At 32.6% G+C, this 72089-nt stretch overlaps 2 protein-coding genes, 1 long non-coding RNA gene and 1 pseudogene across 3 annotated transcripts; 1 reads left to right on the top strand and 3 right to left on the bottom strand.

The window, feature by feature from the left end:
• Positions 1-13393: 13393 nt before the first annotated feature.
• Positions 13394-20964, top strand: LOC131628219 (uncharacterized). The gene is made up of 8 exons (XM_058899077.1): positions 13394-13812; positions 14182-14550; positions 14633-14892; positions 17060-17201; positions 17360-17731; positions 17853-17984; positions 18149-18277; positions 18407-20964. Exons 1-8 carry the CDS (start codon positions 13699-13701, stop codon positions 20594-20596), a joined length of 3708 nt encoding a protein of 1235 aa, XP_058755060.1. The 5' UTR covers positions 13394-13698; the 3' UTR covers positions 20597-20964.
• A 6512-nt stretch (positions 20965-27476) lies between these two features.
• LOC131628231 (secreted RxLR effector protein 161-like) lies at positions 27477-28010 on the bottom strand. The gene has a single exon (XM_058899095.1). It carries the CDS (start codon positions 28008-28010, stop codon positions 27477-27479), a length of 534 nt encoding a protein of 177 aa, XP_058755078.1.
• Positions 28011-36133: 8123 nt separating this feature from the next.
• LOC131628218 (uncharacterized) lies at positions 36134-39322 on the bottom strand. Its single transcript, XR_009291699.1, has 3 exons — positions 38281-39322; positions 36544-38205; positions 36134-36456 (listed from the first exon to the last, which is right to left on the bottom strand). It is a non-coding gene; the product is annotated as an uncharacterized LOC131628218 (long non-coding RNA).
• Positions 39323-54929: 15607 nt separating this feature from the next.
• On the bottom strand, positions 54930-71034 carry LOC131628232 (E3 ubiquitin-protein ligase ORTHRUS 2-like; annotated as a pseudogene).
• Positions 71035-72089: the final 1055 nt, after the last annotated feature.

The raw sequence follows: 72089 nt of genomic DNA on the forward strand, positions 1-72089 counted from the left end.
GCTTCTTAGAAAGCTATAATCACAACTGTGATATTTCTCTTAAGTTCTAAGCTTAACACTCACTAAAATATTACAATAGTTGTGAGCTTGAAGATGAAGTTCGTGAGTTTTGAATTCAACAGCGTTTTAGTGTTTTTACAAGAGTTGTGTTACTGCTTCTGATCAGAACTTCCATATTTATAGGCGTTTGAGAAGATGACTGTTGGGTTGCATTTAATGCATTGCGTGAATAGTACAACGTTGCATTTAATGTTTCACACTTTTGTCAACTACCTCGAGCCATGCTTTTGCTGCTTTTACTGACTTTGCCTTTTGTAGCTTCTAACGTTCCTTTTGTCAGTCAGAGATTAGACTTAATAGCCTGTCATCTTGTACTTGCTTCTGATCTGAGATTTATGAATACAACGTTTGAATATCAGAGCCATTCAGCTTGGTGTAGAGCATCTTCTTGTCTTCTGACTTTGAAGTGCTTGAGCGTGATACCATAAGAACTTCAGTGCTTCTGCTTCTGACTTCATGTTCTTCTGATGCTTCATAGACCATGTTCTGATTCTGCTTGACAATCTTCTGATGTCTTGCGAGAGCATGTTCTGATGTTGCAATCCTGAACCTTCTGAGTCAGTGCTTCTTAGCGCTGAATTGTGCATACTCCTTGTATATTTCCTGAAATGGAAAATGCAAAGGATTAGAGTACCATATTGTCTTATACAAAATTCATATACATTGTTATCATCAAAACAAGAATATTGATCAGAACAAATCTTGTTCTAACAGAATCATGATCAACCCTTGATCAAATGATGAATGTAACTTCATATGAGGGATGTTGACCAAAAATCTTGACTTTTGACTATATGTTGACCACAGTTAACTTTTGGTCAAACTAGTCGACTGCTGACTATCTGAGCATTTGACTGAACAATCTTGTGAATCAGAGCTTGAAACTTGGTATGAAGATACTTTGAAGCATATGAGAGACATGAAGTCCCCTTGAGGTGTCAGAACCTGATTTTACTTTGAGAGGAGCAAAACCCTAGTTGGAGGCTTGTTGATTGGGAGATAGGTAAGTGAGCTTATTCCTCAGTGCTTGAACCAAATTATTTGAAATATGATGGACAAATTTTGGGGTATGACACTACTGCTATGCAAACAGATGGGGACATGTATGTTGAACATATTGTAAGTGGTTTAGAATTAAGTGGTAGGAGCCCTATGTGTGTGAATGATTTTGCTGGGTTAAATGCAACTGATGAAGATGGAGTTGAACGCTTGAATGACAGTGAGGATGAAAGGACCACTACTATTGTAGATGGATTTGAAGAAATTGATGTCACTATACCTATTAGGGACGGTCCAGAAATATCTTGTTTGTTATCTTGTCCAAGTAAGAGGAAATTGGAAGATGAGGATTATGTTAGTGAGGGGTTAGACAGCTCAGACTCAGATAAATCTGAAGATGAAAAAAGGCCTAAGTTTGAGAAGTTTAGAAAAGAGCAATTTAATAAGAATTTTAAGTTTAAGTGGGGTATGCAATTCAATTCCCTAGATGAATTTAGGGAGGCAATTCGTGAGTGGACAGTTTTAAATGGAAGGGAGGCAATTCGTGAGTGGACAATTTTATATGGAATGGACATTGGTTACCAACTTGGGCTATGGATGGAAAATTCCATGTCACACATTCTTATAACAAACAAAAATTTATTGTTGATATATGTAACACCCCATATTTTCCATTATTTAATTTAATTAGAGTTTAAATTATTTAATTGGAATTAATTGAAATTTTGGAATCTGGTGATTTAATTGAGAAAATTATGAGAATACGGTAATTGGGCCAGTGTGACAATTAGTAAAGGGGAGGTGTTAATTAGTGGGCCTTTTACTAAGTTATGTTATTTTCATAAAATAAAGGAAATTGGGAGAAAGAGATAGTGAAGCCAAAAGAGAAGAAGAGGAGATTTGAAGAACACGTGAAAGAGCTGAAAAAGGGAGAAGAGGAAGAATCAAATTCTTAGCTAAGGGAAGTGGGGACTAATTCCGGTTAATATCTATTATCGGTTTATGAATAATAGGATCGATTAGGTAGGTTAGTTCTTCCCATTGTAGATGTTAGAGATTTGGGGTTTTAGGATGTTTAGAGTCAAATTGATGATTTTGATGCAATTGGATGTTTGTGGTTTATAACTGATGTTAGATAGACTCTTTACATGATGCAAATGTGTTAAATTCTGGTATTTGGCTTTATATTGGTGTTGTTTTCGTGTTGGTGCGAAATGGAGATGTTGGAGAAGTGAAAATCTTTCAAAAAGTGATTTTTCTAGTGCAGACTGCTCGTAACCCGTTACGTAACCGATTACATTGTACGTGAATTTTTTAAAAATTGTATTTTGGGATTGGTAACTCGTTACGTAACCGATTATACTGTATGTGAATTTTTGAAAAATTGTGTTTTGGGACTGGTAACATGTTACAGTAACCGATTACGCCGTACGTGAATTTCAAAAAATTGTGTTTTGGGACTGGTAACCCGTTACGGTAACCAATTACACTGTACATGAATTTCTAAAAATTGTGTTTTGGGACTGGTAACCCGTTACACTGCAGCTTTAAAAAATATTTTATTTTTTTTAAAAAATTCATATTTTGCAAACCGTAAGTCCGCTTTGAGCGCCGTTTTGTGCGTTGGAAAGATAGTTCAATTTTCTATCTAATAAACTGGTGTAATGAGCAGTGGCTCGATTTTATTTGAAAATCCCGATTTAATTATTTTGGTGAAGTTATACATTGTGTGTGTATATTGTTAAATGTGACAGTGTAGTAATGTGGTGATGATATGATTGTGTTGTTAATTGTTGTGATGATGTATGATTGATTATTGAATGATGCTGAGACATGTACATACTGAGTTCCGTGTTGATAATGGTGAGTTATATTGAGATGAAATTGTTCATCGTATCGGTGATGATGGTGAGTATGTTATATGTTTTGCATGCATTCATAATCATTTTTGGTGGCTGAATCCCAGTGATGATTTGGATCAGTGGAGGCATAATTCCCATCGTGTGGAATTAGTGCTGGCAGGGCCGTATCTCGGTAATGTTTAGATCGGTCAGATGGGTTAATCCCATGACAAATTGGTACCACATGCATAGTGTTGTGTTACATCATTTTGTATGCTTATTATAACATGAATGGGAGATTTCTAATGTTATAATGTGGAGATGTGCTTGATGTAAGATGCATTTGTGGATTGTTGTTGGATGATTTATTCTGAAAATCTAGGACATGTATGATAGGGTGAATGACATATCTAAGATGTTTTATTATTTATAAACTTATAAAATTTGTTAATTGTGAATATGTCTCACCCTTACTGTTGACCATTTTCAAATTCAGGAGTAGCTATTTCACTTAGTGTCAGTTGTGTCGGGTGTCATGCTCTGGTCTTGTAACACTAGGGGGAAACGCTCGTTTGTTTTGAGTTATTGAATAAACACTTCTTTTATTAGTTGAATAATCTTGTTGAGTTATGAGGTGGTGACCTCTTGGAGTTGATAACCAATGTTTATTATTATTTAACTTTAGAAAACTATTTTCGTTGTGTCAAACATGTTTGGTGATCAATGTTTATTTTATTTCTCTCGTGAGAAAGCATGACATATGGTTTGAAATGTTATTTGGCAAGTTGTAGCATCCTTTTTACATGTTTACTCTGAAATAATTTTATTATTCCGCGGGGTTTAGAAGGGTGTTACAATATAATGCAAACCAGATGGATGCAAGTGGTGTCACTACAACTGCTGCAACTCATATTAATGCTGATGCAGATTTATTTGGAGATGCAACAAATGAAATGCTATCATCATTACCAGATATTACTCAACCTGTGCAAGATGAAGAAACCAAACCAAAGATGAAGAAGAGCAAGGAAAAGGTTACAAAAGAAAACAAACCAAAGAGAAAGAGGCAAAGTGAAAGAATAAAACTGAGATGGTTCCAAAGAAGGCTAAGAAGAAATCAATTTCCAAACTTTAGGATTTCACTTAACTGTTATTTTGTAATGCACTTAACTGATATTTTGTGATGTCATTTTGATACTATTTTGTGATGCGGAATTTTGGTGTTATTCAATGTAATGACAATTGCACACTTTTGGTGCTTTTTTTGGTATGCCAATTGCACACTTTTGGTGCTTTTTTTGGTATGCCAATTGCACACTATTGGTGATATAATGTAATGACAATTGCACACGTTTGGTGCTTATGATTATGAATATTAAGACTATTTGGTAGCTACAAATTATTTGACATAAACTAGTATAATTTGATAGAAACCATTACATTATCTTCAACATTCAGAAAACATTACATTAAGAATACAAGAAACCAATTGTTTGGTAGAAACCATTACATTAACTTCAACATACATAAAACATTACATTAAGGTGTACATCAATGCAAAAAACAACCAAGACAGAACAAGTGCCAACTTCATCATAAAGTTTGTCTTCCTCTCAACTTCAACCTTCACTTTTGCTTTCTCTAATTTCTTCAAAACACTTTCTAACTGCATTTCTGTCTTGTCACACAACTTGCTAAACCCTTGAAAATTAGCCTGATTCTGATTTATTGAGTCACCATATTCATCATCCCATAAAAACAAGTCGCAACTATTCTCATTCTGCAGAAACAAATTACAAAGATATTACCAATAATTTGGGGGTCGAAGGAAGAATATATGGGAAATCATCTGGATATTCAACAACAAACTTACCCTAGCATTGTGACATTTCCAAAACTTCCGATTACGGTTTCAAGCTGTGTTCGATACCCACATCTTCATAGCACGCTCGCATCCGCATCTGGGTGGACCTGGAAATGTATGGCTTGTACTACTGCCTCCAATCGAGTTTCTAGCTGACATGGTTAATGAACAACAACTATCGCATATGTTGAGAAGTAGAAGAAAGAATAAGAACGATGAACAGTATGAGAAGATGAACAAATATGAATGATGAACAATATAGTGTTGTCAGCAGATGAATACTATAAGTTTCCAAGTAGAAGAAAGAACAAATTTGACGAACCCTAATTTACAAAAGTTAATTTAAATCAATTAAATCCAACTCACTAAAATCAAACGCTGCAAGCAAGGATTGACCAAAGGCCAGTTAGTAAAACACGAGTTTAAGGGGGGTGGAAATGGAATCTGTGATTTATAAAGGGAAAATCTTTTAAAAAAAAACTAATATGGGAAAAATCCAAAACTCGCCCTATTGATAGGGGTGATATATATATATATATATATATATATATATATATATATATATATATATATATATATATATATATATATATATATATATATATATATATATATATATATATATATAACAAACCTCTGTAGAGTTTGCTAGAATTGACCTGTGTGTGATCAAATAGGAGTGGATTGTTTTCGGTGTAAATTTTCTCCAATTAAATTTCGGCCACGTTAAAAATATAATTAAATCAATGAAATATAAGTTTTAAGGATGAAGATATACACTGTTACACCTACGATAAAAATTACACCGGAGAGAATATTTGTCCGTGACCAAACATATTTTAGAAATTATATATCATGTCAATATCAAATTGCTTCATTATACAATTCATTATTATATTATATTTATTCTATCATGGGCAACAAATAGATCCTAAATAAATAACAAATCTTTTATTAGATATGTTATTTAATTTGAACTATAAACCTTAGGTTTAATTTTAATTTTGTTTGCTCAATTTTATTTCATTAATGAAATTAATATTTTTTAAAATTCAAATTGTTTTGATTTCCTTTGTGTTTAAAATTAATGATATTCTATTCTTAAATGATGAAAACTCACCGTATCTACCACCCCCATAAATAGGCCATAACTCCATCATACAAGAAATGTTAGGGGAAGACATCATAATCCCTAGTAAGAGTCCCTTTTCCTCTCCAGTCTTACTAGTAAAAAAAGGTGGGACATAACGATTCTGTGTTGACTACAGAATACTCAATGTTGTTACAATCAAATACAAATTTCCCATTCGAATAATTGACAAATTATTAGATGAACTTGATGCTCCATTAATTTTTATCAATATAGATTTATGCTCAGGATATCACTAGATCCGTGTTGCATTGGAAGATATACATAAGACTGCTTTTTGAACTTTCGATGATCATTACGAATTTCTCGTGATGCTTTTCAGGCTCACTAATGCCACATCTATTTTTTTTAGTGTTTTTTGAGGACATCTTAATATATAGTTCTAATTTGAGCGATCACTTAGTTCATTTGCATATTGTTTTAACTTATTAAAATCACATGTTTTTGTTGCCAAATTATCTAAGTGTGTTTTTACAGTGGATAAAGTCAATTACTTGGGTCATGTGATTTATGTTAGGGGTGTTGCACCCAATCCAAAAAAAATTACAAGGAATTTTGAATTGGCCTAATCTCGCTCTCTCGTGATTCTCTGAGGCTTTTTAGGACTCATCAATTTTTACAGGTGCTTTGTGTGCAGTACGCCACTCTTGCTACCCCTTTCATTGATTTGTTTTGTTCCATTAAATTTCCTTAGGGTACAAAGGCTAGTTTAGCCTTTACAGAATTGAAAAGAAAAATGTCCGACATGCTGGTGCTGGCTTTGCTAGACTTTACAAAAACATTTATTGTTGATACCGATGCATTTGGTGTGGCCATCGATGTTGTCTTGTCTCAAAATGGGAATCCACTTACCTTCTTCTGTAAGAAAATGTGTCTGAAATGCATGCTGCTTCAGTTTATGTGCGCGAAATGTATGCAATCACATACCATCAAAAAGTGACGCCAGTATCTGATTTGTTAACATTTCTACATCTACAAAGATCAAAAGAGTTTGAGAAACTTGTTGTTTATACAAACACTAGAACAACAAAATTGGGCTTCAAAACTACAAGGGTTCAACTTTGAGATTTTTTACAAACATGGGAGATTGAATCTAGTTGTTAATGCTTTCAGCAAAAAAAATTCAGAAGCTGACTCTTTGCTGCTATCCTTGTCTTCACTAGGTCTGAATCTCATCAAACAACTCCAACAATATTATGCATCACAAAGCGAAGGTCAGAAGTTAGTTGAGCAGATGGAAAAATATAATAAAGATCATAAGTAGTATAAATTTTCAAATGGGTTAATTTATTCAAGGATAAATTATTTGTACCTGCTTTCAAGGACCTCTGTATGACACTTATTCATGAATATCATAACACACCACAGGGGGCCAGTCTGGTATCAACCATATTGTAGCAAGACTTTAATCACCATTTTCATTGCTTGGCCTATACGAAGATGCAAAATATTTTGTGAAACAGTGCTTAACATGTCAACATAACAAAAATCAACCATAAAAAAAGGGTTACTTCAGCCACTGCGTACTCCAAACCAAGTTTAGGAAGAACTTACAATGGAATTTATCACATACTTTCCTAACTCTTTTGTTCACGTTGTTATCTAGGTTTTTTGTGATTGCCTAACAAAGTATACTTATTTTGTTGCCTTACCCACCAAGTTCTCTACTATTGATTTGACTTTATACTTTTTAGTGGAAATATTCTGCCTCCACAAAGTTCCAAAATCCATAATCTTTTACTATGACCCTCTCTCTTCCTTAGCACTTTATGGACATAATTTTTTTTAAATACAAGGGACAACTCTCAAATACAACATAACATATCACCTAAAAGCATACGAAAAAACTGAAGTAGTTAATTGGTGTTTAGAAACTTACCTAAGATGTTTTGCTAACGATCAACCCCGCCACTAGTTCAAGCTCTTGCACTTGGCAGAATTTTGACACAACAACATATTCCTTTTTTCTATCCTAAAGACTCATTTTCTAGCCATGTATGGTCAAACTGCACCAACTATTCTATATTATATGGTCGTTTCTACAAAAACGGAGTCTCTTGTCTCTTGAAACTCAGGCAAATAAAAATAGGATAAACCTTACCTTTGAAGTTGGAGGTTTAATATCTTCTCTGATTACAACCTTACAAGCAGCATCCATTAACTCAAAGAGTCTGCCAAAAAATATCCAAGCATTTTTTGGGCCTTCACTATAAAAAAAGTGTAGGAAAGATTGCATACAAATTGAATCTTCCATCCTCTTCAAGAATACACCATGTGGTACATGTTTTATTCTTAAGACCCCATTTTGTTAAAGATAGTAAGTAAATATGCATTTATATTTATTCCTCTTCTTTGGATTTGGGTTTTTTTTTTAAAAAGAGAAGGAAAAAATCTTAAGAAAAATTATGCAGAAAATGAAGATATAAATTATTCAGTTGTTGGGTTCGAAGACATGAATAATGAAGTTCAAAGTAAGTTTAAGTTGCCACGTACTGGTTTTATAGGACACAAGAGGGACTTATAATTAAAAACGACCCCTCTAAATAGCTCAAAATTTTGAAATACAGGGCAACAAAAGAAACTCAATTTGAAGCGTTATTTACACTACCATATCTCAAGATCAAGCCGAAACATGTCCTCCTTTTCCTCAATTGTTTGATGATCATCACATTGCTATAATCTAGCCCACATATCATTAATTACTTCCTCAATCCAATTCTCATTCAACGGTTAACTTTCCTAGTTGCTTGATAAAAATCTCACCTCATATAGATCGTCCCTCACTACAAAGGCCAACACACATGTGCATCTTCATTATGATGTGGGCCTACCTGCATAGACAGGGCATCAATCAACCCTGTAGTCTCCTAATGACAGTGGACTAGCTAGTGGTACAAGCAAGGCTATTTATTTGACCAACTCTCCACCATTGGATTCTTGTTCTCTCACAAAAACTCCATCATAACCCTTAATTCAAATTCCCTCCCCAAACACTTCCCAACCACTTGTCTCATCAAGTTGCACCCTACTTAATCCATTGTCAACTTTTTCAATCTAGTCCCCTCATATCCAATCCCCGCGCGTCCTAATCGCCAATACATCTCCCATCAATTCTAAAATTTTCCCATATATCTCTCAACCATTAATTTAGCCTAATTCACTCTCCACACAAACCAAATTTTACAAACCGATTAATTTAACATCCCTCAACCAAACTCACGTTACTAATCACTACCCAACAAAACCAAAATTTTCTCCCACTTAACCACATATCACACCTCCAACATATCCTCTCCAGCTAGTATTTTATTGCCATGTGATTTAACAGAAGTGAACCTTGAGGACAAGGTTCCTCATGGGCCTAGGAATATTGTAAGTAGGCCAATCTTTAAGCCCAAAAGAAATACAAAAACCCTCAAGTGGCTTACTGACTGTTATCAGTGTTAATATGAGTGTATTAGAAATTACATCTAATGTCTCTTTATTATTTTGAAGTGTTGTTTGTCTTTACAAAAGAGGTCTTGACCCATTAAATTAGAAAATCTTAAGTATTTAAATTGTAATTTTCTGAAGTTGAATTTAATGAAAGATCAAAAGTTTGTTTTATGGTTTCTTCCTTTATCAATATTAATAAAGAAGTTGAACAACAATTTCATAAAATATACATTAAATTAAATAAAATATTATATGAAGTTAAATAATATATTTATTAAGTCTATATTTCTAAATTTATAAAATATAAATTTTATTTTAAAATATAATAAATTTATTGTAATGATAGTTTTATTAGTTATATATGTATATGTATATATATATATATATATATATATATATATATATATATATATATATATATATATATATATATATATATATATATCATATTTGTATTTAATTTATATAAAAAACATAAAAGAATTATTCATTAATTTATAAAAATGATTTTCTTTTTTTGTTTTTTAGTCAATGATTTATTTAAAAATAATTAAATCCTGGAATTTTTTAATAACTTTTTGTTAATTTATTATAAGAATATTTAAAGAATTTTAGAAAATTAAGTAATTATTTTGTTAATTTGTATATAAATTTTAAATATAATAAACATAATAATTTATATATATATATATATATATATATATATATATATATATATATATATATAAATATTTAAGATTAATTTAAATATAATCTTCATAATAGTCCATATCAAATGTATATCTAACACATGAAATAATAACATAATGATTTCAATTTTTTTATTATATTTGTATGAGATACATTATACAATAAAAATTTATTATGTTACTATCTTATCTTGTTCTCAGATTTAATTACAGTTTTGTTCCCTATATTTGAGCTAATTTATGAAATTAGTTTCTTTTATTTTTAATTCAATTATTTTGGTTTCTCTCTCACACTCTTGCATTTAAATTTGACCATGTATCTGCTTTTAAATGACGTGTCGTTTGTGAAATGTGATAAATTATAATATATAAGAATTTTTGTGAAATTTTATAAATAAAATATTTAAGTTTAGAAAATGAATACTTGGTCGACTTTCAGTGAAAATAAATAATTTGGAGGCTAAAACTTTTTGATCTTGAATAAAGAAATTAATTTTATAAATTTATTAAAATAAGAGATCTAAAAATTTATTTAAATCTTATTCTTATTGGCTAGTTATCCTTTATACCACCCTCAATCTTAAATATAGAATTTCTTATTTTAAATCATGTAAATTAAGAAAGTTTATTGATATATTATTTATTAATTATTTGTATAATTTTATAAATATATTTATAGAGAGAGAATAAATTAATATTTGAGTAAGAATATTCATTATATATTAAAGAAAAAATATAATATAAATAGGGATATGTTAATTAAAATAATTAATATACTTTGAAAGTTAAATCTTTATAATAAGGGAGATAAAAAAATCTTACATTTAAAGACCACCAATATTATTTTGACACCAAAATTAACACATACATTGTATATTACTGTTCACCAAGTCGATGAACAATGACAAATGTAATTTTGACTTTTAGACATCTTCATTTCTCTCTCTTCAAAACAACTTTAGTTAATGGTATAAAAAAAATTGATTAATTAATATAATTTGTAGTTTGGTTAATTGATCTAATACGTTGATTAGTATTGCTTATAATTTGGTTACTGAGTATCTAACACCAAAAAATAAAGTCTTACATGGTAAATCAAATTTAGTTATTGTTATGTATTAGCTTGGTTAATTAATACAGTTCATAATCTGATTAATGAATTTTCAAACATAAAAAATCTTAAATAGTAAAATAAAATTGATTAGTGATATGCAAAGATTGTTAATACGTTTTATTATTTAATGTCAGAAAATAATTAGTATTATATATTTTATTGATGAATGAAGTAGTGAAATTAGTTAATAAATTATAACTAAAATAAATGGCTAATAACATATATTTTTGTGGTTAATGCAATTTTGAAATTAATTAACGGAACAATTTAAATTTAAATACAAAAATAATTAAAAAATAGTGAAAAAAATTATTTTAATAGTAAAAAATACCAATTCTTTTTTATAAGAAAATAATTATTTTTACTCAAAAAATAATTATTCTTGTTGGTATAATTGGTTATACATATCTAAATACTGTTACAAGAAAACATGTTATACTATTTTTCATTGTATTTATACGATGAATAATATATTTTTTTTAAATTAATAAATAAAAATATTCTTTTAAAAAATATTTTTTTATATAAAACTTTAATTAACGGTTTTAATTGATCATTTAATCTAATTATTTTTGGCAATATTTTTTATATAAAATTTTAATTAAAGCCGTTGGACTAATGATAATTAATGGTTAAGATTTGGAGTAAGTGTTGAACACTTACTCTTGGAGTAAATATAACCCTCCTCATATATATATTTATATATATATAGAGGGGCGGAGACAAGGCCCCTCAACCCTTATTTTCTTTGTACTCCCCCAATTTAATAGTAAATATTTAGACAAAATTAGTAAAAATAAAGTGTGAAAATTAAAACAGGTGTAAAAATTTTGCCTAGACTGCATAAATTTTTTGGCTCCGCCACTATATATATATATATATATATATATATATATATATATATATATATATATATATATATATATATATATATAAGTTTTTCATATTTTTAATAATATTATATATATATATATATATATATATAAGTTTTTCATATTTTTAATAATATTATATATATATATATATATATATATATATATAAGTTTTTCATATTTTTAATAATATTATATATATATATATATATATATATATATATATATATATATATAAGTTTTTCGTATTTTTAATAATATTAATATTACGAGAATCATATATATTTTACTAAATAACAGTTATACCGCCGTTATATTTTATATTTGTCCAAAAATAGAAATATAATTTGACATATAATTTTTCATAAAAATCACATAAATGAATGAATATTTTATTTAGTAAAAAGAATCACATAAATGACATAAAGTAAGAAATTTGATTTATTGAATAAAAAGATGCATTTTTTTACTTTAAAACCAATTTTTTCGATTTTTATTTATTAATGTTTACTTTTATGATTATTTTCATATAATTGCATGTGAGCTCAAAGGTAAAAATTCATAATATCCATTTATGTAATTCATAATTAGTAAAATTCAAGATCTTGCTTATTTTTCCCATCCAACGGAGACGCAATGGTTCTGTCATTCTTTTTTCCATTTCAACATACATTCAAACTATATATGACCCTTAATCTAATAATTTAATATATTAGCATGATAAACATGTATTCACAATATTTCTAATTAAAATTTTAATCTTTAACTCATTTATTTAAAATTTATAATTTCTTACCATCACATCCAATAAAACGGATTCAAATATCCCCTCTTCAATTGATTAACTATTTTCGTGTAACACACGAAAACACATTCATCAAACTATTATAAGTCGTTTTATTAATACTATTTTTTCTATTATACTCTTAAATAGTATTTATTATTCTCTTTTTTTTTTCTTTTCAATTATGTAAATTTATTTTTCCAATATTATTAATGAAGAATAATTTTATAAAAACTTTTATAATTTTTCTTTTTATAATAACTATTACATTTCTTAATACATGCGGAAAAATAAGAAACGACTTGTAAATAAAAACAAAGAGAACACCATTTAAATAAATAGTTTAAAAATTTAACAAATCAAATGTCAACATTATGAGTTTTAAAAATAAAAACCAATGTAACAAATGTCAACATTATTCAATAAAAAAATGTCATTCTAGATAAAATAATAAATATTAATAAAAAAAAGTTTATATAAGTTGAATTCAATAAATTCACAAGAATTTAATAAAAAAAAATCACAAGAATTATTAGGGTATATAAAGCAAAAATCATTTAGCATAAGCATAATCAAAATTTTCATCTTGAGTGTGTGTCTCTCTCTCCTCTCTCTCTACACCTACATATATATGTATATGTGAATGAATGTGTACATGATGACATGACACAACACACAAACACACGCAGTCTCACATGACACCAAATCTCATCTTCATCCCAATCGACCACACCACACCATACCCTTCTTCTCTCTACTTTCTCTCTCTAAATCTCTCGATCTGTGAATTTTCATTCTAGATTTTGTCTATTCCTTATTCATTCTTCCTCGATTCCGATTCACATCCAATTCAAATGAAACCATTGCTGTTTCGTTATTGAATCAAAAGCATGCCAGGATTACCCCAATTCAGTAATGGCTCATCACCCCCGATGAACTCTATCTCTGCCAATGGATTCTGGTCTAAGAATCGTGACGATGTTGGATACAATCAGCTCCACAAGGTATATATATTCGATCCATTTTTTTTTTCTATTTTAATTTTGTGTCATAAAGTAGGTTTTTTTTATTAGTTCTTAGATTTATTTATTTGATTTTATTAATTTTATTATCTGGGTTGATGCTAGATCGTTAATTTTATTGGTTTTTTATGTTGTTAATGATTGGTTGTTGAATTAGCTTTGTTTGGATCTAGCACTGGTGTTAAAAAAATTGAATTTTTTTGGGAGAGGGTTATAGGATGTAGTTTTATTGGATGCAATAATAATATTTGATTGTTTAACATGTTTGATAAGTGGTTGTGTTTTAATGATGTGAAATACTGAAAGATAGGAAATTGATTGTTTGATCAATGGTTTTTTTTTGTGATATAGTTCTGGAGTGAGCTGTCGCCACAAGCGCGGCAGGAGCTCTTGAGAATTGACAAGCAAACTCTTTTTGAGCAAGCTCGGAAAAACATGTACTGCTCGAGATGCAATGGTTTGCTTCTTGAAGGCTTTTTGCAGATTGTTATGTATGGGAAATCTTTGCAGCCGGAAGGAGCGGGTGTTCAGTTTCCTTGTGGCAGAACCGGGGGTTTGAAGAATCAGAGTTATGATGGATCGTCTCTTTCCAATGGGGTACAAGATGAAATTCGAGATCCGTCTGTTCATCCTTGGGGAGGTTTGACGACGACGCGTGAGGGTTCGCTCACACTTATGGACTGCTACTTGTATTCGAAGTCTCTGAAAGGACTGCAGATTGTAAGTGTAGTGTAGTTGCATGGGTTCTCATGATGCAATAATTTTCCCTGCATGGTAGCTTATCTTCTTTTTATTTTATTAGGTGTTTGACGGCGCGCGTGCTAGAGAGCGGGAAAGAGAACTGCTTTATCCCGATGCCTGCGGTGGTGGAGGCCGTGGTTGGATAAGCCAAGGGATAGTGAGTTATGGTAGAGGCCACGGGACACGGGAAACGTGTGCCCTGCATACTGCCAGACTTTCATGCGATACGCTGGTGGATTTTTGGTCAGCACTGGGCGAAGAGACAAGACAATCTCTTCTAAGGATGAAGGAAGAAGATTTTATTGAAAGACTCATGTTCAGGTTAGTGATTTATTTGAGCATTCTCCATAATGCATTAATCTTAGATAATGCCGAGCCTTAGCAGCGACTTTGGTCCCAGTTGACGACAATAACTTGTAGTAATAATAGTATCAAGTATTTTATTACCTATTTTACTTTATTGCCTCGAGTATATTTTCCTTAGTTGCAGCACGTTATGGTACTTGTAGTTTACTTTTATATGCTTACATCAAATGCATTCCAATTTTGTTAAATAGCCGCTATAGCGCCGATTTACAGCTATTGCCTTGAGTATCTTTTCCTTAGTTGCAGCGCGTTATGGTACTTGTCGTTGACTTTTATATGCTTACATCAAATGCATTCCAATTTTGTTAAATAGCCGCAATAGCGCCCATATACAGCTATTGTCTTGACTATAGGACTATCGCATAGCGGAATTTTGATAATTCACTATTTTCTACAATTGACAACACTGATGCATTTTGGAAAAGGATTAAAACATATTTCATGCATGAATGAATGATGACTGTCATATATTTTCATTATTTTCCTTATACGATGTTAAAATAACAAAACATTTATTTATTGATTCTTAGGGAGGGATAAGATAATTAAATATTTTAACGGTTTATACTTTAGAAAAATTAAATATTTTGGCATTCAGATTGTTTTGCTCTTATTCTTTCTCACTTCACGCATTCTTTTAAAGTGGGCTTTTAAGGGAGATAATTGATATCAAACTATTGCTGTAGATGGTATCAACATAGCATTTTCTTCATTTCCAAATTCTCTTATTTTATTCCTTTTTGTTTATGTTTGCAAACATGTATTTTATTTAAATTTTTCATTGCTACCTTTTTATTTTATTTATTTATTTCATAGCAATGTGAAATATCAAATAGAAAGTATGAGGCTGGTTTTAATAAATTGAAGAAGAAAGTAACGATTACAAAACTAGTTCAATCTCAATGTGGTGCTCACTTAAATTATATAAAGTCTCTAATGATGTCACCCGAGTTATGAAATCGTGATAGAACAATCACCTATCTATGACGTTGAAAACACCACTAGTACCCATTTTACATAATATCAAGTCACACTAATCCTAAGTTATATTTCAGCACAAAGCTAAATGGAATTGTGCATTTTTTTTGTTTATAAAATTGTCTTGGAATTCCATCTAGAGCATTTTGTACAATTGCATCACATGCAGTCCAATAATTGTGTATATCTTTAATGTAAATGATGTTTTGGTATGTAGGTATGGACAATATGGTAAGAAGGGATGATGTTATTTATGTATTGTTGTCATGCATATATGGAGAATATAAATTATTTGATAAGCTGTTTTTTGTGTTGAACCAACTCAATTCTTCATTCTAATGATGATTGCTGTTTCTTATTGAGTGTTTAGGAAACTATGTAGTTAATGCAATTATGTTCACTCCTCTTATGAGGGTATTGTGATACTTTTGAAAGGAGTGTTAGGATGCCAAGTAACTAAGGAATATGCCCAAGGTGATAATTATAGTAAATTAAGCTAGCTTTCCGGGTTGAGCTAGGCCAAGTTTATTATCAATTCTAATATGGTATTGGAGTCTACACTAGGCCTGATATTGTGTCCCTTGTAGATTTTCAATCCCCCAACTCAAGATTTTCAATCTTATGGGTGTTTTAAGATCCTACATTGGATAGGTAAATGACCACAGTACTTGTATATAATTTCTTTAGCGAAATTTCAAGGTTACCTTAGGTTGGGTCTAAGTTATCAGCTCTTGTTTATCTAGTATTTTTGGCTAGCATTTTGTCTTAGGAGTTACATGACCTTTTAGGAAAAAGACAGATATTAAGTGAAGTTTTATGTTCCTTGGCAACTTATTTGAAAATTTCATCATTATGCTTGGTTGCATGCTTGTTCCACTTCCAAAGATAACTACTTTGTCTTCTATTGTTTTGAGGGTTTTAATGCCATTATATTTAGAGAAATGATTTTGTTTGGTTTTAAAGAATTTTTTATCCTAAATTTTCATCTTATTCTATTTAGAAATGTGCAATTTTCATTTGATTTTTAGCATGATATAGTTTATATTGTTGTAACTAAATGAAGTCGTGCTTGAGGGCTGTGTTTGTGTGTGTATATTAAATTGTATATTTTTTACTTTACTAAAAGCCTACCTTTTATCTACAGGTTCGATAGCAAGAGGTTTTGCAGAGACTGTAGAAGAAATGTTATTCGAGAATTCAAGGAGCTAAAAGAACTCAAGCGCATGCGTAGAGAACCTCGTTGCACCAGTTGGTTTTGTGTTGCTGATACCGCCTTTCTGTATGAGGTGTGACTTCCATATTTTTATGCTGTGAAATCTGTTGTGATTCGAATTTCAATGGGAGAGTCTGTTGTGTAACATTTGTATGAAATAGATTATTTATCTTGCTACATGTTGGGACTATTTTAAATATTGTGCTTAACTCAATACATCTGCTTTTTCAGGTATCAGATGACTCAATTCAAGCTGATTGGCGCCACACATTTGCGGATACTGTGGGATCGTATCATCACTTTGAGTGGGCTGTGGGTACAAGTGAAGGAAAATCAGACATTTTGGAATTTGAAAATGTTGGAACGAGTGGATGTGTTCAAGCTAGTGGCTTAGATCTTGGCGGCTTGAGTGCATGCTTCATTACCCTCCGAGCTTGGAAACTAGATGGACGGTGTACTGAGTTTTGTGTTAAAGCTCATGCATTGAAAGGTCAAGAGTGTGTACATTGCAGGCTAATTGTAGGGGATGGTTATGTTACAATCACAAAAGGAGAAAGTATAAAAAGATTCTTTGAGCATGCTGAAGAGGCGGAAGAAGAAGAGGTACTTCACGTTAAGGAAATTGGATTCCCTTCTCTTGTCCAAAGTTCATGGAATTTTATAAATTGTTTATGAGGAATGTCGTCTAAGTTTCATCAGTTAATTATACATTGATTACTTCTAGGATGATGATTTGATGGACAAAGATGGGAATGAGCTCGATGGAGAATGCACCCGGCCGCAAAAACATGCAAAGAGCCCTGAACTTGCCCGGGAGTTTCTTCTAGATGCTGCTACAGTTATATTCAAAGAACAGGCATGCTTTGCTTTGATTAATCGTTTTTTTATTCCACCTTCTATGAGTATCTTTACATCTTTTGAAATTTGATGTTTTATCTTTTCATTATGTTTTGGCCATGGTTGTTGTGTGTGTAGAGAATGTAGACATCTTATTCAACTACTAATTGTCTATATTTACAGGTAGAAAAGGCTTTCAGAGAAGGAACGGCACGTCAAAATGCGCATAGCATATTCGTTTGTCTCGCACTAAAACTGCTGGAGGAACGAGTTCATGTTGCATGCAAGGAGATCGTTACATTAGAAAAGCAGGTCTTAATTATTATCCTTTTATTATGAACAGACTTTTGAGAATAAAATGAAAAAACCTAGATCTCGCTTCTGTGTCTTGTGATTATACTTCTTCCTAAGTCGGAAATATATGATATGATGTATCTGCAGACAAAACTTCTTGAAGAAGAAGAAAAGGAAAAACGTGAAGAAGAAGAACGCAAGGAGAGAAAAAGAGCAAAAGAAAGGGAGAAAAAGCTTAGGAGAAAGGAAAGACTAAAAGGAAAGGATAAAAATAAAGAAAGAAATTGTTCCGAGTCAGTTGATGTTCCTAGCTCTCCTGAAGCCTCAAAGGAAGAACTGTCTGCACCAGTTGATTCAGAGCAAAATAATGCTATTACATGCATGAATTCAGGTAATGCAACCGAAGAAGCTAATTTATCACAGTGTGATTACCCGAACATCCAAGATGACGACTTCTCAAGTGAGGGTAGTACTCTCAGAGCACAAGACTGTGCTTATGGTGACTATGATGGAGACATTGTAAATGCACATGACATCCATGATACTTCTACAGTTGATCAGCCAAAGTTTTATCATCAAAGACTTAGATATAGGAAAGAATTTCAACCTGATATGTCTTCAAAGTGGTCTGACAGATCTGAGCCAAGACACTATGGAGATAATTTTGGAACATCTTCGCGGGGAATCAGTGTATTGAACCGACAATCAAAAATAAATGTTCCAAAAACCAGCGGTCGTAATAGTGGTCATAAGTGTAACGAGAAGCCCTATAGTTCCAACTACCGGATGAGTGAAAAATATGATTTCCATTCATGCAGTTGTAGCGTGAACAATAAAATGACCAGAAGTAGTTGGGAGATGAAAGCTGCTAGTAAGTCTGAATCTACTGTAGATACATCTAGGCAGTTTTATCGTGGTAGTAAGTATAATCAGGTAGACTCAATGCATGAGAGTAGCGGAAGGCCCAAAAGCAGAGTCTTCTCAGGGAACTATTTTCAATCAAAGAAAGTTTGGGAACCTACGGAATCTTTCAACAAGTATGCTCGTAGTAATTCAGACTCTGATGTTACATTGAGGTCCACAGGTCAGGTACGTCAGTTCGATTCAGTCAAGTCACCTGTTGACGAAGTTGATGATTCAGGTGAAATTGACAATGATGGTAGTGATTTGAAGAGAAGTGGAATGACCGAAGACTGTCAGAATGATCTTGATGCAGAAGCCGAAGGATCGTGCAGCTCCATAGAAACAAAGAGATCTACCATAAATAATTCTTCTGATCACAGTCAAGGTAGCATTTCTAGTTCTGATAACTGCTCATCATGCCTCAGTGAGGGTGATAATAATACGACCTCTTCAAACCGTGAAAATACAGAATCTTCAAATTCAGATTCTGAAGATGCTAGCCAGATATACGAGGTAAGAGATAGTTCAGTCCGCGATGACAATGATTTGTCTGGCCGTTATGAACATGGGATCGAGAAAACTCATAACACAAATGGTGATGGTCAGTCGAGCAGGTTGCAATCTGTTCCATCCTTAGATGTAGTAGAAAGTGAATCGTTTGGGAATCCTGTGTTAGAAACTGCCCAAAATTTTGAAAATGGTACTGTCCAAAATTTTGAAAATTGTCTTTCTTCCACCAATGTATGTTCTCAACCTGAAAGCATGCCTCCTCCAACGGCAACAAACCGAAACATACAATTTCCTGTGTTTCAGACTCCCTCGACAATGAGTTATTACCATCAAAATCCAGTTCCATGGCCGTCAGCTGCTCCCACAAATGGGTTGGTGCCCATTTTACACCCTAATCAATATTTATATGCAGGCCCTCTTGGATATAACTTAAACGAGGATCCACGCTACTGCTTGCAGTATGGTTCCTTGCAACAACCGACACCACAATTCAACCATGCTGCTATTCCAGTTTATCATCCAGTTGCGAGAACTAAGGGCTTAAATGGAGAGGAACTGACTCAAACTTCTAAGCTATCATCTATGCAAGATCATATGCATGAATCTATTGCAGAAAGGTTCGTTCCACATGCAGCTAATTCCAGAAAAGCAGTACTGAGCGGGGAAGACCGACATGGACATGGCACTTCTGCCAAGTCACAAGATAGTAACAATGGCTTTTCATTGTTTCAATTTGGCGGGCCAGTAGCCTTTTCAAATCAATGCAAAAGAGCTGCTGCATCTTCAGACTATGTTGGAGATTTTAACTCAAAAAGTTTTCCAGATCAAGTTGAAAAAGATCATGGTTGCAATAAGAAAGAGAATGCTTTCATTGAGGAGTACAATTTATTTGCGGCGAGTAATACCTGGTTCACAATTTTCTAAAAGAGTTGAAGTAGGGAATTCAGGCTCCATCTTCATGTGGCTGGTGGTTCGAGGTATCTTGTAATTTGAAAAACAATAAGCGTCTTCAGCAATTTCTAATTTTATTCCATAGATTTATTAGTTGATTGCTACTCAATATGTCTCTTTGTTTTGATGTAGAAAAAGACTGTGAGTGCTGGTATTTTAAAGGTTTTCTTTTTTTTCTCTTTTTATGAGATTACAATTGTAAGATTAAGGGAGGCATTTGTTTATGCCAAATTTTTTTCCTGTCATGTTGCAATCCAAAGCTTCTTCATTGTGGAAACTATATGGGAGATTTTGAATGAACATTATCAAAGTGATTAAAGTGTTATATTTGTTTGATTTTACTTGATGGTTTTTCACATAGTAATTTTATTCAGAATCATATATGTTAAATAAGTGATTTGACTCATGTAGGTATTGAGTACCACTTAAAAGATAAGTTGTCTTCTGAGATACTTACACTTTGAATTTTGGAGTCACAGAATTCTTCTTTATGTATGCTGTCTAAAAAGAATTTAGGTTTCATATAGTTCAGATCTATCTTCATAAGAAGCCATATTGGTGTATGGTTATGGAGTCGGCAATTCACTCCCCAAAAACACATAGTAGCACATTAGTAATAATAGGACACATACTTTATTAGATACTCCATCAATTTTAAAATAACTACCTATTTGTACAAAAATATTTAAAAAGATTGTTCTATTTTTTATTTTTTAATTATCAATATTGTTTATTATTTATACCATCTAACTAAGGGTGTGTTTGTTTGATGGATTAAATTTACAATCCTGGAAATGTTATTCCTAGGAATGCTAATCCTTGGAAAATAGTTTCCATCAATTTGTTTGGCAAGTTATTTAGGTTCCTAGGTATATTTCAAAATTTTATTTTATTTATAATTTTAAATTATTAAAAAATCAATATTAAAATATGAAAATAATATGTAAATGAGTAGTAATAGGTGGTTACTTTTTATTCCCATGGGAATGTTAGATTCTCACTCATTAACATGGGAATAAATCTTTAAAATTTTATGAGTAAATTTTATTCCAAGAAATAAAAAGTGCCTAGGAATAATTTATTAAAACTTCAAACAAACATGGGAATATGAGATTTCCAACCTCACATTCCCAGGAACCCTATTTAAATCCATGAAACAAACATCCCCTAAGGGTGTAATCGTTTGGTTTATACCAATTTTTGATAAAAAAAAATCCGAACTGATGATATCTCTATCGGTTTTGTTTGTTTCGGTTTTTAAGATTTTGAAAAAATGAAATCGAACCAAACTTATCGGTTCGGTTGATCGGATTACAATGTCTTTTTAAAAAAATATTATATTCATTAGTGTATTATCTACAATTGTGTTTTTTAGTGTATTTATATTATTAATTTTAAGAATAATATATTTTATGTAATTAATTTCATATATTAATTTTTTCAAACAAATTACAAGTTGCTCTTAATACATATGAAAAGTGACTTGATTTTCATGGTATTGTAAATAAGTTCACTATCAAATATAAAAATTGACACTTGGCACCAGAAGGTTGGCAAGGGATTTGAAAGCTTAACAAATATAGCACAACAAAATACACATCAATTAACATATTTCACACCTCAAAACTATTTTCTAAAACTAGAAAGAATTTTGTTGAAGAAGAAACAAAAAAGGTTTTAAAAAATGAAAATTAATAAAGAGGACTTGAACACGAAGAAGACAGCCATAACAAATTAGAGACGATAAAGAGAGCAACAGTTGTGGCAGACAGCGAGATCAACAGTTTAGTGAAAGCAAGTTTCTGTGAGTTATAGTTTCTTCTTCCTATGCTTTAGAGTTTGATTCTAGATGTGTGTTTTACTTAATTGAATAAAGCGTAAATAAATTTGGGCTTAATAATGGATGAAATAAAATATTTATATAATTATATCTATTGCTTCGGTTTATCTGTTTGACGGTTTTTAAAAATTAAAACCTAAAACCAAATCAAGCCCGTTTTTATTGGTTCGGTTCGATTTTAGAACTGAACCAAAGACAATTAGTTTTATTTCTGTTTAATTTGATTTAAATTATCGGTTTAATTGATTTTTCTAATCCGCTTACACTCTTCCATCTAATTACAAATTACTCGATTATTATCCCTTTTAGTTTAAAATCTTTTACTTTGTATATAAATAAAAGTAAATACATTATTATTTAATATGGGTATATCAATAAAAATATTTTCCTTCAATTATTTATACATTATTAATATACATGAATTTATTAAATGAGTCAATTATTTTAAAATAAAATAGTGAATAATTAATATTAGTTATATAAGAATTATTTAAATAAGGTTGAATCCTTTCTAATCTCAATTTAATCAATATGACTTTGATACTTAAATTATATCAAGTAGATTTTATAGAGAAATATAGATATCTTGCATTTTCAAATTTTCAATTTAAAATCATCACTAAGATCATTGCAGATATGTTGGTCATCTTATCTTCTAAATTTGTTTCAGAACACCAAAGAAACTTTATTAGGTACAAACATATTTAAGAGTGCATTAAGATTAATTTAAAAGTTCTTAATATGCTGGACAAGATTTTTTTTTGAGATAGTATGACTTTGGAAGATAAACATCATAAAAGCCTTTGATATTTTAGAATGACAATATCTTATTAAAGTTATCGTTCAATTTAGCTTTGATTAAATATTTTGTGATTAGATACTTACCATTCTAGTCTATACTTTCAATCAAACTATTTATCATGACAAATGTAAAAGCTGTTAAATTTATTTCTTGGTCTAGAAGAGTGAGGAAAGGAGATTCCCTATCTTCCTTGCACTTCTGCATTGCTAAAGAGACACTTAGTAGGTAATTATCTATGTTTGTGGACTAGGGTAAATTTACATGCATATCAGTTGTTAAGACAATCATTCATAACCACACTTTTTTTGTAGATGGCCTTATGATATTTTACAAAACTATCAGGAATATGCTCAAGTCATTAATCTTCTCTTTTAAGAATATGCTCATAATTATGGTCATCACATTAGTCCAACTAAATGTAAGCTTTATGGTGGAGATACTTTTGGATTTCGATTGAGGCACATTGTAGCTATGCTTGGATTCACAGTAGGACAAACACCAATTAACTATCTTAGAGTTCCTATATTCAAAGAAAAGTTTAGAACTCATCATATTCAAGTCATATTAGATACAACCAAAATAGTTACTTGGAAATGACAAGTTCTTTCTATGATGAGTAGGGTTTCATTGGTTCAGTAAGTTGTACAAGAGATGCTTTTCTATAGTCTTAGAATTTATGAATGACCAATCTATCTTCTTAACAAATCAGATTCTTGCATTTGAAGTTTTGTGTGGGCATGTAGCATAGACAGTAGAAAGCTGAGTACTACATCTTGGAAGTTTTTTGCTCACTTTTGTCTAAAGGAGGTCTTGGTTTGAGAGATATTAATATAATAAAAAAGATGGTTGTTTATATCTTTGTTGGAAGTTATTGACTATCAATAATCAATAACTTATTAATGATCAAAATAGTCTTCAATGTTTATTAGTAGCTACTTCAGGTACAAAAAATTAATGATGCATCATATTTTTTCTTCAATCTGGATTACCATTAAGCATTTCTTTTCCTTTCTAAAGGAACACAGTAGATAGTTGATTGGTAATGTGAATAATATTTATTTATGGACTAAAAATTAATTGAGATATAAATTTAAAGATTTTCACCTAGTACTACCCATGAATGTTCAATTTATGCAAACTGATAAGGTCGATTCAATTATCTAAGACATAAATTAGAACATTTCCTCATTATTGACATTTTGAAAATTAACTTGTCATTTGATAATAATATTGCAAATAAACTCATTTGGACAAAATCTGCAAATGGTGACCTATCATTTAAAGATGCCTACAATTGTATCAGGAGGAATCACATTCAACTTTCTTTGAAAAAAATTCATTTAGCATCCCATACATACCATCTGCTAAGTCATTAGTGATGTGAAAACTAATGTATAATATTACTGTAATAGAAGACAACTTAATTTGAAGAGGAATGCATATCGCTTCGAGGTGCTTTCTCTGCAATCATGATGTAGAAACTATATGCCACGTATTTCTTAGATACATATACATTTTACTTTTCTATTATTGGATAAAGCGATTGTTTGACATGAATATTGACAGAACTAGTTACAAAAGCTTATTCAAGTTTGTTGGTAGAAGTTGGAGCTCTCAAATTCATAATTTGATCATAACTCTCATCATAATAATTCTTTGGAAAACTTAGCACACAAGAAATGATATCAGGTTTCAAAATGGTAACATTGACTTTGATAAAAACAGTTTCATGTTAAACAATTGGTCTATATGACATCTACTTCTTTCAAGGGGCACATGTATTTTTCAATTCAATAGTTTACAATTATTAAATGCTTTGACTTCAAATGTCAACCTCATCTCGCGCATACAGTCATACAAGCTAATCAATGTTTTCCTAGTCATGGTTGAATTAAGTGCAACATGAATGAAACTTCAAGAGAAAATCTTGCAATATCAACTTGTGGTGATATATATATAATAATTTATGAACATTCTTGAAAGCTTTTTCAGTTAAAATTGAAATTTGCATAACCTTTCAAATTGAATTGCATGAAAATATGTTTGTTATAAAATATACTAACAAGAATAATTAGAGAAAGATTTGACTAAAATCTGACCTAATATTAACTATTGGTGCATTTTCTATTTTAAATATTATCTCTTAATATCTTAAAATTACATAGAAAAATATCTTACACACCATACAGTCCTTATATTGGCTGTTCTTATTTTTATTTATTTTTATTACTTTGTTAATAAAATTTGACATTTTCTAATCATTTAAGAGTGAAATTTTTTATTTTATTGGAATGAGTGTCATTGGTAGTTCAACTTTGTTAGTTAAATTTAGAATTTGATGATCACTCAAGATTGAAACTTTTAATTTTATTGAAGTGGGTGCCATGAAAACATTTAAAGAAGTTTAAATGACCTAGAAATTGATAAATAATTCGAAGAGTTAGCCACTTAGGATGCCACTACTTTCTTTTTAAAATTACAACTTGTATTTTCTAGCTATTTTCATTATACAGTTACCCTGTATATTCCAAAACAAAGCTACTAGAAAATCAAGCAAGGATTTAAATGATTTAAAGCTACCTGCAATAATCAATGAAAAATTAAAAGAACTCATGACAACATTTAACCAAAAGCATGTTAGATTTATGAATGAATCTGGACAAAAAAGGAAAGGAAAACAAGAATTTCCCTAAATATTCGATACTGTAACAAATAATCCTCACAATATTTTCACTTCCTATTTCAAAAACTAGTAGAATATTTGATGTAACATGCACAAAGCATATCTTAGCCTAACTTTAATTTATTACAAGGGATTTGACATGCATTCAATCTACGCATGATAAATGGTAACACTGATTAAATATAGAATAAATGCACAATCTATAATGTAGACATGCATATGAACTCTGCAAAAAGCACATGCAATTTAATATTTATGTCATATTTTTAATGCAATTGGGAGCTAATCATATTTAATTTATCTATGTAAGTATTATCATGTCAATAAAATTAACTAAAAATGAGGCGAAGATTAAAATACAAAAAAAAAAATTAATTAAAACGAAGGCTACCTCTTATTTTCTTTTAATTTTTGTGGTGAAATCCTCTTATTTCTTGTGACCGTGACTTCTATAGTAAAAATATTGCTGAATTTTTTTTAATTAAGTATAGTTTTAAAATATAATAAAAGTGAGAATAGGGGGGAATATCTTAGATTTTGTCAAGCATAAATTTGACATACTAAAAATATCAAAGTTTAATTTATTGAAATTAAATCTCAATCTTGTAGATAATTTGAATCTATATTGATGAACAAGAATCAATCTTTTTGATTGGTTTCTTCTCTTGTTCTTCACTCGAGTGAATCAACCACGCCTTAGTTGTAAGATGATTTACGCTGCACAGAAATTTTAGAAGAAAGAAAGACGAATTGGGAAAGAAAAGAGAAATTAGGATTTTGGGAGAAAAGGGGAAGAAGAATTATGCTCTCTCTCTCTCTCTCTCTCTCTCTCTCTCTCTCTCTCTCTCTCTCTCACTCGAGTGAATCAACCACGCCTTAGTTGTAAGATGATTTACGCTGCACAGAAATTTTAGAAGAAAGAAAGACGAATTGGGAAAGAAAAGAGAAATTAGGATTTTGGGAGAAAAGGGGAAGAAGAATTATGCTCTCTCTCTCTCTCTCTCTCTCTCTCTCTCTCTCTCTGCATTCAAAACCGAAAAAGCTATTATTCAATTTTTCACCACTACTTTACAAATGATAGGGTAGCTCCCTATTTATAACTGAGATTGCGTACACCAAGCAATCTCTAACTAACTAACTAACTCGTCTAAAACGTACAAACAACATGCTGAGTTTAAATTCAGCTTCGACATTTCGACAACTTCCTTCGACACACAAGGATTTCGACAACAACATACTCTGTTGAATTACTTGCTTTGACCTAATGAATTACACTTTTAACACACCACCTAATTCATTTTGTCTAAGCTATCTACATTCATCATAATTCTCAATTCCTTGAACAATTCGACCTGCACACCCTTCGTCATGATGTATGAAATATGACTCTCAGTTCTGAAGTGTTCAAAGTTCAACTTTCCATTTGCTACTCTCTCTCGAAGATAATGAAACCTCATTTTGATGTGTTTGCTTCTTCCATGTGCTATCAAATTCTTCGCCAGATTGATAGAAGACATGTTGTCGATCTTCATGGTAATAGATCCATGATTCTTCGTTGGTCTTCGACCAAATTCACTATCCACATTGCTTGACACACACAAAGAGAAGCAACTATGTACTCTGCTTCACACGAAGGCAATGCTACTACTGGTTCTTTTCTTAAGCTCCAAGCAACCGGTGCACCACCTAGCATAAACACATAACCAGTTGTGGATTTTCTATCCTTAGCATCACTACACCAACTTGAGTCGGTGTAATCCACCAGCTTGCATTCTTTTCCTTCATTAGCTGCAGGAAAAAAAATGACATAGTCGAGAGTACCTTTGAGATACCTTAGTATCCTATTCGTAGCTGTGAGATAAGATACCTTAGGGTTCTGCATGAATCTACTCACCATACCTACATTGTATGCTAGATCAGGCCTAGTGTGACAAAGGTATATTAATGATCCAATGATTCTTCTGTAATGTGTTGGGTCAACATTATCTTCATCTGAGTCTTTCGACAATTGCAGTCTTGGTTCACCAGGTGTCCAGGTTGCACTGCAGTCTTCCATCTCCATTTTTTGAGTATTTCACTTGCATATATTCTTTGATGCATCATCAGGACTCTACTACTCTTGTAGAAATTGATACCAAGGAAGTATGAAATATTGCCCAGATTTGACATTTTGAACTGCTTGCAAAGATCACCTTTGAAGTCTTTGATCTCTTTCTTGCAGCTACCTGTTATTAACAAGTCATCAACATAGAGACACAATATAAGCAACTCACTTTTTCTTCTTCTAACATATCCTTCATGCTCAATTATGCACTTCTCAAATTTCTTCTCTCTTAGGAAACTACCTATATTCTTATTCCAATCTCTTGGACCTTGTTTGAGTCCATACAGGGCTTTATGCAACCTGCATGCCTTGCTTTCTTGGCATTGTTTCATAAACCCATCTGGTTGTGCAACATAAACTTCTTCATCTAATAGGCCATTTAGAAATGTACATTTCATATTCATCTGACACATATTCCAGTTGTTCATGTATGCTGGACCAACAACCAATCTAATTGTTTCAATTCTAGCAACTAGTGCAAAAACTTTGTCAAAGTCAATTTCTTCTTTTCGAAGAAATCCTTTCGCCACAAGTTTTGCTTTGTGTCGAATTACTTCTCCTCCAGGATTCAGCTTCACCTTGTATCTTTACATCTATTGCCTTCTTGCCTTGTGGCAATTCAACTAGTGACCGAGTGTTGTTAACTTCAATGGACTTCAATTCCTCATTCATTGCTTGCATCCATTTTGAGTCCTTCAATGCCTTAATTACATTGATTGGCTCGACATCCACTTCATTATTTACATCATCAACTGATGTAATCGCATATTCCTTCAACCTTGCAGCCACGTTTCTTGTTCTTTGAGGTGTACTTGTGTCTGCTTGACCCCTGACTTCTTGTCGAACTTCTCTTTTGACCTCACTAGCTAGTTCTTCACATAAGATTCTTACTGAATCCTTCTCGACATTTTCATTCCAGTCTTATTCCTTAAGATCATTTATGATCAGGTCCTCGCTGATCACAACTTACTTGTTCACTAGGTTAAATAGTTTCCACTAGTCGAATGATATCCTGTTAGAATCATTTGACTAGACTTGTAATCAAGTTTTCTCCTCCATTGATCAGGAACATGTCTATGTGCTATAGATCCAAATAACTTTATATGACTTAAGCTAGGCTTGACACCAAGCCAACATTCTTCTGGTGTGATTCCTTCGAGCTTCTTCGTCGAACATATGTTTAGGATGTATGTTGCAGCCGACATAGCTTCACCCCAAAAGTCTTTAGGTAAATGCTTTCCTTTTAACATACTTCTCACCATGTTCACGATGTTTATATTATTTCTTTGTGCACTTACATTTTGCTGTGGAGTGTAGGGTGGCACCATCTTATGCACAATCCATTCTTTTTCACGCAATGCATCAAAATATTTCTACACATATTCTCCACCACCATCAGTCATCAGAGTCTTGAGCTTTCGACTACTTTGTCTCTTAGCCATAGATTTAAACTTGGAAAATACCTCGATAACTTCACTTTTCTTCTTGATCAGGTAAGTCCATAATTTTCGAATGAAATCATGTATTAATGTGACAAAGTATCTATTACCTCCAGACAATCTACCTGGATAGGACCACAAACATCAGAATATGTGACCTCAAGAATTTCCTTAGACTTGCTTCTTGCATCTTTGCAAAAGCTATTCTGGTGTTGTTTTGCCTGCACACATTCTTCACACACTTCACTTAGAATGTCAGTTTCTGGTAATCCTAAAACTATATTTCCTCTTTTCAAATTTTTGATGTCATTGAAGTTGAGATGACTAAGTTTGTAGTGCCATAATCATTCATCTCTGCTAGTTGTAGTTACCAGACACTTGTGCTCCATCACGTTAAGTTCAATATTGAAGGTTCTGTTATGAGACAAAGGTGCCTTAATTATTAATCTACCACTTGAGTCTAGAACTCTCATCATCTTATCTTCAATCGATACTTCGTAATTTCTCTCGATCAATTATCCTAAGAAGAGCAAATTACTTTTCATGCCTGGTATATATAATACATTGGAAATTATAGACTTTTTGCCATCTTTCCTCATAATTAGAACATCACCTACATCTTCAGCAACTAGGGTGTTGTCATTTGAGAATTTCACCTTTTTCCTCATAGAGGGACTCATGCTGACAAACCAATATTTCGTACCAGTCATGTGTGATGAGCATTATGAGTCCAAGTACCATTGGTCTTTGAACTTTTCTTTATCTCTCGTTGTAACCATAAAAAATATTTCTTCTTCTTCATGTTTTGCAAGCCTTGCATCATTTTCTTGATTCTTTTATTTTTAAAGACAATCACTTGAATAGTGACCATACTTCAGATAATTGTAACACTGAATGTGACTCTTGTCAGGTTTTCTTCCACCACCTTTTTGTCTACCTGCAGCACCACCTCTATAGTTGCTCTGGTTTGAAGATATCATATAGTTCGACGAGTTTCGACTGATGTACTATACTAGGAGGAACTATAAAGGCTATAACTTGATTATAAACTTCTTCAACCTTTCAAAGGTTTAGTGGTGGGATTTTCAAGTGAGTAGGTACAAGTTCGTGGTTATATTTCCATAAAAACTATGTTCCAAAAAGGAGAAAATGCCTGAACGATCAAAGTTAGATATCTTGTAATAAATGCACCATCCCCATACACCATCATCATTTGGAGTCCTACATTCAATTCACTAGAGGGAATCGTATCCACCTTTTACGTGACCATGAATTATCCTATATTTATATGAAAACTACTATTTAAATTTTTGTGGGACTCAAAGCATGCTGAAAATTCAAACAACAAGTATCTTTTACATGATTTTACTGGATCATGAGTAAAAATAAATTCAATATATGTTAGATAGAGAGAAATATTTATATGAAAACTACTATTTAAATTTTCGTGGGGTTCAAAGCGTGCTGAAAATTCAAACAAGTATCTTTTACCTGATTTTACCGGATCATGAATAAAAATCATTTCAATATATGTTAGGAAGAGATAGAGATGGAGAGGGAGAGAGGTAGAGGGAGAGATAGGGGGAGAGAGGGATAGAGAGATGTAGATCTATGTGATTGAAGGTATGAAGCTGATAATCCTACTAACAACCTTGTTAAGTGTTTTAATGATGACAACACCAATGATTGTTAAAGTCTATAGTAATAACATTCCATCTCTCTCATGATGGTGATTAACCTGAAGAAATCTCAAGCAGCATCAAGTAGGAGACTCAATGTTACATTAAAGCGACTATATGATTAATGTATATGGAAAAGGAACTTGAAAGCCTCAAAAAGAGAGGAAGTGTGAAAGTTTACTTGGTCGTATATTTCTAAGTGACTAGCGCCTTGTGAAAGTAGGACAGTAACTCCTAAGATACTAAGGCAACTCAAAGAAACACTTAAAAGATCTTTTGAGACTTATTTTTAACTGGCAAATCACCTAAAAATGTTTTAAAGCCTTAGCCAATTAATAATGAAATTATAAGCTTCATTAAAATAAACTATTGAACTATCTAATCGATCAGATTCTAAAGCTAATCAATTAGATAAATAAAAATTGATTATATAATCGATTATGATAATGTCTTAATGATTAGTAGAGACTCTTTATCCAAAATTTCCAAAATATGCATAAATAATCAATTATTTGAGGTATCTAATCGATTAGGCTTAGAACCTAATCAATTATATGAGTTAATTGGCCCATGAATTATTTCATTTTTTATCCATTTTTTCTCCTATATAAAGAAGGCGCCTCTCATCTTTCTTTCACACCAAAAATTTGAATTAATCTAATTCTTTGGAATTTCTCTCTCTAAATGTTTTATTTCATCGAAGTTACCTTAGTGTCTTGAGAGTGAATAGTGCTTGTGAGAAAGAATTTTAGCTGGCTTCATACCATTGTTATTACTATCAATAGTGCAATATTCTTGAGAAATTGAGTTTGGTTCTTGAGATTAACCAATATTAATATATCTATTTGATTCTAGAATTACCCTGGAAAAGTTATGCTTTGTTATTCAAATTAGCCTGGAAAATCTCTAACTGGTCCGTTAGCTCAATATATGTGAAAGCTTTATTTTGGTTAGGGACAACTTCAAACTTAATTAATGAAAATACAAGTAAATAATAACTTTTTAAATAGCAGATAATTGAGAACAATCCAACAACCAAAATGAAAAACATTAGACGATATTACTAAAGCTTTGGCCTATAACAACATAGATGTCAGCTTTCCCTTCAAGCGTTGTTACTTCATCGACGTCTTTATAACCTGGCGTACAACATCCCCGTCTCAGAACTGTAGTGACATACTAGCTTATCTCCCACCTTGAGATTTTTATCCTTTGCATATTCGTACCAGCCATATCCAACATACATCTGCACGTAGTCTCTCTCTCTCTCTCTCTCTCTCTCTCTATATATATATATATATATATATATATATATATATATATTCATGATTTCACATTCTATTGGAAAATGATGCATGAACAATGGATATTAGTTAACAATAACATCCTAATACATGTTCACATAAAAAAGCATTCATCATGTTGATTGTTTTTTAACATGAAAACTTAAATAATTATAAGTACTTGATTTCCCCTCTTCCGTGTCTTGTTGATCACTTTCTCCCAAAATATATCTTTGGCAAGCCTTCCAACATTGTTATTCTCCTGAGAAGTTTGTCCATCTTTCTACTCCATTTTGACTTCCTTGGTTGTTTCATCAATTTTACCTCCTATAACTTGATTCACCTAATCAACATCAACATTGTTGGGTCATATTAATCTCAGGGAACATTTCTTCAGCTTGAACATTGTTGGTAGGTTGTTTCTCTTATTTCACCACTTTGCCAATGATTTTGTTAATTTCATCTGTGTTGACAGATAAAAACCTGTGTGAAAATAACAAGTAACACTACAATAATACCAGTTCAACAATTTTCATGCAACCTAAAACCAAACGAAAAAAACAATTGACAATCATTTATGTATTTTACCCGTTAGAAGTAGAAGAAGACATGTTGAAAGAGCTTCAATATTTCACAATGGGTCGCAGAAGTTGTTAGAGTGCAAGATGTTTCTTGGCTATGCAATGATTCACCTTGATATATATATATATATATATATATATATATATATATATATATATATGACTTCTTATACATAAAGAAATTAAACATGCATATGTTGCTTCTCAAAATCGTTAAAATGATGGGGTTGACGTGATGTTACTGTGAGAATAACACAGTGAATTTTGAGACCATCACTAAGACATGGTCACCAAAAACGTATCAACCCTATGATGTGCATACTGTAATTATTGTTGTTTGAAGATACCAACTTCTTTAAGTTTCCAAAGATGAAATGATTTCATTGAAACAATTAAGGGATTCACTTTATTATTGTTTCTATCTATATACTTATTATTTATTATGAGCTTTTAGTTTAATAAAGCTATTGCATAGCTTTATTAAATTGTTTTATCAGGCATCTATAATAAAATCTATAATAAAGCTTTTTATTGGTAGCAAGTATAGTCATATATGAAGCATATGTAAATGTAACCCCTAATTGATCAAACATAAACAAAATCAGGAACAAACAAAACAATATAACACAGACAATAACATGACTGTCATTACAACTTTGAATTAGAAGTTGCAAATTAAGTTCATGAATTCAAGTTTCTATTAATCATAATAGATTTACACAGTGCAGTGATTGGAGTTCCATAACAAAATGGAATCACATTCTTCTGAAAGGAAAAAAGTTACAGCTTTGGCACGACACAAAAGGAAGCAAATTATTAAATAAAAAAGATCTAAAAAGCACATAGTTGACGACAACAAAATCACCAACAATGATGGTTTTGAAAGGTACTATGCTCCATCCAGAGTTCATGTCAGAACACCACTATCTAATATAACTTCTGCAATGCTTAATGAAAGAAATCAAAATTCCCATACACAACCAATTAGATCAGTTATTTAACTAAACAAATATTGAATGTTGGTGTTATTCAATCTATCTCGGTCAATATCTTTAATCATTTTAGTAATGAGAATGAACATTATGCTTCTTCATCAACGATTAATATCATAACACCCAACTCTACATCAGGCAGCTCCAAATCAACCATTACTCTTGATGATTTGTCCATAAAATAAGTTGTTGTGTCGGCACGGTAGAGAAGGAAAAGAATTATGCAAGAGAAGATGTCAGAGACATACATACTTGGTGACAATATTATCAACAACAATGGAAGTAATTTAATGTTCAATTCTCCATCCAATTTCCATATGCAAACACTGCTAATTGACATAACTTCCTTATGGTTTAATACAAGAAACAATAACTTTCATACACGGCCAAGTGGATATGTTCTTTCATCTAAAAAACAATTGAATGTTGGTGTTATTAAATCTATGGCTGCCAATCTATTCAATAATTTTGCAAATCAGGATCATGGTAGTGCCTCTTTATCAATACGCAATTTACCTACTACTCCAAATGGAAACATTAAGAATGATGAATCATGTGAAGATTCAATAGATGAATCACTCAGTGATAGTTTATGTTAGTTCCTAAATGAAAATTCAAACTATGACACAAGTTCAAGTTTTGATGATGAAGAGGACTATGATCCCAATTCTACACCACTGAATTGTGCCAATGCATGTATGTATTGTTATAATAGATTTCAATTTTTCATTATATATGATTTACATCTCAAAAGGACTTGCATCCAAAGCGGTTTCACTTTATTGCACCTATTTTATAATGTTGTTGTTAGTTATGATTATATTATTTACTATGATGCTATGTCTCAAATTTGTTTTATTTAAATAGGTTATTCAGATGTCGGTGATCCTACTATTGAATGCATACAATGTGGAGCACTTTTGTGGTATCAAGTAAAGACTGACATAAGTGGAAATGGTAAAGTTGTGTTGCCAATTTTAAAAACACCACCATTGTTGCTGAAGCATCTTTTGTTTGATAACCATGATGTAGAATGTTGAAATTATTAGAAGTATTGCATATTGTACAACATTATGTTTGCTTTTACATCTCCGGAATGAAGATTGAAAATATATTTAAAATGGGAAGAGGACCACCTAACATAAGAATACATGGACATTTTTTCCATAGAAAGCATGCTACCTTTGCCTGGACAATCACCAAAGTTTGCTCAGCTATACATTTACGATACTGACAATGAGATTCAACATAGAATTGAAGGAATATGATAATCATTCGGATATAATTATTGTTCCTTATTCAGTATTTCATATTATTACATGTTCGTATGTTTCAACATATGCATACTAACTGTTTTATTATATATTGCAATAACAACCCCAATATTATTCCAGAAATTGTTACCAGATTGAAACTTATGCTAGATGAGTTCAACAAACATGCTAAGTATTTTAGAATGGCAGCAGATAGACTAAAGGATTATCCTATACCTGATCTTAAATTGAAGTTAATATCTGATAGATCAATAGATGGAAGAATTTATAAGCAACCGACTATCACTACACCAAACAAGACCTTAGACAACGCTTTTTTTGGCTTTAGACAGCGCTTTAAAGCGCTGTCTATTCCAGCGCTGTTGTAGGTAAAGACAACGCTTTTTTTTAAAGGGAAAGCGCTGCTAAAGGTCCCCCTAAGCCAGCGCTTTTAGTTTAAAAGCGCTGCTAAAGGCCCCACTAAGCCAGCACTTTTAGTTTAAAAGCGCTGCTAAAGGCCCACCCAAGCCAGCACTTTTAGTTTAAAAGCGCTGCTAAAGGCCCACCTACGGCAGCGCTTTTAGTAAACCAAAAATTAAAAAAAACTACTTTAGGCAGCTCTTTTAGTGTAAAGCGCTATCTAAGCTATATAATTTTTTTTATATATTTTACTAAAAATAGCGCTGTTTGAATTATATATTTTATATGCACCTGTTTTTTACACAAAATAATAATAATAATAATAATAATAATAATAACAACAATAATAATAATCATAATCATAATGATAATAATAATCATAATAATAATATCATTGTTTGGAAATATGATACAAATGAAAATTCAAAAGCACCTCAGTAAAAAAATTAATGATGAAATGATAACATACAATCACCAGTTAATCTATTTACATTCTTTGATAATATACAATCAACTGTTAACCTATTTACATTCTTCCTAACATAGTATATTCTACCGATGCAACACCGACTAACTTAGCGCCGAATGATAATGTTGTTCCGGGTGGAGACACAAATTTAACAACAGTTAGCACAATGTCAGGATGTTAGACTATTCTCATACCGTAAGCAAGCGCTTCATTATCGTCAAGTCCTCCGAAGAATATTCGAATCTCATACCAAAGCTTATAACCACAACTTGACAACCATCGGTTAACCTGCATAATTTAGTGCACATCAGTACAGGAGTGTTCAATCTGCCACAAACAGTTCAGGTATAAGATAAAATCAACTCAGGACAGCACCTCGGTAGAAAAATGAACGACAAAATGTCGGTAGCACCTCGGTAGCACCCCGGTATCAAGTGTTAGAAACATGAATCAAAGGCAAGTAAACAAATATTACTAGATGTTAGAAACATGAATCCTAAAGGTTAATCAATAATTAATTAAGAATTAATGACTGGGAACAAATATCTTAATAGCATGAATATGATTGTTAGTAATACACCAGTAGAATGGGATAAGTATCTAAACAAAACAATGGCACATTTAGTAAGGCTTATCCTAAACAAATCTCTCATGAAGGGACAACAATCACCTTGCCGTAGATTATATGTAGTTTAAAGCTCTATTTTTTTTTGTTTAAAGCCAAAGAAAGTGTGCATCAAGGGCTATCAAACTGGCACAACTAGACAAACTTACCAATATTTGGGTTGCAAAACTAGAATGCAAAAGACATGATCAGAAAAAGTACTTGAATGAAAGAATTTGACACAGTACCTACCTGCATAAGCTTAAAGATAACACTTGCCAGAATTAGTAGGTAACAAAAATATCAAGTATATTGCACATGTATCTTTTAATAAAGCAAACAGAAAAGATTTAAATTCTCTACTTTGATTTAGTTGAATGTACTCTTAACCAAACTTTAGGCCTGAAAGGACTACTACCTTTTATTAGATCATGCAGTTCCCTAAACTCTTCAAGAGCAAAAGTCACATTTGCATTGAAGTTTGATATCTGCAAAACAGAATATAGTTCACGTGGTTTTGCTGCCATAGTAATTCACAGTTTAGACTTTTGCCCTTCAACTTCTGCAAAATGAACTCTATCCAAGATTGTCCTTCACTGCAAAACTAACATGAGAAAGTACTTCTACAGATAAAACTCTAGACCAGTGGAACATTAACTCTAGATCAGTAATGAGAAGAATTATCAAGGAATGATAACACACTGCAGAAAAAGAGTTGTTAAGCTATATAAAAAAGTTCAACTCCCATCCAACCAACAAACAATATCAACCCATGAATACCATAAATATGAACAATACTTTGATAGCATAGGAAGCTCTATGCTGAATAATGATCAGAGCAATTCAACAATCCAACAAATTCATCTTTAAAAGTTACATCAGAATCAACCCCACTAGTTGATTAGAAAACCATGAAGGGTATCATCTTTAAAACCATGAAGGGTATTATTTACTCCAAGATTAAATGTGGTCATATGAAATCATATTTGATTAGAAAACCATGAAGGGTGTCATATCATCTAATCATGTTTTCATAAATATAACATATCTCAGACCTAGAAAAATCATCCTTTAAAAAAATACACGTTAACAATAAGTGCAATAGTGGCACCTTAAACATGTGGAATTGTATATTATGTAAAATTTCATCTCTAAGCTGAGATTCATGTGTCACTTCTAAATTTTCAACATCCAAAAAGTCAAACTGAAATAATGAGTTTGTCATGTAATTACTTGTTATTAGCATAGTAGAGAATAAGTGCTAAACAGAAATCAAAATCTACCATTTCATTATGTCTCTTTGTTCCAAAAGCAGCATCAGCCAATCTCCTCTTGATTGTCCACTGATCCTAACTCATCTCTTCCACCAGAGTCGAACATGGAAGTTGCTCCTTATATTCCAAACCTTTAACTCTTGGTTCCAATCTAAATATCTACAAAACAACAATAACAACAAATCAACACAACACATTAACAAATTTCTCTATACAATTCTTCACAAAAGTTACCTTATTAGCACCAAAACGTACAACCTTAAGTGTTTGAGCTTTCTTATAAAACACACCAAGTGTATACATCCCTCGTTGTCCCGTAGCCTCTCCGACATAACTCGTTCTGACGAATTCAACTGAGGAATCAACAGGGCTGGCAACAAGCTCAATCCTCTTAAACATAAACTGGTTTCGATAAACTTGGATACTGGCGGAAGTAGAAGATTGCTTAACCAATCAAATCTAGACGAAAAATAACCAACAAACGTCGGCATTTTCTCTGGATCCGAATGAACGACTTCAACCATAATAGGAACCGACTCACGAGTCGGTTTAGGAGGTGGTTCAGTATCCACTTTCTTCTTGTTTTGTGCTTTCTTATTGATAAGATCTACTATTCTCTCAAAATAGAGTCAACCATAAATATACAAATTCAACAACAACTAAACAAAAAGTAAATAATAGATTGCAGTATAAGAAATAAGGAGAAGAGATGGCGAAGTTACCACATAAATCTTGAATCCGTTGATGTCGCAATCACATGGATCAGCAACCGCTGCAGCCAACCGTGTCGGCCTCGAACACAACAACCAACGCCATACCGCAAGCCTTCATGGGCGCCATACACAGGACCCTTCGATCTGTCGCAAGCAACAACTCCAACCCACCGCACATACCATTCTTCGAGGCAACCGTGAACGCCACACTAGACGCCCGTGACAACTTCCTTCTCCGGCCATGTGCTCATCTTGCTAGGACCCTTAATGGTTTTTGTGTTTGCAAGGCAGTCAAGTGTTTTGGAACTCGATTTGGAAAATGGGTATAGAAGGCAGACGGCGGAGGGAGACGAGGATTTTAGTGAAAAATGAAAAAGCGCTAATGGGTTTAGGTGCCGACGATGGGGGTAACCAAGAGAAGAGCGTTGAACCAATTTTCGGAGACCTTGTGATGAGAGGAATTTAGGGCTTGTTATGAGAGGAACCAAGAGAAGAGCGTGTTAAAATTGAGAGGGGCAGCGGAGCACGGAGGTGAGAAACAATATTTTTTGGGTGTTTAGAGTTTTTTTCGCGAGGGAGAAGACGAAACAAATCTGAGAGAATACAGAAAGAATGAAAGAATCTATTTTTTAATTTTAATTTTAAACGACTTTAGGCAGCGCTTTCCTCATAAGCGCTGTCTAATGTGGCCTTGTACCAGCACTTTTGAAAAGCGCTTTCTAAAGCAGCCCCTTTACCAGCGCTTTTCCTAATTTTCGTTTACTATTTCCGTGTTTAATTTTGTATTTCACTTATAGCAGCGCTTTTGTATAAAAGCGCTGTCTAATGTGCGCTGTCTAAAATCCTTTTTGGCGTAGTGTATTTATGAGGTAGTTGCACTTATCGTTGGTGATGTTGATATAGGTTATAAAAGGGTATTCTTCTTGAAAGATATAGCGGAAGGCTGAAAAGAATAAGTGAGTTTCATCCAATTTATCTGGTGTATCAGTATCCACTTTTGTTTCCATACGGCGAAGATGGTTTTAGACTTGGTGTGCTTCACAGGGAAACAAATACAAAAAAATATATAAGAGGAATATGCTTACCATTAGAGAATGGCTTACTTTTAGGATTCAAACCAGACATAATGAAGTGTATACACTTTTGAGGTCAAGGAGGTTATTTCAACAATTTTTGGTTGATGGATTTACTATGATGGAGTCATAAAGACTGAATTATATCCACGAGCATTAGAAAAAGCTTAGAGTTTCTAAGCACTACAATTTAACTAGATTAGAACAGGAATCAAACACTCAAGGAGAAAACAAAGGAAAAAGAGTTGTTTTACCGTCAACTTATGTTGGAAGTCGGGTACATGGAACAACTCTATTTTGATGGATGGCAATTTGTAGCCAAATTGGGTTTCCAAACCTTTTTATCACATTTACTTGCAACCCAAACTTGTCTGAAATTCAAAGTTTGCTTATCAAAATTAACTTGCATCCTCAAAATTATCCATATATCATCTCAAGAGTATTCAAAATAAAATTTGACGAGTTGTTGTGTGGTTGAACAAAGAAGCATGTCTTAGGGAGAGTAGTTGCAAGTAAGTTATCTTAAGATCATTTGACTAAAGTTATCATTTTGTTTCTTTAAGCATTTTAAATGTTTAATAGGCAGCGTTTTATACTAAACTCGCTTATTTACAGATATCTACATAATTGAGTTCCAAAAGCAGGGTTTACCACATGCGCATATTATGCTATTCGTGCATTCGTTGAACAAGTATCAAACTATAGATGACATAAAAAATATCATTTCGACAGAGATACCAACTGAATAAGATGATAGGCAATTGTATCAGTTGGTCAAGACACATATGATTCATGGTCCATGTGGTTTAACAAACATGTCTTCACCTTGCATGGAAAATGGGAAGTGCTCTAAATTCTTTCCCAAAAAATATCAGCCTTAAACCATTGTTTATCAGGATGGATATCCTATTTACAGTAGAAGAGAAACTGGAAATACAATCATGAAAAATCACGTTGTTCTTGATAGCATATACGTTGTTCCTTATAATCCATATTTGTTGAAGAAATTTCAAGCACACATCAATATGGAGTGGTGTAATCAGAGTAGTTTTGTTAAGTACTTATTCAAGTATATTAACAAGGGGTATGATAGAATTACCATAGCTGCTGTCAAAACTGACACAGACGGAACCTCTGTTATCAGAAATGTTGATGAAATCAAGCAATATCTTGATTGTTAATATGTCTCATCAAGTGAAGTATATTGGAGAATTTTTCATTTCCTATTCATGTAAGGTCTCCTGCAACTAAAAGATTATATTTCCATCTTGAGGGCGACAATTCGGTTTACTATACTGATTATGAACTGATAGATGAAGTGCTTGACAAATCAAGTGTGAAAGAATCAATGTTTACTTCATGGATGAAAGCAAACAAGACATACACAGAAGCAAGAAATTTTACATACTCTAATTTTATTTCAAAGTTTGTTTATGATAAAAATATCGATGATGGAGACCACGTAAAAGAGACCATGTCATTTGCAGACTAATTTGGGTTGCTCGAAGTACTGGTGAGTTGTATTACTTGAGAATGATGCTAACAGTTGTCAAGGGATAAACATGCTATAAGGATATAAAATATGTGGATGGAAATGTTCATGATAGTTTTAGGGATGCATGCTTTGAAATGTGATTTCTTAATGATGACAAGGAGTATGTTGCAGCCATAAATGAAGCAAAGGATTGAGGTTCTAGACATTATTTGATAAAGTTATTTGTTACTATTCTACTATCCGGTATAATCAATAGACCACGCCATGTTTGAGAAAAAACTTGGAGGACGTTATCTGACGGTATTCTCTATCAACAAAGACGGGCAATAAATAGAAGAGGTACATGCCAATTGTTTAATTTTTTAAGTACATTAATATAAATTTTAATTGTCACCCATATGTGTTGCTATAAAAATTATATATCACCATTAAATTACATCTAAAACACGATATGTTGTTGTACCGCTATATAATCTTCTTGTTCCATATGTATGTATTAATAAAAGTTTCATGTTGTTGTATGTATTTCCATCTTGATGTCGTATGTATGTATCAATATAATTTTTCTTATGTATTTCCATTTTTATGTATATCACATTGACCTTCCAGCTGGAACATTATATGTTAAAATGGAAAGTCGTTTTTCTATATGTATGTATTAATAAAATTTTCCATCTTCCCATATGTATTCTTAAACTACAACTGCAGTGTATATAACAAGATAAATGTTGCAGGTTTATAATCGTTGCGGTTAATGTATCAATTAAATGTTGCAACTTCCATTAATGTTGTCCATATAAATGTAAACACAATGTCATTATATAAAGCTCTGATTGGTATATTATTGGCAGATATGCAGTTGACAGTCACTGAGATACAAAATTTGACACTCATTGAGATTGAGAATATGTTGCAATTAAATCAAAGAAGTTTGCATGAGTTTAAAGATATGCCTTATCCAAATTCATATGTCACAAGGCATATTGGAAATAGACTGATTTATGACGAACAAGACTACAATGCCGATACTGAAAGATGAAATTTCCACAAACTTTTGTGTGCCCTTACAGGTGATTATTTTTCTTTGTATTATAAATTTGTTATATGACATTGTTTTATTTAAAATGACAATTCTTACATTATAATTGATAGATGAACAACATTCAATCTTTGATAAAATCATCGAAGCTGTCAACAAACAAAGAGGAGGGGTGTTTTTTTTACATGGTTATGGAGGGACCAATAAAACTTTCATGCGGAGAATACTATCAAATGCACTTCGTTCACACAAAAAAATAATTCTTAATTTTGCTTCAAGTGGCATAGCTTAGTTATTATTTCCAGGGGGAAGAACTGTCCACTCAAAGTTCAAAATACGTAAGCCAACACTTGACAACTCTACTTGCAATATTGACAAAGACAGTGAACGTTCACGGTTATTTGAAGTAACTGATGTAATAATATGGGATGAAGTTCATATGTCTCATAAGAATTTCTTTGAGGCATTGGATAAAACCCTTAAAGATGTCACGAGCCAAAAGGGTCTTGTGAATAGAATTTTTGGTGGGAAAGTTGTTTTTGAAGGAGATTTCAGACAGATTCTTCCAGTTGTTCCAAGAGCATAGCATTCTTATATTGTCCATTCATCAATTAGTTCATTGTATGTATGCGATTATTTTCAAGTTTTAAAACTAACAAAAAAAATATTAGACTTCAGCAGGGAACAAATAATACAAGTTCTAATGTACTAGATGAATTCTCAAAATGGACTTTAAATGTTGGGGATGGTAAGATTTATGAGTCAAATGATGGTTTGGTTGATATAGAAGTTTCCCAAGAGCTATTAATATCAAATTTTGATGATCCTATAAATTTTATTATTGATAGCATGTATCCCAGTTTGTTGGAAAAATTCTAAGATGTTGCATTCTTACAAGGAAAAGAAATTCTTGCTTCAACCATTGAAGTTGTGGACGAAATCAATCATTATGTATTGGACTTGATATCAGGTAAAAATTCGTTAACTTTAGTCTATTTATACGTACAACAATAGGTTCTATTAAATACTTTTAATAATGTCTTAATGTTTTGATTTTAAACCATTTTTTAGGAGAAGAGAAAGAGTATCTGAGTTTCAATTCAATTGATAGAACTGATACAAGTTATAGTGAAGCGTATGAAGTGCTAACAACAAAATTTCTTACTAAATTGAGAACATCAGGTCTACCTAATCATATGATCTAATTGAAGGTTGATACCCCCATTATGCTAATGAAAAATTTGGACCAAACTGATGGATTGTGCAATGGAACAAGATTAGCAAATCACGTCATTAAGGCAAAAGTTATGTCTGGAAAGAACATAGGTAACATTTTTTTACATTTTCCGAATATCTATGTCACCTTCTGAGTCACCGTGACCATTTAAGTTGATTAGGAGACATTTTCCAATCATTGTCTGACAATTAATAAATCCCAAGGTCAATCACTTGATAGTGTGGAATTGTATTTGCCCACTACTATTTTTAGTCATGGTCAATTGTATGTTGCAATTTCAAGAGTAAAGACCAAAAGTGGTCTGAAAATCTTAATACATGACAAGGAGAATGCACCGTGTTCGACTATTACAAATGTTGTATAAAAGGAGGTTTTCCAATCACATTGTTAGTTGGTATTCTTTTTTACCTTATCTTTTGTGATCTAAATTAAATATCCATTCTTACTTTATATATGTACATGCCACAAAATTTATTAGGTTTATTTTTTTTTTTCAATTTCAAATAATCAATATATAATATGATATATTTCTTCATGCAGTTGTATGATGCAGTTCGTTGTTATTGGCCGGTTGATGCAATGATGAAGTTCAATGATGTATGGTTTACATGAAAGATAATTTTGAAGAAGTTACATGTGGCCCTATAAAGTTGATAAGCATGTTATATTATTAGTGGCAGCCATTGTTACCTCTGTTGTTTAATATACAATTTGGAAAAAATGTTTAACATAAAATATTTAACATTGGTTTAATTATATTACCTTATATATATATATATATATATATATATATATATATATATATATATATATATATATATATATATATATATATATATATATATATATATATATATATATATATATATATATATATATATATATATATATATATATATAAAGTTATAAAATTATAAATATTTTTTATCTAAAAATATTATAAATGTTAAAATTTTAGAACTTGTAAATAGTTTTTTTTTTTTATTTTAATGAAAGTTGTTTTGTGCCGGCTAAAGATCAAAAAGGTTTAGGTGTAATTCACCTCAAATTCATTTCACTTAAACTAATGTATAAAGTCCATTTATATGGAAGGTAGAATATGATTGTTCACTTTTTATTACATTCATCTTGAATTTTAAATTGACTTATACGAAAATTATTAATCTAGCATGTTCATCCCGCACTGCTGCACGTGAGATCAACACTATCTATTTGAAATTTTACATCATCGATTAGATTATATTCAATTCTACTTTCTGAACGGAACAACAATTATTAATTATTATAAAGGTAAATAATTAAAATGATTAAATAATTTATTAAAATTTTAAAATATATTGGATAGATTGAATGCATCAATGTTTAAATAGACGAATTGCAGGATAGATTAATATGTCAAGTTTAGAAAACAATTTGAATTAAGTTTATAGATAAGGGTTGGACAAATTAATTTTAAATTTTAATATTAATGAAACTGTTAAAAACTATTTTTGTTTTTTATAATTACTTTTCTATTTAAAAATATTATAATTATTTAACTTTTTTAACTGTGTTAAAAAATTAAAATAATTTACTGTACTATTAAAATATACTCCCTCCATTTTTTATTATAAGTCGTTTTGGAAAAATATTTTGTATTTAAATATAAGTCGTTTTACAATTTTAATGAATAATTAATGTTGTTTTTCCTATTATATCCTTAAATATTTATTACTCCCTCTCCTTTCAATTATATAAATTTATCTTTCACTTGTCATTAAGGAAGGATAATTTTGTAAAAACCTTCATAATTTCTCATTTTCATACAACAATTATTATTTTTTTTAATCTGTGTAAAAAGTCTAAAACGACTTATAATAAAAAACGGAGGGAGTATTAGATAGATCGAAGTTATTCATAGTTTTAAATAGATGAATTGGATGATAGATTAATATAGGTCAAATTTGAAAGGAAAAATGAATTTATTTTATAGATAGATTGTATATTAATGCATTGGAAAAGATGATAAAAGGATTGACAACTTAATTATAATTTTTATTATTAATGAAACTATTTAAAAAATTAATTTTCTGTTTTCTATAATTAGTTTTTTGTTTTAAAATATTATAATTTTTTTACTTTTATAATTGTAAAATATTTTTTTATTATTTTGATGAAAGTGAATTATTAAAATTAGAATAAACAAATAAAATAAATTTTTGGGTTTTTAAAATATATTGGATAGATTGAATTCATCCTTAATTTTGAAAAAAAATGGATTGAAGGATAAATTAATAGATCAAATTTAAAAGAAAATTTAAATTAATTTCATAGATAAGTTGTATATTCATGCATTGAAAAATGATAATGGAAATGAATATTATATTTTAATATTAATAAAACTATTGAAAAGTATTTTTATTTGTTTGTTTTCTATAAATAATATTTTATGTTTAGAAATACCAGCTATATTATAATTCGTTGAGTTTTATAACTGCATAAATGATTTTAATTATTTTATTGTGAAAATTAATTATTATAATTGGAAGAAATAATAAAAGTAATTTATTGGACTTTTAAAATATATGTTAGATAGACTGAATTCATAAATAATTTTGAATACATCTATTGAAAAATAAATTATTTTGGTTTAATACTCTTTTAAATTTCGTATTTTATTCTCGAAGTTCATTTTGGTTTTTTAAATTTAAAAAAGTTTATATTAATTTTTTTAACTCTTCAAAACGTATCATGTTAATTCTTTTTTATTTAATAAGCGACAATTAAATTTTAGAAATTTTCATCGTTAATATAAATTTTAAACTAAAATAATATGTTTTAAAAAGTTAAGGATTAATATGGAGTTTTTTTAAATTAAGGGAGCATAATAAACATTAAGATAAATGGAAAAGGTAGGTTAATAAATCAATTGGATACTCCTAATATTTATGCTTCAAATTCAGAGTTTAATCTCAAGTGACTGCCATATGGTTTTAATTCATCTTTAAAAGCTTGAAAGTAGGCCCCTTAAAAGAATGTCTTATAAATTAGGGTATTATTTTACGCAGTCCATAAGATGGGGTAAACAAACTTGAAATTTGAATTTACTTTTTAATATTTTGGAGATGCATCTTCGAACGCATCCAATACACATATAAAGGGTGTAGCAAGTGAGCCAAACCTCATTTATGTCAAAATATATTTTGGAAATACATCTTTGAAATCTCAATTGAATGTGTTTTCTGTTAGAAAATTAGTATGATAATCCTGGATATCTTCAAGAATCGTGTTCGTTCACTTTCCGAACAAAGTATTTCGACCCTATTCTTGTCTGGGTTCACGAAATCTTTGCGGGGATAATTCTTGAAGAATCAATCTGTTTCTGACAATGGAGAACATATCAGAATGTAGAGGAAGTATATGATTTCGTATTCCAAATCGAGACCAAAAGACTCCTTATATAGGAGACCAATAATAGAAACGAACAAACACACCTTTTCGGAAAACAGTTATGTCTGTTGGAACGGGTGCAACTATTCAAACGAATTGTTATGTCCGTTGGGAACGGGTGCAACTATTCAAACGAAACGTTATGCCCGTTTCTATTATTCATATTCAATTACGCGTTTCGTTCGACGAGCGTGCACTCCGCACTACCCTAACTCGTTTCAAACTTAACACATAATTGCATTGGCCTATAGTAAATCACATTACTACCAAAATGCATTGATGATACTAAAATCACCAACAAACTCCCCCCATTTTAGTATAATCCTTGATTTACTTTACAGGTATAACGATCAAACAAATGCATAGAAGAAAATGTCTTACGATTGAATTTTCATCTTAGTACAAATATACATTCCAAATATTCGAAAATCGGGGTGTCATAATGATTGAACCCGTCAATCCATTTGAATATCTAAAGATATAGTACACATATGTTTCTTACAATACTCTACTATTCATACTTGACACTTTACAAGCCACGTGTCCTTATCCATTAATAAGCATATAGGAAGCCAAGTCCAAGCTTCTTGAAGCGGCAAAACTTCATGCTCACATAGGTGATCCTTTTAATCTTGCACCTGCATTCACAATTTTTCAAAAGAACCATTAAGAAGATATACTTCAACCTAGCCATCACTTGCAGGTCTGAGCACATACCTTGGGAAGATAAACACAATTGCTCCAATCTTTAACTCTGATCTTTCCACATTGAATTCTGCTTCTAACGTTGTATTAGAAGGGAATTGGGTATACCATTGTTAATAGATTTAAATGGACTTTAATCCCATCCCAATTACCGACTTCTTCACTAAGTCTCTAGCTAACCCCTTCGTCAAGTGGTCAGCTAAGTTTTGTTGCGACCGAACAAACTCAATAGATATCACCCCATTCATGATTAATTCCCTAATCATACTATGTCTAATACCCAAATGTCTAGACTTTCCATTGTATATTTGACTATATGCTTTAGCCAGTGTGGCACTGCTATCACAACGGATAGAAATTGGTGATATCGGTTTAGGCCATATCGGAATCTTATATACCAAGTTCCTTAGCCATTCTGCTTCTTTATCAGCAGCAGCTAATGCTACAAACTCAGATTCCATTGTGGAACTAGTTATACATGTTTGCTTTTTGGAAGCCCATGAGATGGCACCTCCCCCAAGCAAGAACACCCATCCACTTGTAGAGGATGAATCTTCAACATTATTTATCCAACTAGCATCCGAATAACCCTCTAACACCGAAGGAAATCCCATATATGACAATCCATAATTCATAGTACCCTTCAAGTACTTGAATACCCTAGTTATCGCATGCCAATGATGTCTACTAGGATTACTAGTAAATCTGCTCAACTTTCCAACCGCATAAGCAATATCCGGTCTAGTGCTAATCATAGCATACATCAAAGAGCCTATAGCTCTTGAGTATTCGAGTTGATCCACAGGTTTACCTGTATTTGGCATAAGCTTTTCTCCTGGATCCATGGGAGTACTTACCGGAGAACAATTTTCATAATTGAATTTCTTGAGTATTTTCTCAATGTAATGAGATTGCGTAATTACAATCCCCTTATTCTCCCGTTTAATCTTAATACCAAGAATAACGTCCGCTTCTCCCATATCCTTCATGGAGAACTTTGATGACAAGAAAACCTTTGTTTTATCAACTTGACTTTGGTCGGTGCCAAAGATCAACATGTCATCAACATATAGACAAATGAAAACTCCTTTACCGGATGTATCAAATTTGCTATATACACATTTGTCAGCTTGGTTTAGAATGAAACCATTAGACAAAACAACCTCATCAAACTTTTGATGCCACTGCTTCGGAGCTTGTTTCAGCCCATACAACGACTTAACTAGCCTACAAACTTTATGCTCATTACCAGGCATTACAAAACCTTCAGGTTGCTTCATGTACACTTCTTCTTCCAAATCACCATTCAGAAATGCTGTTTTGACATCCATTTGATGAATCACTAGATTATGAATAGCCTCCAAGGCAATCAACAATCTAATAGTAGTGATACGGGCAACTGGAGCATAGGTATCGAAATAATCAATCCCTTCTTTTTGTCTGAAGCCTTTGGTTACTAATCAATTCTTGTAGATGTTTAGTGTATCATCACTATGATACTTCCTTTTAAATATATATCCAAAATATATTTAATGCATAGCAATCGTTGACGAACTTTTGATTTGTGTTTTCAACAATCCTTGGAGAACCTTCCTCACAAGATTTTTAACTTGTGAGAATCTCGAATTCTTTATCCTCCGCAATAAGGTTCTCAAAATTCTATATAAGGGGATTTAATAAGACTCCAAATTCATAGAAGTCGTGAACCATTTTCAAATGATCAATTTATGTCTTATAAATTTCATTGAACATAATCAATTCGCATAGCATCTTTCACCATGTGATTATTTTCCATCGACGTTGCAGCCTGGTTTTGAACATATATAACATTTCGCATTCAAAATGTAACAAACGGATGTGTTGCTTCAGTAGGTATTGCAACAGCCCCTTAAGCTTGCGAGTTTGTACTGCTTCGTCAAGTTTTTCGCCTCGTTTATTTTATTAACATATATAAAACAGATTGATGTAATTTGCAACAATTGTTAAGCACATTCAAACTATTTTGATTAAAAGATATTAAAAACTGTATAATAAGTTATTGATGAGATTTCTATTTATTATCAATATAACCACTTAGTTAAAGTGGATAACTTTAATATGGCATTTACCAGAATGTCAAGCAGACAATGGAGATGCTACCACTTAACATTAATATTGGACTTTGATAATAGATAAATAAATTATATTAAACGAATTTGATTTCCTTCTACATTAACGTTATAATGTATTTTCAATCTTTCTTGTGCAAGTAATATATTTCAAACTGTAAACATGGACATGTGACAAGATTTGAAAAGGATATAAAAATTTAACGTTAACATGTATAACGATTTTTGTACAGTACCAACACAACATTTCACGATAACATGTATAACCATTATATTAACACAAATATTGATATTATCATTTTCATAATACGTACTCTAATTTTTATGAGAAACAATAAAACATACCAAATTTATAATAGTGATTCTTCTTGTGTAGGGATTGTGTTGGGAACGTGTTCACGACAACAATTCATTCTTGGATAACATCATTCCAAGAGAAGTCCCTTAAAATTATATCTTCATTGAAAATCTTTAGGATCATCTTCCACTCGAAGAATAATAGGAATCTTACGAACAAAATTTTCACTATTTTCTTCTACTAGATACAAGAAATATGCCGACAATCGATTTTGTTCGATCCTAGATCCTTAGCCTTTCATATTTTCCGTGTGTTCATCATATGTAAATTGTCCTTGAAACTTGTCCAATTTTCCGAAACTTTTAGTCATCTCCTTGACGGTGCTTCCTCCTCCAGCCATGATTATCAGAAAGATTACTTTGTTCGTTTGTTAGAAAATTAGTATGATAATCCTGGATATCTTCAAGAATCGTGTTCGTTCACTTTCCGAACAAAGTATTTCGACCCTATTCTTGTCTGGGTTCACGAAATCTTTGCGGGGATAATTCTTGAAGAATCAATCTGTTTCTGACAATGGAGAACAGATCAGAATGTAGAGGAAGTATATGATTTCGTATTCCAAATCGAGACCAAAAGACTCCTTATATAGGAGACCAATAATAGAAACGAACAAACACACCTTTTCGGAAAACAGTTATGTCTGTTGGAACGGGTGCAACTATTCAAACGAATCGTTATGTCCGTTGGGAACGGGTGCAACTATTCAAACGAAACGTTATGCCCGTTTCTATTATTCATATTCAATTACGCGTTTCGTTCGACGAGCGTGCACTCCGCACTACCCTAACTCGTTTCAAACTTAACACATAATTGCATTGGCCTATAGTAAATCACATTACTACCAAAATGCATTGATGATACTAAAATTACCAACATTTTCAATACAGTACACACATAAATGGAGTCACACTTAATTAAATCAGTGGCAATTTCGGAGATGCATATTCAGAAATCTCAAGCGGGAAAATTTACATATTCTTCCTCTTCGTGATCAAAGAAATATTCTATCAAAACCCTTAAAAAACCTCCATCCATTCTCAATCAACTTTTGAACTCTAAAACAACATTTTTTGTGTGTTTATAACATCAAAAGAAGGAAAAGAAGCTGCAATTTCAGGTAAAGACCATGTTTTTCCTTCTACAATGCTTGCATATTAATCTGGTTTTTGTAAGTAGAAATGAACGTTGAGTTCGGAGATGTATCTCCGATATAGGTTGAATATGTTTCGAAAATGTATTTTCGGATATTGTCAAGGTTGAGTTTGAATTATTAATTTATTTTTCTATTATGATTGACTATAGATATGGTACACTCTAATACTTTCCTTAAAACTACTGTGTATGTTGAACTGAATGAAGTGGATGATGATGTTAAATCAGGTGGTGTCAGAGACGATGTTAAACAAGTTGATGTTGAGGTGAATGTTAAATTGGTTGTTGTTGAGGTGGATGTTAAATTGGTTGATGTTAGTGAACAATTTACAACTAATGAGGAGTTTGTTGAGCGTGAACATATGCTCTAATGAATCTGCACAACAATCATCAAATTTAGGTTCAGTGTTGTAATTGGGAAGTATGATAATGGTTCTGATAGAAGACAAGATTTGTAACAATGATATGTGAGAGAAATAGAAGTGCCAACAACTTATTCGGAAGTTGAAACAAAATGACACCAGAACGAGAATTTGTGACTATCCTTTTAAGGTTCGTGGATACCGTAAGACGAATAGTACATGGAAATTTAACGTGGTTTCTAGTATACATATTCATTATTTGTGTCACAAGTTAGTCGGTCATTCCATTGTACATCGTCTTAATCCTGAGGAGAAGGAACTTGTTTATGACATGACATTGAATATGGTGTCACCTAAAAACATACTTTAATCATTGAAATAGAAAAGACCTGAAAATGTATCAAATATCAAGCGAATATACAATGTTTGTGTTGTAACAATAAGGAGACAAGAGAATCAAGAACTGAAATGCAACATCTTTTGAAGTGTGCAAGACTACGTTGAAGGACCGAAAAAATATGCCAAAGGTCATTATAACCGATCATGGTACCGCATTGATGAATTCAGTTGCAAGGGTGGTTCCTACTTCCTATGCTCTACTTCGTAGGTATCACAAAACCACTAATGTGAGAAACAAACTTAAGCCAACAATATGGACCAAACAAATCAAAGGTGTAGATGAGAAAATGGTCAAAGTTGGTGTGGTAGTGGAAAGAATAAAAGATGCTTGGAATGGTGTTATAAATTCTTCCATGAAAGAGTTAATTGCAAAATCTTCCATACAATTCAAGAGTGAGTGTGCGAGATATCCAGATTTCCTCAAATATGTTGAGAGCACAATTTTAGACCAAGTGAAGGAGAAGATTGCTTATGCGTGAACCGATCAAGCTAGACATTATGGCAATATAATAACTAACAGAGTTGAATCTACATATGTTATACTGAAGAATTGGTTGGAAACAATAAAGGTGGATTTTGTAAAGGTTGGAACTTCGTGAACCAAATGATTTGAAATCAATATAATGATATACAACCATCCTTTGATCGAATCATTACTATATTAGAACACTGATTAAAAAAACATCATTTATTCACAGTTGGTTAGCAACATCTCTCGAGTGGGATTGGATTTTATTTATCATGAAGACAAACGAGCAGAGAAAATAGGATCATATGGTTAAAAGTGTGGTTGTACACTTAGGAAGACGTATGGTCTTTCATGTGCTTGTTTAATTGCAAAGAAAATGAAGGTTGTTACACAAATATGTATGGATGAGATTTACACTAATTGGAAAAAGGCTCTAGTTTGATGATGATGGTTTGATGATAAACCAAATATATCTATCTTGACCGAGTAGAAAGTGATCCAAGAGAGATTCATGGATGCGCTTCCCTAAAATGGAACATCTTCTTGCAAGTGCTTATGATAGGGTGTGTATTAATCTGATAACATAAGGCTTCTCAGAAACGTTTTTTTCACTTCAAAGTAGGCCCCCTCAAAATCCATTCGAATGCATCATGTATATTGGGTGTTTTTAAAAACACAACATTTTATTCACGTTTATTTGAAACCAGAGTGTCCTATACCAAAGACATCACGAGTGGATGACACATTTCACAAAAAGGCTGGAACTTGGTCGAATCACTTTCTAGAAAGGATGAAAGAGTTCACCAAATTGAGTGAGATTGAAAGAAAAACAAATAAGGAAAAGTCTAAAACGACACCACCTATAATAAATTTAAGTCATGACACATATTTTAATGCTTTTTAAATTTTTATCTAATAGTGTATTTAAATGGCGACTCATTTTTTAAATGTACTGTTGACATATTTTAATACAAATAAAATGTATATTCACTAATAACTGTATAACAATTGATCAATTTTAAAAAAACTTACTTTTCAAGCTCTTAACAATTTTATCCTTGCATAAAATTGGTACTAGATCCAAAGATACGTATCTGCATTATTATTTGAGACAGGATAGAGTTTCTAATGTCCATAATAAACTAAAACTTGTATAAGATGTGGTCTCTCATATCATGTTGTTCACAAAAACACTCCACGCCAGAACGAACATATATTAGCATGTCACTTTTGTCTGCTTCAACGGCATAGAGCCCTCAATTGAATTTAAAATCAATGAGTACAACTCTTTTGTAGATCTGAAATTCATATTAGAGAATCTCCTACAATACTCAGACAATCAAAAAATTATGAAATTTGAGTAGCATTCACCTTCAATTGACAACGAAGGGAAGATTCAGTTCAACAACTTTGAACTGAAGACTAAGGAAAATTTAAGAGTTATGTGGAATACATTTGAGTGCGAGTAATTTAAATGCGTTCAGAGATGCATCTTCAAAATTTAGTAGCAAGGTGAAGAAGCACTTTTTAAGGGTGGGAAAAGTTATACTCATAAATTATATAAAGATTAATAGTTAATGAAATAGAAACGTATGAAACACGCGTATCTGAAAAAGATATTGGATCAGAAGATATTAAAATATAAAATGTCTCCACCCCTTCTCATGTTTCAAATATGCCACTTCTAGAAAGCTTATACTAAATAAATAACAATTCCCAAATCATGATTTTTAGTCTTTGAGCTAAATATTGAGAGAAAATCACTTTGCTTCAGAACTCCCCTCCATGTGTTCAATATCTCTCTGGAGAGACTCAATGTATTAACTTAACAAGTTCACTACTATATTTATCTTACAATAACAGCAACAATAATTAAAAAGAAACAAGATTAATAGTTATCACCAAAGATAGATCATATACCTTTCAAAAGCCTGTCCTTAATTTTTAAGGACACTCTTTTTGCTTTTTCCACATCAACTTTTATATTTGTTTCATCAATAGGATCCACAATGTTCACTGGTTTCTTACTTAGTGGTGGAGGCTTCTTCCATAGCCTGATAGACCTTATAAACACTATGGAACAACCAAGTTGGAAAAGAAAACTTTCCCTTTATTGAATGATATATCATTCGACTGTATGAGCATCAACTAGCCCTTCATTTGACTTTTGGCTATTTTTGGCAAACAACTTCGAGTATTTCAAGTGTAAACAAGAATTTTTTCACCACAACCTAAACTTAATAATTGTGAATATCATGCTTTACAAAGTACAAAAATAATATTTAAAAAAATAAATAAATGTAATAAATATAACTGAAAGAAACCATTTAAGACATCAAGAAATCTAAGGAAAACATATCAGTAGAAAATACCACTTACATCAAAGTCCCATGATGGACCACCCTTCCTTTCAATAATATCAACTGCACCGTTCAACTCCTCAATTATAGGTAGTGGAAAGGGAAGATCGCCGGATAAATCACTTCATTTCAACAAAAAGAATTTAAGTGATCATTTCTTATACTTCTACTTGTATTATTATAAAAATACACATCACATAGGAAAAATATTGAGGAACAAAAAACCTACCTTGTCCATGGAGCTGGTTCATTGTCACACCTCACAAACAAATATCTACAGACCTTATGACCCTATGACAAATAAATTTCACGTCAACAATAAAGTAATAAAGTTTGATTGATTGATTTGTTAGGTTTCAATCAATGTACTTGAATAAATGGAATGAATGATTATTACAAACAAGAATCATACTTGTTTTCCAATTTTGCGCCAACATTTTTCAATTCTATAAACCCCTTCGTATCGCACTCCTGCTTTTGGTGCATAAGAGGAACGTTTCTTCTTGTGGCACTTGAACCAAATAAATGAATCTACAAACTAAATACCATATAAATTCACACAAATCTGTGAAAAAATTCATCACATATTATAAAAATTTAAAACTAAACTAGTAAGGAACAAATCAATTGAATTTGTAATAAATAATAAGACAGACCTTACAACACGAACAGGATAACCATTTTGGCAACTGAGTCTCAAAGCCTCATTCTTTCTCTCAGATTTCTTATCAAAGGACAGATTTTTATTCATATGTTTGCTACCACTAAGATCTCTTCCACTATACAGAAACCAATTACCACGATCTATGTCGTCAATGTAACCTCCAGATAGAGCAACAGATTGAGCACCATGAGTACTTTGAGCAGCAATCCTGGCATCATGGGGAAAATGAGCACCCCATTGCATGCATTCCATCAAACTATCCCATGTATCACCAACAAGAACCCCCGTTTTCTTGTTGGATCATTCTCAGCAACAATCGGTCCAAAATGATCTTTTGGAATCGTCACAAATATCTTCCCATGAGCAACACTCTCTGATCTAGCCATTTGAATGGTGATCGCCAGTTGTACATCGATTTGTGGATCAGTCGCCATCTTCGCTGGAATTTCAGCCCTACAATTTGAGCAATTGTGTTTTCCTTGCTTAACCCATTTCTCAAAACACTTCAGGCAAAAATTATGCCCGCATGGTGTCTGAACTAGGGGTGTTCGTGGTTCATAAACTGCACCGAACTGAACCAAATTAATGGTTCAGTTCAGTTTTTAAAAACCATTTTAATAAAAAACCAATTAACTGGTAAAACAGTTTCAATTCAGTTTTAAATTAGTTCAGAACCAGTTTGTATTTATAGACTGGTTTATAATCAGATTCTAGTTATAAACTAGTTTAAAACCAATTTGTAGTTAAAAACTAGATTTTTCTTTTTCGATTGAAGATTTATTTTATAAATTGTTTCAAAATTATTTATTTTATATATATATATATATATATATATATATATATATATAATGATTCATTAGTGTGTTGTAGTTCAATTACGTTTTTAATGGTTGCAGTTCCTGAATTGAATTGTTTTCCGCTTTTGTTTTTCCAGTTTCGCAAGCAACACACTTATGTGACAATAGTTTGTAGTTTATTTTGATAAATACTTTTCCATAAAGTTTTTTTGTTTATTTTACAAACACTTTTTCATAAACTTCTTCCAACTATAAATTCACCTTTTTAATTGTAACAGGTTTTCTTTTTAACTTCTCTTAGTTGGTGAGACTAGATTTTTTATATGGATATTTAGTGCATTTTCTTAATTGTTGGGTCTAATTATCATTAATTCATCTAGATAATTATTATAATTGTACACTTTTAAATGTAATATAAATTAATTATCTATATATTTTTGGTATCACATTTGTCATATTTTACCATATTGGTTTACAAGTAATTGAAATATGGTAGCATTATTTTTAAACTTAATTTTCAAAATAATAATAATAAATCAGATTTTTTTAATTAAAAAGTACTTTTTATGTTTTAAAAAACAATTAGTAAAACAGTTTAAACTGGATTTTAACTTAAATTTGGTTAACTGAATTGTTTAAAATATATGGTTCAGTTCATGAACCATTTAAATGGTTCAAGTTTTTTGTGGTCCAATGCAATTCAGATTAGGAATATGGTTCAATTAACCATATTTTTGCACACCCCTAGCATGCAGTGATGGGAGATTCGTGCTCAAGCCAATCGATTTTGCCGCAGCATCAAAAGTAACAACACCATGATAGGAAGGGATCTAACAGAGTCAATACAGGATAAAATGTATCGAAAAAGACGAGGAGGAATCTAAGTTTTTTTTTTAAAATAAGTAAGTTTTTAAAAAAAATTATGGAAATAACCAAAGTTTCAGATTAATTATAAAAATAGTCATTTTTTCACTAATTTTACACATTATCGCCACTTAACGACTACACTCAATTTTAGTGCAAGTCGCCATTTGCATTGGCGAGCACATCAAATTTTAGGGCAAGTCACCACTAAGAGTGGCGACTACATTGTTTTTTGTTTTATTTTATTTTATTTAATTATTTAATTAGAAAAAAATAATAAAAAATACTATTATTTAATATTAAAAAAAATACAATTACGTTAATCACAACAGAGTCTACAATTACATTAATCACCTGCCTTTACATATTTTGCGAGTTTGGATGACCCTGGTACGATCCGCACGGCGGAGGTCTAATAACTCCTGTAGATGGCTCACGAGGTGGTAGTGCTATCCTAGTCGTACCCCTATTCCTACGACGACCCCTTTCTGGTTCCTGTTGTGTTTGGGTCAACGGTCCTTCAATGCACTCAGGATCTACGAAATTTGTCAGTCGACCTTGACCTCTAGAATTCCCGCTGTAGGAAAGGCGGGTGTCCACGGCACCCTCGAAGCTTTGTCTTTGTGGGACAAAATGGCTCCTAGTGGGTGCAGCTTTGAAATGTGGTCTCTGGTAGTTGGCGGTTGAATTGGGTTGGTTAAAATACAATGTTTGTGATGGTGTGTTGAAGTTCAATGGTCGTTGATTGGGGTATTGTGATGCTTGATGGATGAGTGAACTATAGGAATGGTATTCGTCATGTATGCTTGTGTTGGGGTTAAATGGTGATCTGGAGGAGTCCGCCACATCGATGTCTTAGTTGTGTTGGAAGTGTTGGTGGTGGGGTTGAGTTTGGTTGGTGTTGGTAGTGTTGGTATTGTTCTTGGTATTGGGGTTGAGTTTGTGGTTAGTGTTGGTATTGCTGGGTGGTGGACATGTGATGGGGTTATTGTTGTTGTTGGTAATTTGGTTGTTGTTGTTGGTAATTCGGTTGTTGTTGTTGTTGGTAATTTGGTTGTTGTTGTTGTTTTTGTTGGAAATATTGCGGTTGTTGTTGTTGTTCTTGTTGGAAATATTGTGGTTGTTGTTGTTGTTGCTATTGGAAATACTGTTGTTGTTGGAAATATGGTTTCTATAATAGAGACCTTGCCGACACACTCCCCAGACGAAACTCGTCTCGAAGGTAATGGAATGTTTCATAGACTTTTTTGGGCGTTTCAACCCTGCATCATCGAATTTGGTTTTTGCAGACCGATTACTCAAATTGATGGAATTTGGTTGTAAGGAAATACAAAGGAACGTTATAGATGGCAGTCGCACAAGATGGAAACGGTAATATTTTCCTCATAGCCTTTGCTCTGGTAGAAGGAGAAACAGCTGTTGCTTGGAGTTTCTTTCTCAAGAATCTCCGAATTAAAGTTGCTCCACAACTTGGTCTATGTTTGATTTCTGACAGACACACTTCTATTGACAGTGCATACAACAATCCGAAAAATGGTTGGCATGACCCCCCATCTACGCATGTCTACTACATTAGGCATATTGCATAAAATTTTATGCGGGAGATCAAAGATAAATTTTCGAATAACAATTTGGTGAACGCGAGGTATGCCTTAAACCAACCATGATTCCAATACTACCGCCGCAAAATAATCTTGACAACAAATATTATGGAATCGATGAACGAGCGCGAGGTGGGGCCACATGACAACAAATCTTGTGGAATCGATGAACGACATCTTCAAGGGTATACAAAACCTACTTGTAACCTTTTGGTGAGTGCAACCTATATTCGAATGACAACGTTGTTCGCGACAAGAGGTAAGCGGTGGAATGCAGTGTTACAGACACATCAACTGTACAGCGATATCTGCAAGAAATTTGTGCAACAAGAATCTGCCAAAGCACAGAATTCGACCGCCATGGCCACACTTTCAGTGTCAAAGAAACAATTGACCATAACTAGGGGCTGCCAAGATGTAACACCCCCAAATTCTAGACTAATTATTTATTTAATTATTTTAGCATGAATCTATGCGTCATTGTGAAGTATTGGAAATGTGATGATATGTTGAGTCCTTATTATGGTTTGTGATGATCTGTGATGTTTGAGATTATGATGACTTATGTGATGTCTTGGTGATTCATGTGATGTCGTGGTGGTTTGCGTGATGCTTATGTATATCGATGAATTTTGGCGTATTTAAGAATAATTAGAATAATAAGTGGAATTATTTTAATTAATAAAATAAAATAATATCAATGTTAGAGATATTAAGGGTAAGAGTGGTCATCTGTGAAGAGTAAGTGAGGGCAGTATGGGAAGACCATATTAGGGGTCCTAAGGGTAAAAAGAGAAAGGAGGAAAGAGGGATTCATTCTGTACGATCAAAGTTTTGTGAAGAGGCAAAGGGAGAGAGCTAGGGCACGAAGAACATGGAGAAATACATAGAGAAAACACGAAAAGAAATAGAATCCAACCGTGAATTAAGGTAAGGGGTGACTATTCTTTATTAAATAGTATTATAGTTTTGATGATGGTAGAATAGATTAAGAGTTGAACCTCTATTTAGTATGTTAGGGTTTATGAGATTCTGACACTGACATGCCCAATTTGATGAATATGATGCAATTGGTTTGTTATAATTGATGGATGATAGTTATATTGCATTGTTGTTGTGTTAGAATCATGAAAACTGATGAGAATTGGTACTATAATGTGTGGGCTCGTATTTGGCGTTGATGGTGAAAGTAGGAATGAAGAAAAGTCATAAAATTGGAGTTTTCTGCTACAGCAGCGTCAGGAACCGGTTCCCAGGTGGGAAGAACCGGGTTCCCATAGTAAAAACCCGAAACGAGGTGATTTTGTTCAGCAGGAACCGGTTCCCAGATGGGGAGGAACCGGGTTCCACAGATTTTCTTAAATTTCACTTAACTTTAAAAGCTCCTAACTTTCAAACGGTAAGTCCGTTTTAGACGCCGTTTTGGACGTTGTTCCTTAAATTGAATACTCTACCATATAAAATAAAGAAAACAACAATAACTTGATTTTATTTTGAAAAGTATCGTTTTCTCCAAACGTGGTTTATTCTTGTATTGCATAATTGATGAGGTGCAATGATTTGTTGTTTGCATAATTGAATATATGTAATGATGTGTGTTGTTATAATGTGATTGCTTCTGCTTGTTATGCAAATGGATGTTGTTCGTGGTAAATATGGTTATCATGTGTTTTGATGAATGATGATGCAGATGGATGTTATTCATGGTAAATGTTGTTATCATGTATTTTGATGAATGATGATGTAAATGCCTTGTTGCTGTTGGGTTGATTTGTTGTACTTGGTACACGATTGTGAGAGGTGCTATTGTTGTTTGCACTGTGTGTAGCAACCTACCCTAAAATTTAAAGGTTTTAGAGTCGCCACCTATTCTACCAGAGCGAATAAGAAACCCCTTGAAGTTATAGAGATCAAGGTAAGATACTATATTCAGGTCGAGGGAAGGTGTTAGGCACCCTTAATCCTTTCCTAAGGTTTGCATTATAAAGTTAAGGTTTATGGATAAAATAAAGAAAGGTGACAGAAAGTTAATAGGGTTAAAGGCAAATTATTTGAACATGATTAGAGTTTGCAGGAGGGGGACTCGCCTTGTTGCCAAGTGCCTACGGATCTCCTTAGGGAGAATCAGAGTCAACGTAGTTCGGGGAAAGGGTTGTACGCCTTAGAATTTGATATGAAGTGGTTTGAAGGCTTTTTGAGTTGCCTTATCGTAGTTATGATAATTCGTAGTTTTTTTTGAAAAGATGTTTTAGGATTGGGCGTACAACCCTGGTTTTTAATATGTACTATTAATCGCAATGATCAATAGATTTGATCACCATAATTAATATATTAGTATGATATTGTTACCAATTCTAATTGATAGGTTCAGTTATCACTAATAATAAATGAATATGTTGTATATAATTAATTATTTAATTTTTATCATTATCCCTCGTAATCTATAGATTCGATTATAAATAATAATGAACTTTTAGAGGAAAATAGGTTAATCATCGCAACCAATAAGATGGTTGAAACCCTTTAGCCAAAGGGGTGACTATTCTTTATTAAATAGTATTATAGTTTTGATGATGGTAGAATAGATTAAGAGTTGAACCTCTATTTAGGATGTTAGGGTTTATGAGATTCTGACACTGACATGCCCAATTTGATGAATATGATGCAATTGGTTTGTTATAATTGAAGGATGATAGTTATATTGCATTGTTGTTGTGTTAGAATCATGAAAACTGATGAGAATCGGTCACTATAATGTGTGGGTTCGTATTTGCTGTTGATGGTGAAAGTAGGAATGAAGAAAAGTCATAAAATTAGAGTTTTCTGCTACAGCAGCGTCAGGAACCGGTTCCCAGGTGGGAGGAACTGGGTTCCCATATTAAAAACCCAAAACGAGGTGATTTTATTCAGCAGGAACCGGTTCCCATATGGGGAGGAACCGGGTTCCACATATTTTCTTAAATTTCACTTAACTTTAAAAGCTCCTAACTTTCAAACCGTAAGTCCGTTTTAGACGCCGTTTTGGACGTTGGTCCTTAAATGAATACTCTACCATATGAAATAAAGAAAACAACAATAACTTGATTTTATTTTGAAAAGTATCATTTTCTCCAAATGTGGTTTATTCTTGTATTGCATAATTGATGAGGTGCAATGATTTGTTGTTTGCATAATTGAATATATGCAATGATGTGTGTTGTTATAATGTGATTGCTTCTGCTTGTTATGCAAATGGATGTTGTTCGTGGTATATATGGTTATCATGTGTTTTGATGAATGATGATGCAGATGGATGTTATTCATGGTAAATGTTGTTATCATGTGTTTTGATGAATAATGATGTAAATGCCCTGTTGCTGTTGGGTTTATTTGTTGTACTTGGTACACGATTGTGAGAGATGCTATTGTTGTTTGCACTATGTGGTGAATTAAATTATGTTGATGATGTTCATATAATTTAAAGTGGTGATTAGCATGTGATAGATGGTGCATGCATTTATGAATCATATGGTGGCTAAATCCCGACATAGATAGATCAGTGGTAGCTAAATTACATTGTATGGAATTAGTGAGTGGAAGTAGCTCTATCCTTGATGATGGTGGATCGGTGAGATTGGTGAAACCCATGATTGGTACCACATGCATATAGTTCCATTGCATTAGGTGTATGAATCATTATAACATGAATGGAAGTGTTCCAATGTCATAATATTGTGTGTTGATTAATAATTACATGTTGTTTTCTCAATAGAGCATGACTACACCTGAAATGTATAATTGTTTTAAATTGTGACACCCTTGAATTCATGTTTAACTCTGATTTTGTACTATGTTTTTCGGGGTATTTAGAAGGGTGTTACAATAGTGGTATCACAGCAGGTCGGTCCGTCCGGCCAAGTGTCGAGTTAGTTGAGTTACACGAATACTGTCGGCGTATTACCCCTTGGTACGCGACATGTGAGTGAATTACTGTCGGTACTTGTTTGTTTTGTTGTAGGAGTTAGTTTGAGCAAAGTGGGGGAGAAGCCTTGCTTCTCGAAAGAGACTCAGTTGCAAGTTTTTAAAGAGGGTTGTTGTCGTGATGTTTCAGAAATCGAACTTCGGCGATGAAATGTATTGTTCAAGTTATAAGAAGTTTGGAAGCGAAGAGATATGATAAGGGGATGTTAAGAATGTGATTGATTTGAAGAGGATGAGTTTTGGAGCGGAATTTCCGTAAGCAAAACGCAGGAAAATTGTTGAATCGTTATGAAACTTCGAAAATTCATAACTGGAGTTCTGGACTACCAATTTGAGTTCTGTTTTAAGCGTCGGAAAGCTAACGAGATGAACTTTGTTATAAAAATGGTTGCAGCAGCTGTAACATATTTAATTGTGACAGGATAATGTTGGAAAGAGGTGAAGTTGCGGTTACAATTGTTCTTAGAACTAGACTTGTTTGTTGGTACTGTACGGGATGTTAGTGTCAGAGTTGAACGAATGAAAGAAATAATTGAAAGATTTATCTCTCGGACGTGCTGTTAGTATGTAGAAGTTGGTTAAAGGTGATGTTAATGGTAAGAGTGCAAACGTTATTGAAGCGATGTTGTTGCGAACCGGCGAAAGTATGGACTCATGAATTCGTATCAGTCGAGTTTGAGATGTGCGTTGATTATGGATGGTGAATTGATTGAGAATGAAGAATTATTCCAATGGAAATGATAGTTGATGGATTAATTCTGTAGATGGTATGTATTGAGTATAGTTGGATTATAGTCGGGTGATTTTCGTAGTGGGATGAAAAGAAAGGATGTTGGTAGATCTTGGAAGCAAGCGAGAGAGATGGAACTTATGTTCATCAATCTCAAATTCTGTTTTTTGCAATTATGGAGCAGCTGTCAGTAAAAGGGGCATAACTTTTTACTTGTGATTCAGATTGAAGCGACTCTTTACTTTTTGGAAAGCTTACAAAATTACCTACAGTTTGCATATAAGATTTGTCATTAGGAAGTTTGTGAAGAGGGAGAAAAGTGTGTTTTAATATTGGGTCTGATGCTTACTTTTTGGAAAATTCTGCATACGGGAATTCTGAACGAGTCCCATTGCAAGGATGATAGCTTTTTACTCGTAACTCGGATTTGAGCGATTATTGATGTTCTGGAATCTACACGAATTTCCCTTCATTTTGCGATATAATTTTGTGCTTAGGAGGTCTGTATTGGAAAAAAAATAAAAAATAATAATTGTGTTGAAGTTAGGTGATTCTTGCTAAAAATTGAAAAGGTGAAGAAGAATGTAAAATATTGATGAAACATTGGTATTTGTGGGGATGCGACGGTATCAAAAAATGCATAGAGATGCAATTTATGTTTAATGAGAATGATTATAGTGGCGATGTTATGAGATGGTAATGTTGAGAGGAGAAAGAATTCAAGAGAGATCGCGATAATAATGTTGAGTTGTGAATTGAATGGGGCCAAGTGTGAAATTAGGTGGATTATAAAGGTTATGAGAATAAAAAAAATATGATTGGTTGGTTAGCGTTGTTGAAATTATTAACTTGGATGAAAGTTGCAATTGGAGCGAACCGAATCGGATTGTACTTGATGTGGTAACAATTCCCGATGTTAGAAGGATGTTAATTGATAATTGTGTGGTGCTAGGAGCGTGTATAAGAATGTGTATTGGATTTTGAATGTTTTTGTATCATTGGCGAAGTTGGAATTGAGGAAACTAAGAAGACGTTGGTAGGCCTTAGAGAATTGGCGGAACATTATGCTTACGGACTTTGGGCACATGTTGAAGTACGCTATTGTCGTTGGGTAATGATTATTTATGCCACTGTTATGGTTACCATCTGTCTATTGGAAAATTGAGGAACTGATCACCCTTAATCTATTGTTGATAGTAGACGGAATCATGATTGATGGATAGATGTGTCATGACAACTAGTATAGTATGTACGTTGAATTGGTTGAAGTCAAGTCGAGCGCTTGTGTATTATTTGATTTGTCAATGGTTGTTTTTAAAGAATTGTGTGTGTTGTTATACGATGTGTTGTGGGTAGCCTTATGGAGTGAATCCTAGATTGAGGAATCCATTGTGAATTGTGGCCTTTTGGCAAATAAATGCATTGTCAAAATTAAAGGTAAATGCATGTTAATTGTGAATGAGTTCGTTGCAGTTTGGCGTAATTGATGTGAATGTATGTGGATTGTATGTGATAGTATGAGATGAATGCATGAATATATATTGTGAATATGTATGCATTTCAAGAGTGTCTTGAGTCATTTTGCATGGGAAGCATCATGATGTACATTCCTGTGTTGTGTGATTCTAATGAGAATCCGTCGTAACATCGTGTGCCCATGTGGGGTGTGAGCAATGATTACAAACGATTGTGTGCCCATTGTAGTGTGTGTGTGCAATCGGATTGTGTGCCTATGTGAGGTGTGAGCAATCCATAAAACATTGTGTGCCTGTGTGGGGTGTGAGCAATGGGTGAACATCATATGCTCGACGATGAGTTACATTAAGTAATGAACGATGGTTCCAATAAGTTCCTGAGTGAAATTGAGATGATTGAGTCGGTACCGCATTGCATTTTCATAGAGTCGTGAGTCGGTCTCTATGATTTGCATTTATCAGCTTTGTATTCGTGCATTGATGAATGAACACGAATATGTATGTTTATGTTGAATGTTCCGAGGTGTTGTCATACGGATCTAGGTTTGAAGTATTTGGTAATTACGGGAGCGTAGAATACCTGTTGGAACAGAACTTTCGAAGAGTTAAGTCGAAAGTGTTTATTATGTCGGTTTTGGTGATTGAAAGTTGGAGTAAACTTGGCAGAGTTGATACTTTACAAGTAACCAGAGTGCGCAGCGAATGCGTGGTGTAGTGCAGTTGTTCATACATGAGTAAAAATGATGTTGGTAGGTTGGTTGCGTTGATGTCGTGTTTAAGTTGCGTTTTCTTATGTTGTTGTGTTCTAGATCTTAAACCGGAGAATTCATAAGTTGGTTACTCTTTGTGTTGTGATGTTAAGTTGTAAAATGTGTTACTTGAGTAGCATTCATGTTGTTTTCGCCATTAATGTTTTGAATTGTTGTACCATACGTGGGGTTGCCTTTCGGAGATGATAGTTCATTAGTCGGATGGAATAAGTAGTAGGAGTAGTTGAATCGGATAAATTTTTGAGGACGAAAATATTCTAAGTGGGGGAGAGTTGTAACACCCCAAATTCTAGACTAATTATTTATTTAATTATTTTAGCGTGAATCTATGAGTCATTGTGAAGTATTGAAAATGTGATATTATGCTGAGTCCTTATTATGGTTTGTGATGATCTGCGATGTTTGATATTATGATGACTTATGTGATGTCTTGGTGATTCATGTGATGTCGTGGTGGTTTGCGTGATGCTTATGTGTATCGATGAATTTTGGCGTATTTTAGAATAATTAGAATAAGGCAAAATACCCTTTTTGGTCCCTTATGTTAGCCTCGGGGTTCATTTTGGTCCCTTAACTTCAAAAAGTGTCACATTGGTCCCTTAATTCTTCAAAAGGTGTCATTTTAGTCCTTTTTGTCACATTAGCGACGGAAAAACTCAAAAATTGGTCGCTATTTCCGTCGCTAATATGACAAAAAGGACGAAAATGACACATTTTGAAGAGTTAAGGGACCAATATGACACTTTTTGAAGTTAAGGGACCAAAATGAACCCCGAGGTTAACATAAGGGACCAAAAAGAGTATTTTGCCTTAGAATAATAAGTGGAATTATTTTAATTAGTAAAATAAAATAATATCAATGTTAGAGATATTAAGGGTAAGAGTGGTCATCTGTGAAGAGTAAGTGAGGGCAATATGGGAAGACCATATTAGGGGTCCTAGGGGTAAAAAGAGAAAGGAGGAAAGAGGGATTCATTATGTACGATCAAAGTTTTGTGAAGAGGCAAAGGGAGAGAGCTAGGGCACGAAGAACATGGAGGAATACGTAGAGAGAACGCGAAGAGAAATAGAATCCAACCGTGAATTAAGGTAAGGGGTGACTATTATTTATTAAATAGTATTATAGTTTTGATGATGGTAGAATAGATTAAGAGTTGAACCTCTATTTAGGATGTTAGGGTTTATGAGATTCTGACACTGACATGCCCAATTTGATGAATATGATGCAATTGGTTTGTTATAATTGATGGATGATAGTTATATTGCATTGTTGTTGTGTTAGAATCATGAAAATTGATGAGAATTGGTCACTATAATGTGTGGGTTCGTATTTGGTGTTGATGGTGAAAGTAGGAATGAAGAAAAGTCATAAAATTGGAGTTTTCTGCTACAGTAGCGTCAGGAACCGGTTACCAGGTGGGAGGAACCGGGTTCCCATAGTAAAAACCCGAAACGAGGTGATTTTATTCAGCAGGAACCGGTTCCCATATGGGGAGGAACCGGGTTCCACATATTTTCTTAAATTTCACTTAACTTTAAAAGCTCCTAACTTTCAAACCGTAAGTCCGTTTTAGACGCCGTTTTGGACGTTGGTCCTTAAATGAATACTCTACCATATGAAATAAAGAAAACAACAATAACTTGATTTTATTTTGAAAAGTATCATTTTCTCCAAATGTGGTTTATTCTTGTATTGCATAATTGATGAGGTGCAATGATTTGTTGTTTGCATAATTGAATATATGCAATGATGTGTGTTGTTATAATGTGATTGCTTCTGATTGTTATGCAAATGGATGTTGTTCGTGGTAAATATGGTTATCATGTGTTTTGATGAATGATGATGCAGATGGATGTTATTCATGGTAAATGTTGTTATCATGTGTTTTGATGAATGATGATGTAAATGCCGTGTTGTTGTTGGGTTGATTTGTTGTGCTTGGTACACGTTTGTGAGAGGTGCTATTGTTGTTTGCACTGTGTGGTGAATTAAATTATGTTGATGATGTTCATATGATTTAAAGTGGTGATTAGCATGTGATAGATGGTGCATGCATTTATGAATCATATGGTGGCTAAATCCCGACGTAGATAGATCAGTGGTCGCTAATTCCCATTGTATGGAATTAGTGAGTGGAAGTAGCTCTATCCTTGATGATGGTGGATCGGTGAGATGAGTGAAACCCATGATTGGTACCACATGCATATAGTTGAATAATTGCGATTGGTATATGAATTGATAAATATGAATATGCTAAGTAGGGTGGATAATTGCTTATGAAATCTATATCTGATGATTTATAATGCTATTTAATTTATGATGTAGTCTCACCCTTACTCTTATTTTTCAGATTGAAGCTAAGTGGCTTAGATGCTTGTAAAGTTACTCAGTGTTTACAACAATTACTTTCCAGTGGTAGCAATGGAGGCGTATTGGCCAGTGTATGACGGGGAAATTGTTTGGCACAATGATTCAATGCGGCGGAATAAAAGTGGTCGACCAAACAACAAGCATATTAGAACCGAAATAGACGTCGCAGATAAAATGCAAAGAAAGTTTAGTATATGTCGTTAGGTCGGGCATATAAGAACAAGTGTCTCAATCGTGGATCTAGTTCCACAACATAGTTTTTAGGTTCACAACTCTTTGTAATTTATTTTATCAATGAAATGAACTTTTTTTATTCACTAGTCAGATGAGTTACAACATGGAAAACTCCTACAAGACTTAAACAACAATACGAACAACGATTAAAACAACAACATGAAGACTAAAACAACAACACGAACAACCATTAAAATCTAAGAAATTACAATAATCAAAATAATTTCATTTAATCCATGCATCATTTTAATGGCATCAATGTCTTTTTCCACTTCATCCCACTAACATTCCGTTTCTCCAGTCTCAAGTGAGATCTTTGTTCTAAGCCTTTGAATCCTTCAAATGACTTCGCCAGTTTTGTACTCCCCCTCTAACAAAGACACCAGAGCCCTTTTTAGTTGGTCAAAGGAATGGATGTGCCAAAATTTCATCTGGATCGGGGATTTGAGAGGAGGGAAAACAACATGTCTATCCCTTTTGAAAATAATTTATTCAAGAGCGGGTCACTTGGATGATGACCGCTGCCATGATGATGGCCTAGGGGATGTCATGAACACGAATATATAGAGAAAGAGAGAAATTTGGTGAAGAAATGAGTGAAGTTTAATGGAAGAATGACTATGGTATTTATAAAAAAAATAAAACAATGTAGTCTCCAATGTGAGTGGCGACTTGCCCTTAAAATGAGTGTAGTCGCCACCTAGGATGGCAACAATGTGTTAAAATGGTGAAAATTTGGCCATTTGCGTAATTAATTTGAAACTTTGGTTATTTACGTAATTTTTTTGAAAAACTTATTTATTTTATAAAAAAAAATCGGAATCTAAAACTACAACCCAATATTCTAAAAAAATAGTAAAAAGTGGTCTACTTAACCGTTGATAAATAAGTTAAAGAATTTTAACCTCAAGAACGGGTAAACATAATCGAATTAAACATATTTCGACTCTAACCACCAAAACAATAGAAGTTTAACCCTTTGTAACTGCTATGTCTTATTATGGAAAACACGCCTATTTTACTCTTTCCAGATAACTCAAACCACCGCGAATCAAATAGTGTTAAAAGTCAATCGAACATTTTTAAAATAACCCACCAAGACCACCAAACGGAAAAAGATGGTCCAAAATCTTTCCTTGGGATGCCGTTGAGAATCTGTTAGTTGGATATTTCGACACCATGTTATTAGTAAAGGGAAGGAAATATCTTTTGAGATATTGTGAATCTTTCGAGCCCGTCGAAGTCACTCCTTATAAAGGGAAGTGTTGGACTTGGACTTAAAAATATTTGCTAAGTTTGGTAGTTGGTTTGATGGAGAAGTTGAGTTTGAATGAAGAAATAACTGATTTTCGTCCTTATCCATTTTATTAAAAGATGCATGGAGCTTCGGGACGAAAGGAATGTATGCAGAGCGAGATGTGGCATGTTCTGAACGAAAGGCCATTGAAAACGGTTATTTCGAATTAGTATATATAGGAGTCTTATTGTTAGCATTCAGGGTGTTCATTCATTTTGTACAGATCTCTTTAAAAAACTCAAAGTATATGCGTATTGAAAAAAGAGTCTTCTAAGAATGTACGTGTAAACACCAATTTTATCTTTTCTACAGTTTTACAATTTATCATTTCCAGAATTTTACTTCTTTGCTATTTACTTTCAATTGCCTTTATTTAATTTCTTTACAAGTTCATAATATCACTTTAAAGAATTACTTAGATCAAAACAAACATTTCAGTAAGAACATGAGCACGGTTAAATTGTTCTTCATTCTTATAAACAAAGTTTGAAATAAAAAAGCACATGTCCTAGGATCAATCTAGTCTATCTTGTGAGTAACCAAAAGATTAATATTTTGGAAGACTAGCGCTTGTTTACCAATTTTCATGCAAAACAGAACCCTAATCAGTTAAAATTAATAGTCCATAGTCCACCGAAAAAATCACATGTTACAAAAAAAATGATCTCCGTCTTCAACAACGCCACAAATTGTCACGCATCTTTGATCATTAGTCACAGGAATCCGCCGCCTAGCCAAATTGTCCTTCTTCGGAACATGATTTAGTAACAACTGCCAAACAAAAATAGATGCCTTTATTGACACAGTGTTCAGACACAAAAATTGGGAGTTAGTCTGATTCTTGATGACATCAACTTCAGGCAAATTTTTATAAGCACTGCTAATTGTGTAGCACGAATAGGGATGTAAAGTCCACACCCACTTCCACCTGCAAAACAACTAAGATTAATCGCTCAATACACTATCCCCCTAATTCCTCCTCCCAAGCTAACAACCTCTGACGCCACTTCCATGCATCTACATTATCGCCCACCTCACTTCATTCATTTATGCTACTGTTTCCTTTTTATCCTCAACTAAATCAAACATCATACTAAATCCCACCTTCAAAGATATACCATCAAGCCAAGGATCTACCCAAAACAGACTATAATGCCCATCTCCTATTCTAAGATCAATATTATCAATTAACCACCCTCCATCTGCTAAACTAGTACATTCCCTTATGTTTTTCAAATTCCTCCACAAAACAGATCCCCCACTATCCCCAAAACCTAAATGCCCCTTTTCCTCACCATACTGAGCACACAGAACCCTATACCACATGATTCTCGTCTGATTTAGAATCCTCCAACACAATTTACCAAGTAAGGCTAAGTTAAACTCTTTAAACCTCCTAACCCACATACCTCCTTTTTCATTTTTCAAATAAACAGTATCCTATTTGATCCATGAATTTTTTTCTCACTTCCTCACTCCCCCACCCAAAAAAACTTTAAAAATAGATCCAAGAGATGATATGATACTTGAGGGCGCCTTAAAGAAGGAAAGAAAGTATACCAGAATGAAAGACATGACAGATTTAATAAGAATAAGACGACCCCTCATAGAGAGAAAATGAATTTTCCACCCCGACAAACACCTACACGTATATCACAACATTTACTCAACATCATTCTCACACCCAATCCATCAACAAACTCGATACCATCACATATTCATCAATTAAATTATGCAAAGAGACTCACAATGTCAACTCGACTCATTTACATATGGTACCATATCATCAACGATTAGATCACTCAGGAACCGGGTTCACCCTGCTCGAACCTCTAATCCACCTTGCTCAGATTTGGAACAAGTCACAATCCACCCTAATCGAGTTGTAACTTGCCTCTTTCATCAACAACAATGACATCATGAATGCATGTCAAAACACATCAATGCAACAACAATATGATGTTTAAAGTACCCTCCTGATAATAAACAAAATATGCATTGACCAAACGATAATAGCTCCCCATACTCGAACTATTAATTACCAACACAACAACAACAACATCAATATTGTACAATAACCTCAACATAACATCACCATCATAGCAATATCATCAACATCGACTTCCTCAACACAACAACATAACATATTCTACAATTCAATATATAATTAATTTAACACATTCATCAACATAGCTCATGATCATACAACACCACATCAATATTACAATTTACAACATTCAACACAACATATTTGTCATGAAATTTACTCCTCACATAACATCAACAATAATTTTCAACTTATCTCCATTTATCCTCAATTAATTCATGTCATTACATCACACCCAGCTTCTGAAAACATTGCCATTTAATATTAATTTGTG

This window comes from Vicia villosa, unplaced genomic scaffold (genome assembly GCF_029867415.1).
Source record: "Vicia villosa cultivar HV-30 ecotype Madison, WI unplaced genomic scaffold, Vvil1.0 ctg.000434F_1_1, whole genome shotgun sequence".
Classification (NCBI taxonomy): Eukaryota; Viridiplantae; Streptophyta; class Magnoliopsida; order Fabales; family Fabaceae; genus Vicia; species Vicia villosa.

Bases quoted from the DNA above. Each gene is read 5' to 3' on its own strand.
- LOC131628219 (XM_058899077.1), top strand. From the start codon at position 13,699: ATGCCAGGATTACCCCAATTCAGTAATGGCTCATCACCCCCGATGAAC. The intron at 13,813-14,181 runs GTATATATATTC...TTTGTGATATAG, and splicing joins GATACAATCAGCTCCACAAG to TTCTGGAGTGAGCTGTCGCC. The intron at 18,278-18,406 runs GTCTTAATTATT...ATGTATCTGCAG, and splicing joins TCGTTACATTAGAAAAGCAG to ACAAAACTTCTTGAAGAAGA.
- LOC131628231 (XM_058899095.1), bottom strand. From the start codon at position 28,010: ATGGAGATGGAAGACTGCAGTGCAACCTGGACACCTGGTGAACCAAGA.